The sequence below is a fragment of the Zingiber officinale genome, chromosome 8B (genome assembly GCF_018446385.1).
Source record: "Zingiber officinale cultivar Zhangliang chromosome 8B, Zo_v1.1, whole genome shotgun sequence".
Lineage (NCBI taxonomy): Eukaryota > Viridiplantae > Streptophyta > Magnoliopsida > Zingiberales > Zingiberaceae > Zingiber > Zingiber officinale.
The window spans coordinates 1,198,393-1,269,882 of record NC_056001.1 but is presented as its reverse complement, the minus strand read 5'-3'; the positions used below and the strand labels follow the sequence as shown (position 1 = coordinate 1,269,882).

Below are 71,490 nucleotides of genomic sequence, written 5' to 3'. Positions count from 1 at the left end.
TGTCTTGAAGTTCACTTCCCTCGGCTCCACTCCATTTCTCCTCGTCCTGCGGTCTCTCGAATGTCTTCCACACCACCCTTCACCGACTCAACGATCCAAGCTCTTGGATGAGCTTCCCACACTTGGCTGCACCAAGTTCCACATGTATTTCTCCAAGTCCTACAAGACTCAAACACATATCAAATACATATGAAAGCTTAACTTAAACTCTTTGACACACACATCAAAACCTAGGTCGATTACACCAACAATCTCTCCCTTTTTGATGTGTGACAATATGTTTAACTCAGGCATAAATAACAACTTTGAAAATTTGAAGCAATATGTAAACATGAAGCATAAAACCCAAGCTCCCCCTTAACACATGCTCTCAACCTTAATTTTCAAAGATTTGCACACAAGTAAACCAAGTAGGTTACTAACTTAACCTTTCCTTTTCTCCCCCTTTGAAATCATCAAAAATATTGTACCAGACACGTACACATACTATGGTATCAATTCCAACCAATTTTGGACAAAAAACTTGATTTCAGAAACCCTCAGAGTGCTGGAAGGCTGGTACCAGTCGACTGGTACCTGATCCGGTAATAAGGAGGGGGGACCCTCTTTAAGCAGAGTCAATGCCACGTGGAGGTCGAAAGGTAAAAGTTCAACCAGGGGTTTGTCCGAGCGGACAAAGATTGGGGCGACCGGCCGAAAGTTCCCGGTCTGGAGTCGGGGTTCCGACGCTCATGTTGAACAGGGTTGTATGGCCGAGCGGGTAACCCGCTTGGCCGAAGGCTTAAAGTAGTAATACTGTAAATAATCTCCACAGAGCACACAACCGGGAACTCCCGAGCGGACTAGCACATACGACCGGCCGGACGTGAGAGGACTGCCAACCGGTCGGACGCTCGGGATGGGGTAAGAAGAGACAAAATGACAAGGGAACATCCTCTGACAGCGGGTATGTTCAACGACCAGGCCATATGCAGGATCTTACGACAGAGGGTTCCGTTGTCCCATCAGAAATGTGCTCAGACTGTAGCAGTATGGTGTCAGGTAAGCTCTTCTGACAAGCCCATACTGCGGTATGGTTATGTTAGGACCGAAAAGTAGCTAGAGGGGGGGTGAATAGCTTCGCGTGTGCTCGTCGTGCTTCGTTGCTTGTTTCTTCAAAGTGATGCGCAGCGGAATACAAAGAAACAAACTACAACAATGCTAATAATAGGATTTTACTTGGTATCCACCTCATAAGAGGTGACTAGTCCAAGGATCCACGCACACACACACACCTCCACTAATAAACACTCCTTTTCGGTAACTACCGAAGGCGGAGAAGCCCTATAAGACTCTCAATACAAGTAGAAGAAAGGGTAGTAAAGAATAAGCAAAAGCTTACAAGAGATGCAGTAAAAACCCTAGCTTCTTCTTCTTCTCGTTGCAACTCGCCTCTTGACTTGGATGAACCTCCACGAACCTTCAAGAACTGGCGGTGAGGAGCTTAGAGAGTGCTGGGGAGGAGCTGTGATGAATCTGGAATGAATCGATGAAGTTCTGCTGAAGGAAATGAGCGCCTGCGGCTTAAATCGACGCTAACGGTCAAATCCCGATCGATTGGAATGCTCCCAATCGATCGGGGAGGCTTTGGATCGATCCACGGATCGATCCAGAGCGCCTCTGTGCTCTGGAAAAACTTCTGGATCGATCCACGGATCGATCCAGCGCTTATCGCACGAAGCAGCAGCGTCCCAATCGATCCACTGATCGATTGGGACCTCTGGATCGATCCACCGATCGATCCAGAGGGGTTCTGTTCGCGGGGACTCACCGGATCGATCGGTGGATCGATCCAAATCTTCTGGATCGATCCACTGATCGATCCAGATCTGCTGGATCGATCCACGGATCAATCCAAACCTGCTGGATCAATCCACGGATCAATCCAAACCTGCTGGATCAATCCACGGATCAATCCAAACCTGCTGGATCAATCCACGGATCAATCCAAACCTGGTTTTTGCCCAAAACCACGCCCAAAGCCCCTAAACCAACATCTAGTCAACCATGACTTGTTGGTACATAAGACCTAGCATCCGGTCACCCTTGACCAGCTAGGACTCTCTCACCAAGTGTCTGGTCAATCCCTTTGACCCACTTGGACTTTTCTCTTCTTGCCAAGTATCCGGTCACTCCCTAAGACCTACTTGGACTTTTCTTCCTCGTGCCAAGTATCCGGTCAATCCCTTTGACCTACTTGGACTCTCACCAGATGTCTGGTCAACCTTGACCCATCTGGATTTCTCTTGCCTGGCTTCACTCACCAGGACTTTCCCAATTGCCTAGCTTCACTCACTAGGTCTTTCACCTGGCTTCACTCACCAGGATTTTTCTCCTGCCTAGCTTCACTCACTAGGACTTCCCAATTGCCTAGCTTCACTCACTAGGTCTTTCACCTGGCTTCACTCACCAGGATTTTCCTCCTGCCTAGCTTCACTCACTAGGACTTCCCAATTGCCTAGCTTCACTCCCTAGGCCTTTCACCTGGCTTCACTCACCAGGATTTTCCTCCTGTCAAACATCCAAACTAAGACTCAAGCTTGGTCAACCAGGTCAACCTTGACCTGAGGAATGTTGCACCAACAATCTCCCCCTTTTTGATGTTTGACAATACCAACACTATCACTTACAATACCACATGTAAGTTAGGCTAATCCCATAGCCTAAACCTTCTTCATGCCACTAGGTAATGAATACATAAGTTAAGCCCTTCATTCTCCCCCTAAGAGGGCAAACTCCCTCTAGGTGATAAAAGCCTAACTTACTTCCTTTCATTCTCCCCCTATTGGCACACATCAAACCATGCCCCATTTTTGGGCACTATCCACTTGAAACCACTTGAACAATGAGGATATTCACTCCCCATTAAAGTTCAAACGCTCAACCTTGAGCATGTTCTTAACGGAAGGTTAACCACCTTCCAAGGTTCATGAAAAATAATTTTCATATCTTTAAAGAGTCCCTCCCCCTAAAGACATGGTGGTAACTTCTGTCATTGCACCAACAATGACTTGGAATCCCCAAAACTTTAGGAAACCCAATTTTAAAAGTTTTGAGGTTCACATATTCAAAATTTGAAACAAACCTCAACCTAAACTTCAACTTAGCCTTCCTTAACCATTCCATCATTGTTTTCCACACGAAACACCCTTTTTATGTATACAACTGTATTTTCAGGGGTTTGGAATGGTTTCCTAGACTAAAATAGGTTCAAAATGCTGAAAATAAGCTTTCCCAGCCAAAATCAGCATCTTCAATCAATTGGAGTTGGGTTCCAATCGATTGAACCCTGCTGAATCGATCCACTGATCGATTCAGTCTTCTTGGATCGATCGGCTGATCGATCCAGCGAGCTTCTGCTCGCGAGAAATGCCTTCTCAATCGATCGGCTGATCGATTGAGGCACTCCAATCGATCCACTGATCGATTGGGGGCCTGAAATTGCTGAAATTCAATTTCAGCCAATTTCAGAAACCCCTAGAAAATTCTACAAAATTCCAAAAATCGTAAAAATTTGTGTAGACATTATTTAGGGTATAATTTATCATGAAAAAATAGTTTTCTATGAAAATACATCATATTTTCAAAGATTGACACAAACTTGAGAACTTGCAAAAACTTTAGTGTTTTCTTCAAGTTTGTGTCTAACTATTCAATGGTGATTACTATCAAAAGATAGCCTTCACCAAGGTTTTCCAAAATCATTTTAAAAACATTTTCAAAACCAATATCCCACCATGTTCCTTGGGCTTAATGCACATGACTTGTACATTAGCTTTCCCAATGATGGGAAAACACATAACTATGTGTTTTGATGAACCTAAAAACTCAAAAGAATGCACTAAATCAACATCTTGAGCTTTGTTCATCATCCTAACATCTCACTTGTATCTAATGTGCACTAAAACACATACAAGTTACCTTATAGTCTTTGTGAGATGTAGATTTTGGTTTTGCCCTAATCTAGGGATCATGCATATCTATCTAGGCATTTTAGAGATATTAGACATCCACCTAGGATGTCACTTGTTAATCAGTGTTGTTAAATGTCATTTGTCCTTAATTACAAGGAATTAAACTAATGCATGATAATGTTATGGCATACATCAAAAAGAAATAATTTTCAGAGGAAAATTTCCTATAACTATATGATGTATGTATGTCATGACATGGTATTTTTGAGTTTTTCATAATAAGTCATGAATGCACAAATAAAACATGATGTCATGGCATATAATGGGCAACCAAACATGGCAAGATTTTGCATAATTAAAATATACCTAGATTATCTATCTAAGTATCCTTAACCCTTAGCTAATCCTAAAGCATAAACCCTAGATTGCCAAATTTCCTAAAGAAAATGCCAAAACCCAACTTGACATTTCTTTAATCTCTTGAATTAATTATGCCAATTAAAAATTTAAAACATTCCTCAAATATTGGCATATTTCATTTTCCCATAAGAGTAATCACTTTAAATTAAGGCTTAGATTTGCCTTAAATTCCTAAGACAATACCAAAGTCCCAATTTGGTATTTCTTAACACTTGATTTCTCGTGTCATTTAAAGTCATCTCAAATTTCTTCCTTTATAGCACATTTTACTCTTTCCAAGATTAACAATAAATCCATTTCATTTTCAAAGGTTAACAAAAACCTTGAAAATGCTCCTTGAGTGTCAATTTCTTCAAAGTTGGGTTAACTACCCTTCTTCTCAGAGTTGACACTCTCTAACCCATCTATGGGATAGAGAAAATACTCCTAGGAACCCAAAACCTATTGGTGCTCCTTGGATGCTCTAGGTATTCACTAGGGATAACTTCCCTAGATACCTTCCTAGTGACCTTGTTTGGTTTCTTAGAAGTCTTGGTCACTTTTTCTAAGTCAACTCTAGAGATTGCTTCCCTTGTAACATTCTTTGTGACTTTCTTAGACTTCTTAGAAGTCTTAGTCACATTTGTTGCAAAAATACTCTTAGGGATAACTTCCCTTGTATTTTTGGCTAGACCACTAGACCTAGGGTTGGTTCCATAACTATATGGAACCCTATGGTAAGAGATTACATCCTTCTTAGCCTTTGGTTTGTATCCCAAACCACTATGGCCATTTGATGACCTTTGTGCTCCTTGACCTAGGCTATGCTTATTTTGCCCTTTTAGGATATTTTCCATCATTTTTAGGGTCTTTTCCATTTTATCAAGTCTTGACCTCAAGACTTGATTTTCTATCACTAAGTCCTTAATTTTTGGTTTTCCATTAAATTTATGAGCATTTTTATTTCTAGGCTTGTAGCTAAGGTCCTTAGTGTGATTGCCTAGATTTTTATCTACCTTCCTAATCCTATGTGTGGTAGTTTTAGCATGGTAAGCTACGTTATTTTCCTTAATTTTACCATGCTCTCTATTCTTATGGTAAATAGCATTAAAATGATATAAGTTAGAACTAGCATGCTTTTTACCATAATGTAAAGGGATAGGCTCAATAAAAGTTACATTCCTTTTTACCTTAGAGGCTCCCCCTTGACTTGAGCTTCCTCCTTGAGCCTTGACCATCTTCTTCCCCTTAGAGCATTGACTCCGGTAATGCCCCTTTTGATTGCAAGAGAAGCACACAATGTGCTCCTTGCTCTTCTTTGTTCCGGGGATGGTCTCCTTTGGCTTCTCCTTGCCCTTAGGTGCCACTTTACCCTTCTTCTTGGCCAATTTAGGGCACTTGCTTTTGTAGTGCCCATGTTCCCTACATTCAAAACATATAATATGATTCTTATTATTAATTGAACTATTTATACCTTCTTGTGTAGGGGTGACACTTGCTCCTCCATTTGATATGAATGTAGAGGCTTCCTCTTGATCCGAAATCGATTTCCCTCCAATTGATTTATCTTGACTTGTGGAGGTGGAAGCTTCTTCATCCTCTTCTTCTCTTGACCCGGATGTGGAGGATTCTCCTTCTTCTTGATCCGGTGTCACCAAGAGTTGCTCCCCCTCAATCCTAGAGGTGGAGGCTTCACCTTCTTCTTCATCCTCTTGTACATGAAACAAGGAATATGCTCCTTCCTTGCTCTTTTGATTACACTCCATTGAGAATGAAGCTTCTTGGATTTCCTCTTCTTCGGAAGTTGAGCATCTCTCAACTTCGGAGTCCTCCTCTTGATCTTGCTCCAATGAGTCACCCTCTTTGGATTCTTCTTGGTTAGGTACAGTGGAGGGGATCTCATGAGCCTTTTCCAATTTGCTCCATAGCTCTTTGGCATCTTCAACTTCTCCAATTTTCTCCAAGATGTTGCTCGGCAATAGATTGACCAAAAGCTTGGTCACTTTGTCATTGGCCTCACATCTTTGGATTTGTTCTTAGCTCCATTTGCTCCTTTTGAGAACTTTGCCCTTTGAATTCCTTGGAGCCTTAAAACCTTCCATTAGAGCAAACCATTGCTCTATCTCCATCATCAAGAAATTTTCAATTCTTGATCTCTAAGAATCGAAGCTTGTGGATGTGTATGGTGGAGCCACCCTTGTATCAAATCCAAGTCCATCTTGGAATTGCATCTTGAAGTTGAGCTTCTTGAATTCTTTGACTTTGATGAATTTGCTCCAACTTCTTCACCCTCTAGCTTTGCTTGTTATGTTTGCCCCTTCCGGCGGTGATTCCGGTGAAGAGCAACCTTGCTCTGATACCACTTGTTAGGACCAAAAGTATAGCTTCGCGTGTGCTCGTCGTGCTTCGTTGCTTGTTTCTTCAAAGTGATGCGCAACGGAATACAAAGAAACAAACTACAACAATGCTAACAATAGGATTTTACTTGGTATCCACCTCACAAGAGGTGACTAGTCCAAGGATCCACGCACACACACACCTCCACTAATAAACACTCCTTTTCGGTAACTACCGAAGGCGGAGAAGCCCTACAAGACTCTCAATACAAGTAGAAGAAAGGGTAGTAAAGAATAAGCAAAAGCTTACAAGAGATGCAGTAAAAACCCTAGCTTCTTCTTCTTCTCGTTGCAACTCGCCTCTTGACTTGGATGAACCTCCAAGAACCTTCAAGAACTGGCGGTGAGGAGCTTAGAGAGTGCTGGGGAGGAGCTGTGATGAATCTGGAATGAATCGGTGAAGTTCTGCTGAAGGAAATGAACGCCTGCGGCTTAAATCGACGCTAACGGTCGAATCCCGATCGATTGGAATGCTCCCAATCGATCGGGGAGGCTTTGGATCGATCCACGGATCGATCCAGAGCGCCTCTGTGCTCTGGAAAAACTTCTGGATCGATCCACGGATCGATCCAGCGCTTATCGCGCGGGGACCGTCCCAATCGATCCAGCGATCGATTGGGACCTCTGGATCGATCCACCGATCGATCCGAGTTCTGTTCGCGAGGACTCACCGGATCGATCGGTGGATCGATCCAATCTTCTGGATCGATCCACCGATCGATCCAGACTCGGATCGATCCACGGATCAATCCAAACCCGCTGGATCAATCCGGATCAATCCAGATCTTGGTTTTTGCCCAAAACCAAGCCCAAAGCCCCCTAAACCAACATCTAGTCAACCATGACTTGTTGGTACATAAGACCTAGCATCCGGTCACCCTTGACCAGCTAGGACTCTCTCACCAAGTGTCTGGTCAATCCCTTTGACCCACTTGGACTTTTCTCTTCTTGCCAAGTATCCAGTCACTCCCTAAGACCTACTTGGACTTTTCTTCCTCGTGCCAAGTATCCGGTCAATCCCTTTGACCTACTTGGACTCTCACCAGATGTCTGGTCAACCTTGACCCATCTGGATTTCTCTTGCCTGACTTCATTCACCAGGACTTTCCCAATTGCCTAGCTTCACTCATTAGGTCTTTCACCTGGCTTCACTCACCAGGATTTTTCTCCTGCCTAGCTTCACTCACTAGGACTTCCCAATTGCCTAGCTTCACTCACTAGGTCTTTCACCTGGCTTCACTCACCAGGATTTTCCTCCTGCCTAACATCCCAGTTAGGACTTCCCAGTCAAGTATCCGGTCATCCTTGACCTACTTGACTCTTCTTCAATCAACCTTGCATTGTCAAACATCGAAATCCAAACCAAGACTCAAGCTTGGTCAATCAGGTCAACCTTGACCTGAGGAATGTTGCACCAACAGGTTAGAGGACACGTATTCGCCTCGGTATATGCGTGTGAGCCTCTTCACAGCTCTATATAAGGAGCCTCACACTTCGCCGGAGGTACACAATCTTCGATCCTTGGAGCCACCTTCTTGTTTTCCCCTTACCTGACTTGAGCGTCGGAGGGTCGTGCCGGGAACCCCTTCCCGGCTCGACTTCTTTGCAGGTTCACCGGAGCTCCATACGGTCAGTCAGAGAGCCACGTCATCGGTTGGGAGAGCGCTACGTGCCCAGAGTCCATCGATTCAGCGTTCGGACAGGATCAATTTGGCGCCGTCTGTGGGAACGCTCCTGTATCCGATCGGAAGCAATGGACGAAGTTGGACGACCGCACTCGGTGATGCTCTCCACAGAGGAGCTCGACGCTCTGATCGAGACAAGAGCAGCTAAGCTTGTGGAACAAAAACAGAAGGCACAAGCCGAGCAGATGGAGCAACAAGCGACGTCCGCATCGGGAGGCCGAGCGGAAGCACCCGCTGCCACGGTTCCGTTTCATCGGGCCCTATTCCGCACGCCTCCTGAAGCCGCAGCAGTCAATCGTGATCGAGGATCTTCATCAGACGAAGTGCCGATACGAGACAACAGAAAAGGTAAGGCCCCCTGAGCGGACACCTCCCCCGAGCGGATCAACCGTCAATTCTCGGAGGCCATCTTGCGGGACCCTCTGCCAAAGCACTATGTGCCCCCGACGATCGGTGAATACAATGGAACCACCGACCCAGACGATCATCTGGGTAAGTTCGACAACACAGCTGTCCTTCATCAATACACAGATGGAGTAAAGTGCCGAGTGTTCCTTACCACCCTCTCGGGATCGGCGCAACGGTGGTTTCGAAGGCTGCCGGACGGATCCATCACAAGTTTAAGGACTTCCGCACGGCCTTCCTCCACCATTTTGCAAGCAGTCGGTGTTATCAGAAGACTAGCGTGAGCCTATTTGCCATCAAACAAGAGCCCAGAGAGCCGCTCAAAGCTTATATCCAACGGTTCAACCGGGTGGCCATGGATATTCCAACGACCACCTCAGAAACGATGATGAACGCGTTTACATAGGGCCTCGTGGACGGTGACTTCTTCCGTTCACTTATTCGAAAGCCGCCCCGAGACTACGATCATATGTTACACCGGGCTAATGAATATATCAATGTGGAGGAAGCCCAGGCGGCCCGAAGGAAGGAAGCTCCAACCGAGCGTCCACCCCCTGCCGAGCGAAAGACGCACACTGCTCATCAGCCGCCCAGAGGACCGCGAGCTGAAGTAGTCCGCCCCCAGCAACATGCAAGATCCCACGCCATTCAAGAAGTATCTGTCGAGCGGCCCAAACCTAAAAAGAAGGTATGGACCCTAATGTTTTGTTCATTCCATCGGACAGACACGCATAATACAAGAGATTGCCGGAGCCTTCCCCTGATCGCCCAGCCCGTGCCCCGGGGTGGCCACTGTCGATCACCATCATCCGATAGGAGACAATGACATCATGAGGCCGATCGGCGGATACCCGACAGGCGACAGCATCAGTCTTCCGAACGGCATTACCCTCAAAGGCACGAGGACAATCCCCGGGTGTCTAGGGAGTGGCCTAGGCCGTTCGCTCGGGAAGAAGAAAACATAAGTAACACTTCCCGAGGCGAAATCAACATCATTGCTGGCGGGCCGACCGGAGGCGACTCCAACAGAGCAAGGAAGGCGAGCGTCAGGCAGCTTCAGATCCATGCGGTCGGCTGCAGCCAAGAACGAGCGAGCGGTCCCGAAATCAGTTTCGAGCCCAGGGACTTGGAAAGAGTCGAAGTGCCATATGACAACGCTCTCCTCATCAAAGCGGTAATAGCTAACTATACTATTCACCGCGTTTTCATCGATACAGAAAGCTTGGTCAATATTATATTCAAAAAGGCCTTCGACCAACTGCAAATTGATCGAGCCGAGCTGCTACCCATGACAACCCCCCTCTATGGGTTTACGGGCAATGAAGTTCTGCTGATCGGACAGGTTCGACTGGTTATTTCGCTGGGAGAGGAGCCGCTCAGAAGGACGAGGACTGCCAACTTCGTCGTGGTCAACTCTCCTTCAGCATACAATGTCATCTTAGGGCGACCGGCACTCAGCGAGTTCCGAGCGGCCGTCTCCACCTTCCACCAGAAAATCAAGTTCCCGGTGGAGGATAAAGTAGGAGAAGTAAGAGGAGACCAGTTGACGGCTCGGCGATGCTACGTTGAGATGGTCCGAGCAGAAGCTAACTTCGCTCGGAAAACGCCACGGATTGAGGTGAACGCCATAACCGAAAAACCACCCTCTTTGGTTTATGAAGAAAAACAGGAAGTGCAGATTCACCCGACCCGACTGGAAGCAACCACCTTCATCGCGGCCGATATGGAGGCAAGCCAGAAAAAGGAAGTGATCAAATGTCTCCAGAAAAACTGCGATGTCTTCGTTTGGTCGACGCATGAGCTGCCCGGAATTTCGCCAAGTATAGCGCAGCACGTGTAAAATACCGAAAATAGGCGAATATTAATAAGGGAATTTTTCGGAATTTTTGGAAATTTTTCGGAAATTTTTCGGAGCTCGTACGGACGAGTTAACGGGGATAAAAACGGGGCCCGGAAAAAAAAAACCTGTTTAGGCTACCCCTTTAAGCGAGGAAAAGTTTATTTATTTTTATTCTTTTCCTTTTTCTTTTCTTTCTTCCCCAATCGCCGTTTTCACTCCCTCACCGCCGAACTCACGCGCCCGATGTCAAGCCTCTTTCTCCCGATCCCATGCCCTAACCGCAAAACTTCCCACGCGGTTCCTTCTTCCTCTTCCTCGCGTGCCTTAGCGACACCTTTCCCCTCTACGGCCGAGCCCTAGCTTGATGCATCGCGCGCGACTTTCCCTGCTTCTTCCCTATCTCGGCTGTTGAGATCACAGCGCCGCCGTCGCACGGGACAACGTCGCCGTCGCCCGGGACAGAGCCGCCACCGCATGGGACAATGTCGGCCTTCTCCACGTCGTGCCCTAGGATCTCCACAGCCGACCGATTCCTTTGTTTCTTCTTCCCGAGCAGTTCATAGAGCCATCAGTGGTTTCGATTTAAGGGGGTTGGGGATCTTTTGAGGTGAGTGATGATCTATGTGAATAGAGTTTTCTGGTGGAATACTTGGTTGAACTCGTGATCTCCACTTCTTGATCTCTTTTTGATCCGGACAGTGAATTGGAATCCAGTTGGTGGTTGTTTAGTGAATTCTCTTGGTTCCAGCATTCAACCGCGACCGATCAGTGAGGTAAGGTGTAACAATTTGTTCTTCGCTGTAGATTATGGATTGATTTGCATATTGTAGTAAATTGTTCTGGAAATTGGTTTTGTATTGTTGATGAATTAGGTATGTGGAATTGAAGATGATATGGATTACTAGATGGTTAGTATATCACTAGTTGATACATGCTTAGTGTGATTGAATAGTTAAATGTAGGTTTTGATCTTAGATGTAGATCATGGTTGGATTGATTATTGTGATGGATTATGCTTGTTGCAAGTTCTAATTCATATGGATTAGTTAAAGTCGATTGAGAAGTTTAAATGATCCAATTAGGGTTTATAATTGGATCTGGATTTATATTAGTTTTTCGAGGATTAGATTTAGCTAATTTATTTATATGTAATTAGCTAAATATGGATATCATATACTACAGGAGTTTGATACGATACGAGCATCTCGACGTCGGATTTGGACTGGATTGGACCTTCCTATTGGAGGCGGGTACCTCTTGACTTATCTTTTATGATATTGTCATTTGGATATGCATAGTACTTTATAGCTGCAAGCAATGAACATGTTTGTCTTTTGGTATGCCACTGTTTGATATCCATAGCATGCTAGGTTTGTCGTTTGTTATGTATCCGTGCTTATATCTCGTGATTTGTTACCATGAGTATCTTATTGCCATGAGTACTTTATTACCAGGAGTATCTTAGTTTCTAGAGTGACATACCATGTTTTACTGAGGTTAGGACTAGGTTCTGGACTTTTGGTTTTAGTCATATGTATCTAGATTATCTGATACTTAGGTTTTAGTGCTATATCAGATTTGTGTACCTCTATTTGTATATCATATATGATTCGGGTGTTTAGACCCTGATTCTTTGATCTGTGTATATTGTTGGTACATATGCTATGGAAGAGGGATATGATTTGGGTCTAGGTTGTTATACCTTAGAGGACTTGTATACCCTAGATCCGTGGATTTGACTTACTGATACTGTGGTACCCATATTATGTATATATGGATTTTTCTATGCTGATCAGGATATTCCATACTTATTATGTTCAGGACATAGGGTTTTTGATATTCTATCTGACCTGTGTACTCTAGATCTTGGTATGTGACCATCGCTTTTACAGTACTCATTTTGTATGTATGGATATGGTTATGTTGATCAGTTTTGCTATGCATAGTGTCATGCATCATGATTGCATGCTGCGCGATTGTCGGCTCCACTATGGTTGAGCACATCGCCAGTTACATGTACTGCACACACCACCACTCATGGATTAGTGGTATATCAGGCAGGTGTGTGGCGGTTCTGCTGTTTGGCTCCGTTAGTGGGATTCAGACAGGTGTGAGATAGTTCCGCTCTGTTTGGCTCGGCTGGTTTAGTGTAGGTAGTGGCCGGCAGACGGTGGACTCTGTTGGCTCCGTTGGTCGGGAGACTCGGCATAGTGGCCGCAGAGATATCCTCCCGTCATCGTGTCGGAGTTGAGAGCATTGAGCTCCCCATTTATGATTTGGGGTCACGGGACAGGAGTACGACAACATCCGTCCACTCGGTCACTCATCGGGAGTAGTGACGACAGAGCGGTTGTCACAGCCCTACCCACTCGGTCTCGCCATTTGTGTGTGAGATGACTGACTGGCGTCAGGGGTGACCAGGACGCATCATTAGCATCATATGCATTGATGCATTTATATTTTTATGATTGTGTTTGCTGCATTTGGTTGCTGCATTTTGGTTGGATACATACTTTTGACCTGCATACAGGATTATTGACACTTTCGGTTTGACGACCCCTTTTGTCTGGATAGGAGTTCCTGGTGAGTACAGCTTCCTCAGTTACCTTTCAGTTTTATATATTCCCTATATATGATTAGGAAGCTGTATTCCATGTTTGTTGCTGTTAGATATATCTTACTACTCATGTCCATTGGTATTCGCTGAGTTGTTGAACTCACCCCCGTTGACACTATCTTTTCAGGTACCAGGTTATTTATGGTGTCGCTTGGAGCATCCTGTCTGCTGGTCCCCACGTCACATCAGAAGCCATATCTCCGCATTTTTGGTTATTTGATCTTGGTATATGAGATGTATGTATTTGACTTTGTGTGTTTTGGTTTTGTGTTCGGAGTGTTGATGCTGTATGTGATGTTTTGTATTGGTTGTGTAAGCCTAGCCGGCTAGCAGTTTTGTGTTTTGGTTTTGGTACAGCCGAGTGGGCTGCTTTATTTTTAACTGCGTGGTTGTGTCAGCCAGAGGCTGAATTTGATATTAACTGCGTGGTGTTTGTTTTATTTTATTGTTATTATTCCAGCCGCATGTGGCTGAGGTATATAGTGCTTGTAGAAAAGTTTCAGATTGTCCGCCGTACAGGGGAGATGCTGCCGAAATTTCTTCGGACAGAGACTCCTCTGGGGCGTGACAGCACGAGCTCCACGTCCGACCAGACGCTCGGCCGGTGAAGCAAAGGAAGAGGGACTTCAGCGCTGAACAAAATGTCATCATCCGAGCGGAGGTTGAGAAGCTCCTGGAGGCCGGCCACATACGCGAGGTCCAGTTCCCGAGCTGGCTGGCGAACGTGGTGCTAGTCTCCAAGCCGGGCAACAAGTGGAGGGTTTGCATCGATTTCCGATATCTCAATAAAGCATGCCCAAAGGATTTTTATCCTCTACCCCGGATCGATCAACTGGTGGACTCCACAGCCGGCTGCGAGTTAATATGCATGCTCAACGCCTATCACGGCTACCATCAAGTGCCGCTCGCCCGAGAAGATCAAGAGAAGGTCAGCTTCGTTACAGCAGACGACACTTACTGCTACAATGTGATGCCGTTCGGACTGAAGAACGCTGGAGCAACTTACCAGCGCCTGATGAATAGAGTGTTCAAGGAGCAGATCGGACGAAATTTGGAAGTGTACGTGGATGATATTCTCATCAAATCCGTCCGAGCGGCCGACCTCTTTAAAGACATGGAGAAAACTTTCCGAACGCTGTGGAAGTATGGAGTTAAGCTGAACCCTCAGAAGTGTCTGTTCGGGGTAAAAGACGGGCGTTTCTTGGGCTATATACTGACCGAGCGGGGCATCGAGGCAAATCCCAACAAAGTGAAAGCATTACAAGACATGCCGCCCCCAAGAAATCTAAGGGAAGTACAGCGCTTGACCGGTCGGATAACAGCATTGTCCAGATTCATCTCAAAGACTGCCGACCGAAGCTTCCCTTTTTTCAAAATCCTGCGCAAAGCTACCAAGTTCCATTGGGACGAGGAATGCGATCGGGCGTTTGAAGAATTGAAGGCATATATGAACTCTTTGCCCGTGCTAGCCAAGCCAGCTATGGGTGAGCCGCTCTGTATCTATTTATCTTCAACCGAGAAGGCAGTAGGCTCGGCATTAGTGAGGGCAAGCGGAGAAGAACCGGTGTATTTCTTAAGCCATATTTTAAAAGACGCTGAATCTCGCTACACTGGGCTCGAGAAGCTGACTTTTGCTTTGGTCCTCGCCGCTCGGCGACTTCGTTCTTATTTCCTAGCACATACCATCATAGTCCGGACGAATAGCCCATTGGGAAGAGTGCTGCTGAACCCAGAAGCATTCGGACGGCTCATCAAGTGGACAACGGAGTTGAGTGAGTTTGATATCCAGTATCAACCCCGGTCGGCGATTAAGGCGCAGTCCTTGGCAGATTTTGTCACCGAAGTGCAAAAGCCAGAACCCGAAGTCATGTGGAAATTATTTGTGAACGGATCGTCCACTCGGATCGGTAGCGGGGTTGGAGTGCTATTACTCTCTCCCCAAGAAGAAAGGATGCACTTATCCGTTCGGCTGGACTACAGAGCCACAAATAACGAAGAGGAGTACGAAGCCCTCATAGCCGGCTTGCAGGCAGCTCGGCATGTAGGAGCCGGTCGGGTGATAATCCATTCAGACTCCTAGTTGGCCGCTCAGCAACTCTCGGGCACTTTTGAGATTAACAACGCTCGACTCAAGCTCTACGCTGAAGCCTTTGAAAAACTCAAGGCCAACTTCAGAGAGGTAATTATCCAGAAGATACCCCGAGCGGAGAACCAGGCTGCAGATGAGTTAGCCAAACTTGCAAGTTCAATATCACCAGTCGTCATACAACAGCCAATTGAACAAGTATCCCTGGTGGCGCATATCGATCGGATGGATGGCGTCGCATTTCCGAGCGATTGGAGGACAGCCATCATGGAGTTTCTACGCTCGGGTGCAACACCATCCGATCAGGAGGAAGCCTATCTATTGAGAAGGAGAGCCGGTCGGTTCATAGTCGTTGGCGACCAACTCTACAAGAAGACTTTCTCCTGCCCACTTTTGAAGTGCGTGAGCTCAGAGGACGCTGAATACATCCTCCAGGAAGTACACCAAGGATCGTGCGGAGGACATCCGGGCGGACGATCTCTGGCCAGGAAGATCCTGCTGGCCGGGTACTTCTGGCCAACGCTGCAAGCAGACGCCGCTCGACCCGTCGCGACGTGCCTCTCCTGCCAAAAGTACCACAACTTCTCCCACCGACCGGCAGAGGAGATGAAAGCATCTACCGTATCTTGTCCGTTCGACCAATGGGGAATGGATATTGTGGGACCGTTCCCTATGACAACCGGTCAGCGAAAGTTTCTACTTGTGGCGGTCGACTACTTTTCTAAATGGGTGGAGGCCGAGCCGCTGGCGAAGATCACCGAGCAAATGGTCAAAAAGTTTATCTGACAGCATATAATCTGTCGATTCGGCATTCCTCGTCGGCTCATATCTGATAACGGGCGGCAGTTCGCGGGAAAGTTGCTCGAAGAATGGTGCAAAAGCTACGGCATCGAGCAACACTTCACGTCCGTGGCGTATCCCCAAAGCAATGGTCAAGCCGAAATAGCCAACCGGGAAATTCTTCGCATTCTGCGCGCTCAGCTCGACCATTTGGGAGGAAGCTGGGCGGATGAAGTGTCGGGCGTCCTATGGGCCATTCGAACGACCCCGAAGGAGGGAACGGGCGTGACGCCATTCCACTTAGTGTATGGTGGTGAAGCAGTGATTCCAGTTGAAGTGGGCGTAGAGTCCGTCCGGGTCCAAAACTACGATGAAGACAACGCCGGGCGGAGGCAGCTGGAGTTAGACTTGGTCGACGAAGAATGGGCTAAGGCATCCGTCCGGCTGATGGCGTACCGGTAGAGGATGAAGCAGAACTACAACCGTCGCGTGATCCCTAGAGCCTTCCAAGTCGGCGACCTAGTCTGGAAGAAAGTAAAGTCGGTCGGCGACGTTGGCAAGCTAGAGGCTCCTTGGGCGGGTCCCTTCAAAGTTATCGAAAAGCTCCGCTCGGGTGCTTATTATTTAGAAGATGAAGATGGACGGCAACTGGACCGACCATGGAGCGCAAATCATCTCCAGCCGTACCGAGCTGGGTGAGAGGTGCGCTGATGTAATTCATTTGGTGTATCTCTTCGTTGCCTGTGTTCTTTTAATGCAAGAAGAAAAATGGTAAACGCATTTGGCAGTCTTCGCCGAACGACATTGTTGAAATTAGCCTTAAAGGCCATCGAGCTCCGACGTTAAAAATCGAGGGTCGAGCCGGCGACTATAAACCTTCCGAGCGAAAGGCCGTCGAGCTCCAACGTTAAAAATCGAGAGACGAACCGGCGACTATAAACCCTCCGAGCGGAAGACCGTCGAGCTCCGACATTAAAAATCGAGAGTCGAGCCGGCGACTATAAACCCTCCGAGCGGAAGACCGTCGAGCTCCGACATTAAAAATCGAGAGTCGAGCCGGCGACTATAAACCCTCCGAGCGGAAGACCGTCGAGCTCCGACGTTAAAAATCGAGAGTCGAGCCGGCGACTATAAACCCTCCGAGCGGAAGACCGTCGAGCTCCGACGTTAAAAATCGAGAGTCGAGCTGGCGACTATAAACCCTCCGAGCGGAAGACCGTCGAGCTCCGACGTTAAAAATCGAGAGTCAAGCTGGCGACTATAAACCCTCCGAGCAGAAGACCGTCGAGCTCCGACGTTAAAAATTGAGAGTCGAGCCGACGATTATAAACCCTCCGAGCGGAAGACCGTCAAGCTCCGACGTTAAAAATCGAGAGTCGAGCCGGCGACTATAAACCCTCCGAGCGGAAGGTCGTCGAGCTCCGACGTTAAAAATCGAGAGACGAACCGGCGTCTATAAACCCTCCGGCCGGAAGACCGTCGAGCTCCGACGTTAAAAATTGAGAGTCGAGCCGGCGACTATAAACCCTCCGAGCGGAAGGCCGTCGAGCTCCGACGTTAAAAATCGAGAGTCGAGCCAGCGACTATAAACCCTCCGAGCGGAAAACCGTCGAGCTCTGACGTTAAAAATCGAGAGTCGAGCCTGAGACTATAAACCCTCCGAGCGGAAGACCGTCGAGCTCCGACGTTAAAAATTGAGAGTCGAGCCGGCGACTATAAACCCTCCGAGCGGAACACCATCGAGATCTGACGTTAAAAATCGAGAGACGAACCGGCGTCTATAAACCCTCCGGCCGGAAGACCATCGAGCTCCGACGTTAAAAATCGAGAGACGAACCGGCGTCTATAAACCCTCCGGCCGGAAGACCGTCGAGCTCCGACGTTAAAAATCGATAGACGAACCGGCGTCTATAAACCTTCCGGACGGATAGCTTTTCGCATGGTACAACCCGGTTGTAAGCGCCGACCAGTAACAGGTCCTGCTATTAAGACGAGAATATCACGGCCGAGTTGCTCCCTTATAAAGAATACTTAGCGTGAAAAAATTCTGGCCGAAACAAAGGTTAAGGATGAATACTGGTCGAGCAATCAAATAACAAACAAAAAACAGAGTTCATTTACGCCGAACGGCGGACAGACAAAAGAAGTAACAGTAAGAGTATTTGCACCGAACGACGGGCATATAAAAAACGGTTCAAATACTCCTCACTCATCGAAATTAAAAAGGGTGTCGTGGATAGAGCCCATCATGACAGCCATATCTTCTGGGGGGATGGACAGCTCGGTGAGTAGATGGCCCTTAGTCTTCAAATAAGCAACCGCCACTTTGATAGCCTCTTCAAAAGTTAGAGACAGCTTGTCGCTGGACTTTTCACCGAACTCGTCCGAGCGGACGAAAGCTTTCCGCACTTCAGCCGACCGGTCAGGCTCCCCCGTCTTGATATTCTTTGAGCGTGGCTCGGGAAGCGTCAAGAGCAGCCTGGAGATCTTTCAAATCCCCTTCAAATTTAGCCTGATCGGCCGAGCGGCCTTCCCGTTCGGTGGACAAGAGGGTGCCCAACTCCTTGACACGCTGATCCAATCCCCGATTCTCCACTTTCATGATATCCAGGTCGGAGATGGCCTGAAGCTTCCGGTTGGTTGCAAGCTTTATATTGTGGTCGCGCTTCTTGACCACAGATTCGAGCCGAGTCACCTCCGCCGCCAGCTCGAAGGACTTTTGCCACTTGGATTCCAAAAGCTTTTTAGTCTTCTCCAGCTCGGCGGATGACTGCCCCTGACTTTCCCCCGAGAGTTTGAGCTTTTTTAGGTCATTTTCCAGCACGGCCAGGCGATTGCTAATGGCAATCTGTTCTACCCAGTTCTGCGCAGAGGAAGGGATGTCAAAAAAAAAAAAAAGGAAAGAAAGAACATACCCCGGTGGCCCGCTGTAGATTGCTGTCTCCCAATTGACTGGGAGTCATCAGCGCAACGCGAATCCGGGCGTTGTCCCAAACTTTGGCAAGAGGCCCAGTTAGGGTGATTTGCTGCTCAGGGCTCGCGGGGCGATCAGCAGCCAAAAGATATTCCTCTGAAGGAAAACGCAAAACAGTCTTGATCACCCGAGGGCCGCTCGGGTCATCCTCGGTCTCAGCTACCTGACCGGAAGGCTCCCCAATAGTAGAGAGGTCACCCAAGCGCCTAAGGCGACGACGGATGCGGGGGAGAGAACCAGTCGGTTCCACTTCAGGGAGCGCCGCGGGCAAGCCAAGCTGGGAGGATATTCGATCTGAAGAGATCGCTTCGACGGACGCCGACGCCCCTTCTTCCCGCTCGGGAGGGATACCCCCTCGCTCAGAAAGCTGTTCACCAGAAGTGATCGATGGTGGCGTTGGGTCCGTCCGGCGCCTCTTCCGGGTCTTTAGTGGAACATCATCAATAGGTGGAATCTCCACCCCGACCGGGGCAGATGAAGTAGAATCACCTGCATCTTCTGGTATAGGGGCTTGGGCGGCTGATACTTCAGGGGCGGACTGTGTCCCTTCAATCCCCGAGCTGGCTGGGACAAGCCCCCGCTCAGCGACCTCCTTTTCGGTAGCCGCCTCAATCTCAACGGCTCTCAACTTCAGGCGCTCGGTAGCTTTAGCGCGCCACATGATCTCGGCTACGGAAAACAAAAATAAATCAGTTAGAGCAAAGGAGAAAGGTAAAGAGAAACCCTTACCCATGTTGCAAGGAATGCCGGCCCGAACGGGAGATAAGCCGAACAAGTACATCACTCCCTTAAGTAGCAGCTTATCAATGTTGTATCGTTGGCCGACCAGGCGGTTAACTGCATGGAGGTAGGCCGGATCGCTCTTGTACTTGCCGAGCTCTGGTTGGGTCGGCACCGCGGTCTGCCACTTTGTTCGGAAAGTCGGCAGCTCGGGGAAGCCCACATAGAAAAAGTATTCCTTCCAGTGCTTGTTGGAGCTCGTCATATTGCTAAAAAGAACAAAACCAATCCTAGTTTGGAAAATGAAGGTGCCACACTCGAATTGTTTTGGATAGTAGAAGTAATGGAAGATTTTGGGGTCCAGAGGGATATCGTTCAACTTGAAAAGAATCACCACCCCGCACAGCAGCCTAATGGAGTTCGGAACGAGTTGGCCGAGTGGGATGCGAAAATAATTACATACTTGCAAACAGTGTCGGACGGCGGGACATGGGGCCGATCGGAAGGAGTGGCTAATATTATTTCAAGGTCAGTGGGGAGATCATAAGTACGCACAAGGCGTAGTGTGTCTTCTTCATCAAACCGGCTCTCCATGGTTGTATACCAAAGACCAGGAGAAAAGGCCGACGGTTGTGAAGTGCTCGACATGATCGGAAAAGTGAACGCGATAAAAGACGGAAAGAAGCGAGAAAACAGATGGCAGAAGGAGGAACAGCTAAAGAACGACGCGAAGGAATGACGGAATAACAGGAGAGCTGAGCTTACAAGGACGAAGACGATCGGAAAAAGGGGTTGCAAGGGCGCTGGAGATCGCCTGGAAGCAGAGAAACAAGGTCGCCGGAGGGAGAATTGTGGAACACTCGAGGGCAGGAACGCGGCGGAGGAGAAGGAGAAGATTTTATAGGGATTGGCCCGGACGGCCTCAACCGTTGGATGCAGGTCACGAGGATCAATGCCCACATCTAACCGTCCATTTCAAACAGCAGCAATCCCATCGGAGGTAACGCCGCCGCCGTATGCTGACGGCATCAGAGATGCCACGTGGCGCTACCGCATGAGGCGCATTTAATGAGCGCCATTACCGCGCGCTGCGCGCATGCTCGGCCTTAATGGGGCGGATTTGACACGCATTTTGAGGGGATCCCAAAGGCGCCAGTTTTGACCGCCCATCCGTTGACGGCGCCGAACGGGCGTGATGAAGAATGTAAGCCGAACGAATAAGCATTCCACGGACCGTCCGAGCGCCGTTACTCTGTCAGACCTGGGGTCCAGTCAGTCGGACTTAGCGCCTCCTTCGACTAGACTTGAAGGGGAGGCAAGTGATCCGGTAATAAGGAGGGGGGACCCCCTTTAAGCAGAGTCAACGCCATGTGGAGGTCGAAAGGTAAAAGTTCAACCAGGGGTTTGTCCGAGCGGACAAAGATTGGGGCGACCGACCGAAAGTTCCGGGTCGGGAGTCGGGGTTCCGACGCTCATGTTGAACAGGGTTGTATAGCCGAGAGGGTAACCCGCTCGGCCGAAGGCTTAAAGTAGTAATACTGCAAACCGTCTCCACAGAGCACACAACCGGGAACTCTCGAGCGGACTAGCACATACGACCGGCCGGACGTGAGGGGACTGCCAACCGGCCGGACGTGAGGGGACTGCCAACCGGCCGGACGCTCGGGATGGGGTAAGAAGAGACAAAAGGACAAGGGAACATCCTCTGACAGCGGGTATGTTCAACGACCAGGCCATACGCAGGATCTTACGACAGAGGGTTCCGCTGTCCCATCAGAAATGTGCTCAGACTGTAGCAGTATGGTGTCAGGTAAGCTCTTCTGACAAGCCCATACTGCGGTATGGTTAGAGGACACGTATTCGCCTCGGTATATGCGCGTGAGCCTCTTCACAGCTCTATATAAGGAGCCTCACACTTCGCCGGAGGTACACAATCTTCAATCCTTGGAGCCACCTTCTTGTTTTCCCCTTACCTGACTTGAGCGTCGGAGGGTCGTCGCCGGGAACCCCTTCCCGGCTCGACTTCTTTGCAGGTTCACCGGAGCTCCATACGGTCAGTCAGAGAGCCACGTCATCGGTTGGGAGAGCGCTACGTGCCCAGAGTCCATCGATTCAGCATTCGGACAGAATCAGTACCTGTCACAGTCGACTGGTACATGCTGAACTCAAATTACAAACTTCTGAGACCAACTTTAGAAATGCATAAAAAATTCTAGAAAATTCGAAAAATCATGAAAATTTGAACACATATTTCTTGAAATGTCCTTTAACTAGGAAAAATATGTTTTGATGAAAAGTCAACCTATTTTTGAAATTTTGACCAAGTCTCAAGAATTCCAAAAGCGTGTAAGTTTGTATCAATTTAAAACCTAGTTTTGCACTCATATGTTTCAATATAGCTATACCATAGTAAATAAAATATTTAGAATATCCAACTATGATCTATAAGCAAGATGTCCATTAATTAAATATTTACTTTCCCCATAGTTGGTCTATGATCACTAAAAATTGATACATCACATAACTCATCAAAATGTCATAAGCATATGTGAATTATTTGTATCATCCTAATATCTCACATTTATGGTTAGAAAAGAAGACAAGTCATTGTGAGATAAAGGTAACTTCTACTTAGCCCTTTTAATCATGAATTTCTAGCAATGCTAAGTGGTCTCCCTTGAGGTCTCAAGTCAACCATTTTTCAAGGATTTGAATTATGATTTTCATGGTTGACTTAATCAAAAATCCTCTAACTCTTGAGGATTGATTTTGGCACCCAATAGAAATTCTTTCTAATTGGGTTGACCAAGTACTCTTTCTGGATCCATTTCCTATCTATGGTCTTTGTCTTAGATTGCCCCCTAGCAAGTAGACAATTATAGGTCTTTTCATTGTTTGGTTCATTGTATCCTATCTCATTTTTCTTAAAACTTGCCCTTTGGCTCCCAATGATCATATTTAGGGTTTTAGAGCTAATTTCAAATTTCCTAAGGGCATTGGTAAGGTATTCTACCTTTTCCCTTAACTTCCTATTTTCCTCTTCTAAAGATAAATCATTTGAACTAGAAGAAGAGGAAGCATGCAAATCATTATCCTTAATAGACATGGATTCTAATTTTTCTTCAAGCATGCAAATATCATTTTTCAAGGATTTGTTCTTTCTTTTTGCCTTAAACAAATCATCATTTATGATTGAAATAATTTTAATTAAGACATGAAGAGGAAGATTATGTACCTCACTTACCGAGACGTCCGAATCCAAAGTTTGACCTCCCCCTTCACTTGAGCTCCCTTCTTCGTCTTCACTTGAGCTCCTTCCTTCTTGTTCGGATGAGGTGAAATCTACATCATCAATTCCCATTAGAGAAAAATTGACTACATGGTGCTCTTCTTCCTCCGATGATGATGATGGATCATCCCATGTTGCTTTTAGGTTGTGAATCTTCTTTCCCTTTTCTTTTGTATTTTTCTTCTCCTGCTTCTTCTTTCCTTCTTTCTTTTTCAAGAGAGGGCAATCATCCCTCATGTGTCCTTTTCCTTGGCAATTATAACAAATGACTCTTCTTGTCCTACTCTTGAACTCCTTCTAGCATGAGACTTGTTAGTAGAAAAGGTTTTAAATGGTTTTCTCATCTTCCTTACCATATATGCCTCTTGATCGCTATCTATTGAGGGACTTGAATCCTCGGAGTCGGAGGGTGATGGGGATGAAGTTTTCTTCTTCTTCTTTTCTACAACAAGAGCTATTCCCTTCTCTTTTGAAGGCTCATTAGCTTGTTCATGAAGTTCAAATTTAAAAAATAATTCATCAAGCTTAATCAAGGAAAGATCCCTAGATACCTTATACGCATCAACCATTGATGCGCATAAGGTGGTTTTAGGAAAAGATTGGAGCACATACCTTACTAGGTCACGATTGTCAATCTTCTCACCTATTACAAGAAGTTCATTTACTATCTTCTTCAATCTACCGTGCATTTGACAATGTTAGAGTGTATACTAAAAGCCTAGCTTTTGGTATAAATATTTATCTAGAAATAAGAATCACATTGGTCAAATGTTTACATTTATGATAAATGTAGTTGTTCAGTTAATTTATATTGTAGATAACATGGTGTGTGGTGTCACACACAGAGGATCATGTTATCAGTACCTTATAAATTATAAACAGTAGCTCACGACCATAATGGAAAAGAACAAACCATTGGAAGGTCGTAGTGTAATTAGGTATTAGTTTATCTTAACTAAATAATTACACTAGTACACTTAGAGTGTATTGAGTAGGACCATTAGAGGTCGTTTCTTTTATACTGACTTTATAAAGAAACAAAGACCTCAGTTATTATGGAAGTGTGTGCTCTTAATCCTAATATAATAACAAGCACATATATTTGATATTTATTTCTTTAATTTATCAATGGGTGAGATTTAGTTCGATGAATCAATAAGCCCGATAAGTTGGGAAATGATATCACTTATAGTGTGTGTTGTTGATTATAGAAGGAAACTGTGTCCTAGTGATCTAGGTTGAGAATGTCCCCAAGAGGAGCTCATAAGGATTGTCATGTTAAACCCTGCAGGTGGACTTAGTCCGACATGACGATGAAGTTGAGTGGTACTACTCTTGGAGCTAGATATTAATTAAGTGAGTTGTCAGTAACTTACTTAATTAGTGGGCATTTGTTATCTTAAACACAGGGAGACTAACACACTCATGATAAGAAGGAGCCCAAAATGTAATTTGGGATTGGTGCGGTAGTTCAATAATAGTTCTCTAGTGGAATGAATTATTATTGATAAAATTAAGTTGTGTGTTCGGGGCGAGCACGGGATGCTTAATTTTATCGGGAGACCAAAACCAATTCCTCCTCTTGGTCCCTATCGTAGCCTCTTAATTATAGAGTACTATACCCACCTTCTTACCCATCCTATAGGGGCCGGCCAAGCTAGCTTGGAGACCAAGCTAAGGCCGGCCATGGGTATGTTCATGGGTGAATTCATGTGGCTGTCCCTATTAAAATAAAAAGGAATTTAATTTTAAAATTTTTCTTATGTGGATAATATAATTTAAAAGAGAGTTTAAAAATTTAAATCCTTCCTTTTATAAGATTCTACAAAAGATTAAGAGAAGAGTTAAAATCTCTTTCCTTATTTGTTGATTAAAAGGTTGATTTTAATTTTGGTAAAAACTTTCCTTTTAATTATATTCATGATTTAAAAGAAAGTTTGAAAATTAAAAATTCTCTTTTATTAGTTTCTACAAAAGATTAAGAAAAGATTTAATATCTTTCCTTATTTGTAGATTGAAAGGAGATTTTAATTTTTAGAGATAACTTTCCTTTTTGGAAATTATCCACATGTTTAAAAGAAAGATTTTAATTTATAAAATTTCTTTTTATTAACCAATCATGAAGGGATTAAAATTATTGGAGAAATTTTTATAAATTTCTAGAAACAAATTAGGAAGTTTTAATTTTTGTTTTAATTAAAACTCTCCTTGTTTTGGGGAGAAGAGTGGCCGGCCATTAACAAATTGAAAAGAAAAATTGTTTTTAATTAAATAAATTTTCCTTTTCAATGGCAAAAGAATTAAGGGAGTTTTTATTAAATTTTCCTTATTTGCCAAGACCAAGGATTATAAAAGAGGAGGTAGAGGAGGCTTCAAGGCTAAGAACTCTATTCTATTTTTCTCCCTCTTTTCTTCCTTGGGTGTGGCCGGCCCTTTCTTTCCTCTCCTCTCCTTTGTGTGGCCGAAACCTTCTCATGGTGGAGATAGCTTTGGTGGCCGGATCTAAGAAGGAGAGAAAAGAAGCCTCTTTTCTAGCATCCCTTGGAGCATGGTGGTGGTGGCCGAACCTCTTCATCCTAGAAGAAGTTTTGATGGCCGAAATTTGCAAGGAAGAAGAAGGTGCTTGGTGGTTCTCATCTCGGAAGATCGTTGCCCACACAACGTCCGAGGTTAGAAGAGGAATACGGTAGAAGATCAAGAGGTTTTTCTAAAAGGTATAACTAGTAATTTTTCTTTCCGCATCATACTAGTTATTTTTGGAAATAATACTAAATACAAGAGGCATACGATTCTAGAGTTTCGAATTTGTTTTCGATATAGTGTTCTTTTGTTTTTCTTTTCCTTGTGATTTGATTGTTCTTTTCGGTTAACCTAAAGTTATTTTAGGAAATTAAATATTAGATATTAGATTTCTATAAAAGGTTTTGTCTAGTCGGTGGTAGTTGCTCCCATATCCAAGAAGGTCATGTGCCTCGCCACGTCAGTACTGGGAACCAATTATGGAAATTAATATTTAATGGAATTAATAACTTAAGGTGACTTGGGTCGAACGTGTTAAGTTCCGCAGGAGATCCAAGTCAAAACCTAAAAGAACAAATAGATTAAGTTTTGGATCAAACGTGTTAAGTTCCGCAGGCGATCCAAAATTTAATTTAAAAGAACACATGGTAGCTAGGAAAAGGTTCAGACCTTTGTACAAAATTTTTGTACAGTGGAACCTCTAGGTTTTCCGAGTAGCAACCAACAGACAAACGGTCTCATTGGTCTTCATGGCAAAGGTTTGAAGTTGCCCCAACAAAACATCTCTCTTGGGCCTCCTAGATTCACTTGATCTCTCATTTAATTCAATAAGTTTTTCTCAAAGCTCTTTAGTGGAGTTGAATGGTCCTACGTTGCTTAATTGCTCCTTGGAGAGTCCACATTGTAGAGTTGTTGTGGCTTTTGCATTTGCTTGAGCCTTCCTTGCCATCTCTTTTGTCCAATCCTTGGTTGGAAGAGGCACTCCCGACCCATCTTTTGGTTTCTCAAATCCATCTACAACACTAAACCAATTTTCAATATCATTCATTAAGTAATATTCCATCCTACCTTTCCAATATGCGAAGTCGTTGCCGTCAAAGAAAGGTGGTCGAGTGGTGCTATATCCCTCTTTAAGCGTGCGTCATCTTGATGCTTCGGTCGATGGTTAGTTCTTCCGATGCTAACCTTGCTCTGATACCACTTGTTGGAGGATCTGTGGCCGGCTTGAAGGGGGGTTGGATAGCTCGGTCACCCCCGAATCGATTTCTTCTCTACAAGAGGGTTAGCACACAGCGAAATATACTAAAACTAAAGCAATGGAAAACAAACAAGAATATAAACGCTAACAATCTCGATGTAACGTGGTTCGGAGATGATGCTCCTACTCCACGACGTGTCTTTGAGGTGGACGAGCCCTTGATCCTTCGGTGTATCAGTCCCCGGCAATCTCCAGCTAGAACTTCTCCTTCTTAGTGGAGCAAACCTCTCACAAAGTTCTCCTCCTATTTATAAGATGAAACTTAGGGTTGGAGAGAAAGAGAGTAGACTTGGAAGCTTTGGGCAAGACTAAGAAGGCTTACAATTAGCACCAGTAACCATCTTCAAGCCCTCAAAGCATCTCTTAAATAAGAGGAGAGAGTTGATCAATAATCAACTCAAACCCCGACACCAGTCGACTGGTCCAAGCACCAGTCGACTGGTGTGTCGTTGGACCCAGCCAACGACTCTATGCAGAAAGCCAAATTCTGCCAACAGCTATGTACCAGTCAACTGGTCTCAGGACCAGTCGATTGGTCCCCGTAGCCGACAAGCACAGAATGCTTCTGTGCATTATGTGAAGCTGGATCAGTCGACTGGTCCATGACCAGTCGACTGGTCCCAGTACATTCTCACACACTCATCCTTTTTGGAATCGCCTTTGAAGTCCTCTTCCTCGGCCTTCGTCCCTCAGATGCACCCGAGCCTGCGGCTCCTCTCCGTGCCATCCTTCACGTTGTCTTGAAGTCCACTTCCCTTGGCTCCACTCCATTGCTCCTCGTCCTGCGGTCCCTCGGATGTCTTCCACACCACCCTTCACCGACTCAACGATCCGAGCCCTTGGATGAGCTTCCCACACTTGGTCGAACCAAGTTCCACATGTATTTCTCCAAGTCCTGCAAGACTCAAACACATATCAAATACATATGAAAGCCTAACTTAAACTCTTTGACATACACATCAAAACCTAGGTCGATTGCACCAACAGAGTGTATATAGCCGAACGAACCACTTTTCCTAGGCATGACTCACAGTCTATAGCTAGTTGGTCCCTAAGTCATTCGGGCACCCGGGCTTAGCTTTCTTCTCACGTCCATGGCTCCTAGTTTACAGCCGATCGGTCTAGAGCCGGTTGGATATCCGGTGTCTAGTTCCCCACTTCTCATGGGCATGACTCTTAGTCTACAGTCGATCGGTTCCAGAGCTGGACAAACACCCGAGCTCAACTCCTCACTCCTCGTGGGCATCACTTCTAGTCTACAACCGGTCGAGCCTAAAGCCAATCAGATATTCGGGGCCTAATTCCATACTCCTCGTGAGCATGACTCCCAATTTACATCCAGTCTACCCCAGAGCCGGTCGAACACCTAGGCTCAGCTCTCTACTTCTCATGGCCATGACTCCCAGTCTATAACTGGTCGGCCCTAAAGCTGGTCAGATATCTGGGGCCTAGTTCCCCACTCCTCATGGGCATGTCTCTCAGTGTAAATTCGATCGGCCCCAGATTCAGTTAGACTCCTTTTAGGATACAATACTATTAGAAAAATTGCAATAACTTGTTAGAAAAGAATGACTACTCATCAGAGAATATTCCATTACTCAAACATATACATGCAATAAAACCTTCCTATGCCTAGAGGGAGGTTGTTGTACACCCTCTAACATTCTACATATTCTAACGTCCGACATTCTTTGACGCCTTATTATTGCGGAGTTATGAGAGGCAGTACAAAATGGGGGTTCTCTCTGTTGGCTAGGTATGTAGACGAATCTGCATACTCATGCACACACTCATACATATTACTATTATACTATTCATTTCGGGGTTGTCCTAACTTGAGTGTCGGAGTATCTGCATCAAGGACTCCCTCCCTGGCCCAGTGACTAACATTTTCTTCTCCCAATTCTCATTTTTTCTGTGCAGGTTCATCCGCGCCATCAAGGTCTTTGTCTTCTCGCGGTTAACATCGGAACCACCAAGCCAGCACATCATCTTCCTCGCTTTCAGAAAAGATCAATGACCAACATGATTTGTTCAAATCAATCGATGTGGGCATTAATAGAGGTGTTGCACTGATGTAGGAGTGAAGTTCATGAGAGCTTGGTTGGGGGAAGTATCGAAAGGGACCTATAATTATTTCCTCACCATAAAGTCATTGGTAGTGCCAGAAGGTGTCCTCAAGGTGATACAATTGATAGAAATATGAGTATGTCAAAGAAGGAAGCATATAGACAAGGCAAGTTAAGCAACGTTGAGCTTGGCAATGTAGTCAAGCGTGTTAGATATTTTACCGATTTAGTGTCAGATAATCTTTCTTTTAGTCTACCACCTGACACTATTATAAACGTAAGGATGAGTTCTTTTTAATCAGGGGTGACTGATGTTAGAGGGTCCAAATAGTTTTCATATTATTTTTAGTAATGTTTGAGTTCTTTGGTATTTAAGATATTTTTGATATTTAGGGTAATTTTATCTTTTGTATATTTTAGATTTTGAGTCCATTTAGAAATTTTATAATGGTAAGTCTATTAATAATTTTTACTTTCTTTTAGAATTTTTTCCTTTCTTTCCATCTTAGGAATTGCGGTCTATATGTTAAGATTTTTTTTATTTGTATCTTAGGGTTTGAAATCCATTTATTTAGTTGTTTGAGAGATTATCCTCGGTTATTAAATAATTTTTTTCATTTTCATAAATATTTGGAGGACAACGATTTCTCTTATTATTTTTTCCTTAAATCCCCTTCTCGCCAGTTGACAAGATAATCACCATCCTATCTAGTGTCACCTTGGTTATATGATTATCTGGTAATCACATAACTAAGGATTATGCATGATAACTTTAACCAAACATATTTTGGATTTAGAGTTTAGTATTTAGGTTAAAGGAAGTGAAAATAATAATAAAAAAAAATTAACACTAGTTTAGTTGGTCGTGGATGGGTGCAAAATTTTACTTCTATTAGCTTAAACATTAAATTCTAAATCCTAAAAAAATTAATTTTTTTTTTGAACACGGGATGCCCATGGGTCATCATGGGTGAGCAAAGTAATGCCTTTTTTTATTCACATCGAAAAGCATTCTAAGGTTTATTAATAATTTATAGATGCATCAATTAAAAATCTAGAGTTCAAGACTCAGCTGTAGTGTATTATTAAAAATTATTTTTATTAATCAATCAGAAATCTAAAATTCGAGACTCAGCTGCGGCGTATTATTGAAAATTTTTCTTATTAATCAATCAGGGATCTAGAGTTCGAGACTCAGCTGCGGTGTATTATTGAGATTTTTCTAATTAATCAATTAAGAATTTAGAGTATCTTTAGTCTCACATGCATCTTAAGATCGATAACACTGCGAGCAGAAAAGCTTCAATAAATATCTTGGTTCGACGATGTTAGAAAATATACTTTTCTTGACTTTTTGACTAAGATCAAGTATAATATATTAAATTAATTTTTTTATAAGAGTGAGTCTGTTACTCTTGCATTACACTATCTTGCATTGCACTACTGCATGCATAGCTCATCCTTATCCAATTTAGGTATATTCATGTATTATATTACACACGCAACGCATGTGCATGATCACTAATGTCACCCTTGCATTTCACTACATATATATATATATATATATATCTCTTGGGCGCGTCATACCTATGTAATAGTGAAATGCAAGGGCGACACTAGTGATCATGCATATGCGTTGCGTGTGTAATATAATACATGAATACACCTAAATTGGATAAGGATGACCCATGTAGTAGTGCAATGCAAGATAGTGCAATGCAAGAGTAAGATAATATATTATAAAAAGTCAAAAAAAAAAATAATTTAATATATTATACTTGATTTTAGTCAAAAAGTCAAGAAAAGTATATTTTCTAACATCGTCGAACCAAGATATTTATTGAAGTTTTTTTGCTCGCAGTGTTATCGATCTTAAGATGTGAGACTAAAGATACTCTAAATTCTTAATTGATTAATTAGAAAAATCTCAATAATACGTCGCAGCTGAGTCTCGAACTCTAGATCCTTGATTGATTAATAAGAAAAATTTTCAATAATACACCGCAGCTGAGTCTCGAATTCTAGATTTCTGATTGATTAATAAAAATAATTTTTAATAATACACCACAACTGAGTCTTGAACTCTAGATTTTTAATTGATGCGTCTATAAATTATTAATAAATCTTAGAATGATTTCCGATGTGAATAAAAAAAACATTAACATAATTTTATTTTAAGTACATCAAAATTAATTAATAAAGGATCCAGATTCTTAACCGCCTAAGCGTTGCACGTGGGTGCCCCTCACATGTTTGAAAAGTCTCAATCAATTTTTTATTTTATTTTTATTTATTTTTTTAAGTTATGGTTATGCCAATAAAATTTTATTTTTAAAATTTAAGGATTAATTATAATTTTAAATTTTAAAAAATAGATATACACATGATACAAAACTCTCTATGTATATATTTTGTTATATTAATTTTGTATTAGTTTTAATGAAATAATTTGATTTAAATTTTAATTTACGATCTAAAAATCAAAAGGTTTGAGCAGTGACACACTTAGGGGGTGTTTGGTTAAATGATGGGAATAACTATGAGTATAAGTTTGATAGTAGGGTGGAATAGGAATAGGAATGGAAATGAAACCCATCAAGTTATATGAGTTTGGTTGATTCCCATAAATCTGGTAATCATTCCCAAAATATGATTCTCAAACTCACAATCCAAACATTATCTTTTACTATCATTCAATTCCCTCATTTTCAAACTCATCAACTAAACACTCCCTTACTGATCACAAGATAGAAAACTTAGAATCTTTTTTATTGTAAAAAAATTATTTATAATTTCTATCATAAATTAACTAGTAGTGCACTTTTTATTAATAAACTGAAAATTAATTTATAATTTCAAAAGTAAAAATTTTCACTTCAAAGTATTCGCTATGAGTTAATTTATAAGATAATCATCGGATATATGTTTCAAACGAGATATTTGGGTTTTTTTTTCAGAAAATAATATCCAAATCATACTTTTTTTTTAAACACGTGCATGCTTTTTTATTAATAATAAGATCTCAAAAAAGTTTGAGATCTTATTATCATCCTTAATCAATGCAGATTTATAAAAAGTTTGACAAGTAAAACAAATTATTATCTTTAATGAATGCAGGTTTAGGGGCAGACACAAGGGACGACGGAGGCCACACCGCGATACTAAAACAGGAAGGAGCGCCGCTTTCCACCGCTCCCACATTTGAAGTTTCACAAGAAAATGAAATGAGACAGAGACAGGACGTCACATGGGAACATCATCGCTATACATCCAAGGGCTTACGCGCCTCCGCCTCTGAGAGGTGAAATCGTACGCCATCTCTCTTGCTGTGGGGATTCCCAAAGCATAACGGATTCCGGTGCCCAGTTTGATTTGCGGCGATGGCGATGACGATGGAGATGGAGACCAAAGAGGAGGCGCTGAAAAAGGGAATCGCCGAGTTCTACGATGCGTCTTCCGGGACGTGGGAGGACATCTGGGGAGACCATATGCACCATGGCTTCTACGACCCCGGAGCCACTGCGCCTATCCGCGACCACAGGGCCGCTCAGATCCGCATGATCGAGGAGGCTCTCCGATTCGCGGGCGTTTCAGGTGTATTCGCTTCTCTTTTCATCTAACTGCAAACTAGTTCATTCATGATAGTCTTTCTATTTAATTGTCCAAATATGTTGCATTTCAAGCGTGGTTTTCTGTTTGTCTACTGTTTCATTTATTCACTTTTCACCGATTTGGTTCTTTACCTTCCATAGATTCCCATTTCATTTTTCAATTTCAATTTATTCCGTACTAGTTTTTTCAATAGATTTTTATCTTTGTTTTAAAAAACGAGACGGGGAAAATTATATTCACCCAGTTGTAACAAATCAGATCTAGTGCACAAAGTGCCGAGAAAAGTACAGAACAAACATTTTGAAAGAAATCTGAACCCGCCAGGCCAATAAAGCACAACAAAACAATACTTTGCACAAATAAAATTAAGAGAGAGAGTGTTAGGCAGCAAGGCTCTCAGTCGGTGTGTGTGCTTTTGAAATCCTCTGAAATGCTTCGAGATGCATTGGCAGAGGGCATGTAGCATCCTGACTTGCTCTCCCCTGGAATTATCTCATTTGTAGTCTTAGAAATGGTGTAAAGTTAAGCTTGAACGCATATATCACACAAATTTAAAGTTTTGGGGCATGGGATCCATGGAAAGAGGTCAGGGAAAAGCATCCTTTCTAATTTCAACCAAAGCAGAAAAAAGAGAGAGAACGACCCCTGGTAAAGAATACAAAGAGGAATGCTTTTGCACCATCAGCCAAGTAAGATCCAGGCTTGAATAGAGCATAAGACAGCCAGACAATAATTTTCGTCTCGTTCATCTGTTTGATCTACCAACAATAAATATTCTGCCTCTCAGCAATTTGTAAGCATGGGCCTAAATGTGGCAAAAGATGGCGCGACCAATTTACACGACACACTTACCCACAATTTCACTAGTTAGGTTTTGAATTGAAAATCCTGGAGCAGGAAAAGGTTGATTTATGTATGACTTCCACATCAACGGGTTGAGTTTGGGTGTGGGTTTAATTGTGTTACACATATTTGACGTGTTTAAAGGCAACTTGTTTTGATTCATTCAAATATGATAAATGGCTTGTTTAAATGTTTATTCATTCCCCATCTTGGTGTTTTTTTTTTTAATTTTTTTTAGCCTCATAACAATTTCTCTTGAGAGCCACATACATGCCCTATCATGACTAGGTCCCACTACCAGCTAATTGATAAGAGTGTGACCCGATGGCCTAATGGGACCCACTTAATCAACAAGATGGCTAAAACCATGCATTTTTTTTGTTGTCATAGTTTTAACCCATTTATTAAATATGTGGTGTTCAGGTTTGAGTTGACCATTTCATGTGTCAAGGTAACATGACCGATTACACAACCTAGCTAGCCAGAATTGCCACCTCTACATGGCTCCATACTAGTTTATCAAGGTGGTATTTAGTCCTCTCTGGCGTTGATTGTTGATGTTAGTGCTACTGCTACCAAAACACAATCACTATGTAAACACACGCTGGCTTTCTTGTGGATCTGTCACTGTCGGATGCCAGGAATATTGTAAACGCATTCAGGGTGGATGATTAGATTGATGATTAATTAGATTCTATATATCTCATGATTAAATGAAGCGTATTCTTAGTCTAAATGATAATCTGCACGCCATGATTCGTGCTCCATGAAGCAACAACTTACTCATATATCAGACATTCCATTTGGACTTATGCAAAGGACCGTTGTACTAGGATGAATATGTTTCATAATTTATTTATTTTTCCTAGAGTGTGGGGTCACTTTGGAAGGACTATTAAGATAAGGACTTTATCTTTCTACTCTAAGACTTCCCTTTGGATGTCACAGCTACTCGGTAAGTATAGTTTAAACAATAATGGTGCGCGTGGGCATCTCTTTTGTAGGATCGTTGCATTGAAGGGGGGAGGGAGGGAGGGAGAGGAGTGTGAATAGTGCTCATGATTTTTCATGTTCGTTTAAAATTGAGAGTAAACCGCAACGGAAACAAAAAGTAAAACAAAACAAAATGCTAACACAACCAAGTTACACTTGGTTTGGAGTATGTGATGACTCCTAATCTAAGACACGCACTCATTGAGTGCTTTTGATGAGTAATCCGCTAATAGTTCGAAATAAAAATTACAAATTTAGTACAAGAACTTATAATAGATTACAAGAACGAAAATTAAAGTTACCGACGACTTTGAAATCGAAGATTTGTGCGTAGTCGTCATCGGGGCAGCGTTCAAGTGTCGTAAAGACCTTTTCAGAGTAGCGCATAGGAGCGGAAGTTGTTTGAATTAATGTAATATAATTGCTGGTCAAACCCTCTTTTTATAGTCCTATCCGGGTGCCTAGAGTGTGTTAACATAGCGAGCTCATGTCGAGACTTTATCCGAGAAGTTTATCCATGTTCGGACGCCCGGACCCCCTCCGGGTACTTGGACTGTTGATGTGGTCAGCCAGTAGTAACGTGCCACGGTGGTCAAAGATGAAATTTTGCTAGTTCGGACGCTTGGAGCAACTCCAGGCGCCCGGATCGTCCGAGTGCCTTGCCAGGCACCCACCAGGGGTGCTCCCTCGTCGCTGCTTACCCAGGAGCTTGGAGCAACTCCGGGCGCTCGGACAAGCTCCGGGCACCTGGAGCCCAATTTTCCAACCACAAACTTTCTGTATCACAAGGTTAGCATAAGCACAAATAATATGTAAAGTAATGTAATTTTTGACAGTGTTCGGACAGTCTAATCCTGACTTTGAGTTTCGCTAAAACTTTAGATCGGACTGACGTCTATTATTCCATCTACGGGGAGCGCGTCTTCACCTATTCATTTCAAGAGAGTTTACCGTTTGCCAAACTGGTCATCCAGACCGTTTGAAATTTTGCTCAGCATCCAAGACCTCAGGACTTTCCGCCGGACGTCCGAGCCCCGACCCATCCAGTCTTCCACCTAGTGTCCGCGACCCCCAGAACTTCCACCTAGTGTTCGCGACCCTAAGATTTCGTCTGACGTCCTCGACCTGCCAAGACTTCGCCCCAGTCTCCCAAATTAGGATTTCGTTATCTAGTCATAACTAAGACTTTTCACCTGCCTAGTGTCCACTAGGACTTCTTTTACCTAGCCTTAATTAGGACTTTCACCTTGCTTAAGATCACTTAGGACTTTTTTACACACTTAGTTAAACTCGTTAGATCACAATACAACTTAACTTTGTACCTTTACTAAATATCAAAATATAAGTTTGATTAGCTGATGCTGACAACACCAATATCTTTGTGCTAGCTATAAGCATTTAGGTCAGTCCCCATGGACGTAGCTGAATTGGTATCGGATGATAGCATTGTATCACAAAAGTAAAATTTGAATCCCCTTAGATTCATTCTCTTAAGGAATTAGTACCTCTGATATGGTTCAATATAGTGATTTATCTCCCTTTCATGGAAATTTAGGGTGGATAGTGGAGGGACATTTGAGTGAGCGGTCATAGTATAGTGATTTATCTCCCTTTCATGGGAATTTAGGGTGGATAGTGGAGGGGCATTTGAGTGAGCGGCTTAATGACTTGGTGAGTGAGCGGCGTAATGACTTGGTGAGCATAATGACTTGGTGAGTGTAATCAAGTCCTATCACATACCATAAACTCTCTCGTATTTTACCTTGCAACTAAGAGATGTTGGGTTTCTGAGCCGTCCACTGCTATTGCTTCTCGATTTATCTTAGTGGTCCGTGAAAATTTTTCATCGCTCGACGTTACCCAAATTAGCTAATCATTTCTCATATTTTACCTTGGCCTTGTCACATGCTTGGTGTTGTGTAGGTGTTTTCTTACTGGACAAAATAAATAAAATAAAAGAATCATTTCTTTTAGAGCTTCCACAATAAAAGAGGATATTTCTCTCAAATAATTATGATTTTTATTTCGAGGGCAGATCCTCTGGACCGCTTTTTGCGGTCCAAGGGATGATCCCTTGGCATGGATTGGTGAAATGAATAGTCCTCATTCATAAAATAAGTGAAGACCATTCATCCCCACCAATCCATATCAAGGGACCATCCCCTGGACCATAAAAAGCGGTCCAGAGGATCCAGACTGCTTTATTTCCACATCATCATTTAAATTTCCCACTATATAAATATCTAAATATGATAATTAAATATTTCACCAACTAAATATTTATGGTCCCATCAATATATTTTACTCTTAACTATTCACAATTCTACAAATATCACACACACCAAATATTAAATATTTTTTATTTAATATTTATCTATATATTTTAATAATTAATTAATATAAAAAAATAACATTGATCGAATATTTTTACTATAATTATTTTTTAAAACATTGATTGAATTTTAAAAAATAAAAATTGGCAACGTTTATTTTTTATTTTCCAAGACAATGGAATTTAAAAGAAAACAAAACAAAAAAATATAAAAAAAAAATTTAAATTTAACCGTTGCCAACCTTTTGGTGGGCCCGATTGTATATTTGTATGCCAGCAAAAAAAAAAGAAATTACAAACCCCGGATAATTTCTAACGTCTTTCAAATATCCTTTACAGAATTACAGTGGGGATATTTTAGATGCGGGGATATTTAAAGAAATAAATATCTCCCATTATCGATGTTCTGAAAGTTTCACGAAAGGGTGCATTTAATGGCGCCTTTTGATTTTTTATTCAGTTTTTGCCCTTATAAAGCACTCCGGCCTTAATCAATTCCTCATTCCGAGATGGATGCTGTGCTGCGGTCGAGCTACTCCCCATTCTCGACCTTCTACGATGCGCCATATCCGCTCACGGAGACGACAGCGTTCAATAAAGCACGCGGTGAGGAGCTGCCGCAGGGAGCAGCTCAGCTGAACGTTTGCGAGCCATCAGGTATATGGAATATGCTGTGGTCTTGGAAGGGCTACAAGCATCCTGGATTATACCATCCGGATAACTCCATCACCTTTGTTTGCCAAGCCCCGATGATTGAAGCGGCGCTCCGATTTTCTGGCATCACAGGTCCTTTTTCTCTGATTTAAACTGAGGTGTAAGGCCTAGTCTGTTTTCTACCTGAGATTTTAACGACTGGTCACTTGATCTGTGCTGTGGATATTTTACGACTGTATACATAAGCAATCCACATGTTGCTTACAGATACCTTCTATGTAACTCGTGTTTTTATGAACTGTTTATTATGTCTAATTTCAATTCAAATACTCTGACATTATGGTCCTCGTGATCCCCCGGTATGTCGGGTGATATAGTATCATGCATACCTATCAAAACATTACTTGATTAAATGCCATCGTATTTGGCATATATCATGATTTTATTAAAACAATGAGCTGAAATTTAGTTTCCTTTTGATTTTCCTTCACGCAGATAATCCTCTGAAAAAAACAAAAAAGGTTGTGGATGTGGGTTGTGGCATCGGAGGTAGCTCTAGATACATTGCAAAGAAGTATGGGTCTCATTGCCAGGGCATCACATTGAGCCCTATCCAAGTACAGAGAGCACAAGCTTTATCAGCTGATGAAGGACTAGAAGACAAGGTATGCAATATTGCCTTAACTTTCCCCCTGTTTACAGGGGGGGCGCATTGATTTACGTATTAAAGCTTTACTTATTTTCTCTAGCCTCAACGGGGGAAAATTTATTCTTGTTCAGCTATAAATGACCTTATGGACATGGACAGGTAAATTTTCAAGTCGCCGATGCTTTGAATCAACCTTTTCCTGATGGACAATTTGACTTGGTTTGGTCCATGGAAAGCGGAGAGCATATGCCAGATAAAGTGAAGGTAGCTGTTTTATACTACTTTAGAATATGTTCTCTAGCATTATTTTGCTATGCCCGCAGACTGTGATGCTGTTAAGTTTCTACTATTCCCCTGGAAGAAAAAAAAATTCGAGTGTTTAGAAGGCACTGTAGTTCAGTGCCCCAGATCTTTCCATTTGGACATTGTTCCATATCTCTTGTAGATAAGAACATGAGGAATTTTTTTCTTGACTGTTTGCTTAATTTCCAAGTTGGAGGTTAGTCAGGGGCATAAGAAAGTGGACATTGTTCCCTAGCACTCCTGGATTTTTTTTTCCTTTTGCTGTTTGATATTTAGTCTAACATAGTTTTCTTATGAATCAGTTTGTGAGCGAACTGGCACGTGTTGCTGCACCTGGAGCGACAATCGTTATCGTAACATGGTGCCACAGAGATCTCTTGCCATCCGAGGCGAATCTGACTCCTGATGAAACAAGTCTCTTGAACAAGATATGCAATGCGTATTACTTGCCGTCCTGGTGTTCAGCTGCAGACTACGTTAAAATAGCTAATTCTTTATCACTCGAGGTAGGAAGCTTCTCAAACATATTAATCGAATGTATTTGACAAATATACAAGTCTTGTGACGTTCACCTGTACCGGAAATAACGCATAATGTTTCAGGACATTAAGACGGCTGACTGGTCTGATTATGTAGCTCCATTTTGGCCTGCTGTCATCCGATCAGCCTTTACATGGAAGGGTTTTACGTCTTTATTGCGAACTGGTATAATCTCCTTTACCCACGAATTGTTATTGTAGCGGTAATTTTTTTGTTTCCTCCCTCAAATTACTTGTAGTGTACATGCCAATGTTGAACTTCTAAGCTTTTATAGGATGGAAGACTATTAAAGGTGCATTGGTGATGCCTCTGATGATCCACGGTTACAACAAGAAACTGATCAAGTTTACCATCATCACATGTCGTAAACCAGCATAATCGTTGCTGTATCATCCAAATATCCTTATATAATAAGGACCTTATTAGGGTTAATTATGTGCAGTGTACCTTTTTCAGATGCAGAGGTATTTTATGTACTTCTATTTAGCTGCTTTGTTTGTTTGTTTGATTTTTTTTTTAAATGAGTGTTTGCGTTTGCCTGGAACTTGTATAAATTGGCAGGAAAACTGATATTATTAATAATAATTTAATACAATTAGAAATGTTGATTATTCTTAATGGCTTTGCCGACCCTGAAGTGGGATGACGTCACTCATACAATACTGAATCATGGAGTCAAGCAGCAATGAGCTGTAGTCCACTCTGTCAGCTTAACTCATGCAGTAACGGATATAGTTCGGTCTTTGTATAATGTTGTGATATGCCCAAAAGAAGTGTTAATCTCAAGTTCCTCTATTGGTGAGAGGGCAGTTCGTGGGTTATGATACCGTGATAGAATATTTAGGTATGATTCAAATATTTATGATTCGAATCTTAATTATGATATATTTATAAGAATTTTTTTTTAAATGAAATGACGTAATCAAAACATGTTAGACTTCAAAATTGATCATGACGTACATTTCTCGATTTACTTTGATGATCGATAAAATGTTTTCATAAAATCGGAAATAATCAATGTGACTAATTGAAATTATTAAATTTTTTTTCTCTTAAAAAAATAAAAAAATAAAATAATAATAATAATAATTTTTTTTTTTTCAAATATATTATTCCTTATTTGGGATTATACCCAGTAACCCAACCACTCCCTCCGCTCCACTCACCCCACTAAAAATATCCAGCACTTTGCAACGGGCCACCGGCCATGGCGTTGAAACAACGCACTTGTGTCCGTTCCGTTCCGTCGCTGATGCAGACGGGTTCATCGATTCGGCGTGCGCTCAGACAGCCATCCCCGGAGCAGATGACGTGGCAGCCGGCCATAGAACCGTAGGGGTGGGCCCCGCCTTTCGTGCTGTATCGCCGCTATTGCGTCCGTTACCTTTCGCTAATGACATTTTAACTCCTCTTTCTCATCCTCTGTCTCTTTCTCTCTCTGTCTCTCTCTTTTCCGACTGGGATTTGAGTTCTTGATCACTGTTTTCTTCGCCGCCGGACTCTCGGAACCATGGAAGCCATCCGTAAGCAGGCCAGTAAGCTGAGAGAGCAGGTGGCCAAGCAACAACAGGTGCGTGCCTCGGCCCTAACTTCTTCCCCCTTTTATTTCCGCAGATAACTTATTAATTGAAACAGATAACTCTTTCCTGCATTCCGAAAACCAGAGAGGCGTTGTTTTTCTCTTTATTTTAAATTGGACATGAGATAGGTCTTGCGACGTCGCACCTTTTCCGAGATTATATCTTTCACCATCTAAGATCGAGAATGGTGTCTTCCGCAAATTTGTGCATATCAGTGAGTTGGATGTGAATCAGATATGAGTGTGCTCGTTCATACTTTGTTTTAGTGGTTATAGTTGCTTTGATGAAATTGGACAGTCGTAGATGGATAAAGATAACATCTTTTGTATTTGAAAAGATGATTGGAGAAATTCTCGATTGTATTTCTCTTAGCATAAAGCATATAAATACAGGCTATCATACAGAATTTATGGAAATATCTTGGTGTGTATAGCAATATGAAAAATATAGATATATTTTTCATCTACTTGAAAGCAAGGAAGTCCAAATGGAAGGAAGGGAAGAGGGAAAGCAATCATCTCCCTTGTCTACTTCAATGTAAGAATAAAAAGTTAGGGAAGAGAAAAGGAGAATTTGGATATCTTTTCTACACTTTTACTTCTAAAAATGAGCTCAAAAGTCTAGAAAGTATTGTAAGACCAATCTATCCTTGAATTTTTGGCAATGGTAAAATCAAAAGGATGAAATTGTCATTTTCTTTATTTCTGCTTCATTTCAAAGGACTCTTTGTTCCTCTGAATAGGCAAAATAAATGATCATTGAGTGGAAAATGACTGCAAAAGTTTTGTTGAAAAATCACCTTGATAATCTTTTTTAACCCGTTTTGACTTGAAAATACTTTGTTTTGTAGATCTTGTTCTCATGAATTAAACAATATATTTATTTATGCAAACTGATTAGCTTTTGGTCTTACAAAAAAAAATAGAAAGGATGATGTTTTAATTCTATACACTTAAGGATATTTTGGGCATGTGGAAAAGGTAGGCATGTGATCCAGTGAAAAACAAAATGTGGTGGGTCCTTTGAGAAAATCTATGTATGTCATTTCAGAAATATAGTTATAAATACAAACACAAAACATAAACATCGTAGTCATGCAATGCTTAAATTAGTAAAACTGTGCAATTCACATGTCAGTCTGTCCAAACTCAGCAAGTTCATATCATTACTGTTTAATAATTATAGAACTGTGATATTGAGTGGTCTATTTAGATTTCATATAGAAGTGAATATACATGCCACATGAGGTGGTCAAAGTAATCTCTCATCCAGGTCGGTTGACCCAATATCTTCCCAGCTTAATTGACTGCTGCATTGCTATATATGATATCTTCCCATCTGAATTGACACAACCTAACAAATACTGATTTCTTCGTCATTTTTTCAATGCATTGTTGTCTGCATATTCTGTCAATAAGAAGAAAAAAAACTTGCTCCAAGAGCTTCTTAAAATAGTAAAATATTTGTTTAATTTGCTTTGTGAACATGAATTTCTAGTCACTAAAAGAAGTTCCATTCAATTGTACAGGCCGTCTTTAAGCAAATTACTGGACGTTTTGGTCATGATTTTTCTCTTGTTGATGAATCTGAACTTCAATGTCACCAAAAACTTCAGACACTAAACGCTTCTACAAAAGCAGCAAAGGTAAAGAGAAGTTGAATAAGAACTTACCTAAACATTTTCTTTTTATTTTAAATTAGCTGTTTATATAGCGCCTTCAACGGGATATAGTGCGTGGTGTAGAGGCATATATTGCTATAAGTTCTAAGCAGGTGGAAATAGGTAATATATAAATTCTTACTCCTCTTAAGTCCTTAATGATTATCATTCTTTCATCTTAACACTATAATTTCTTTCCAGTAAAAAAGCTAGCTGAAGATTGTTGCAAATATGGAACTGAGTATCAAGATTTTGGTTATCCTCTTGCCAATGCTACTCTAGACTTTGGCACTTCTCACATTCTAATGGAGAAAGAGAGGAATAATCTTCTTAGAATGCTAGGAGATCAGGTTATTTCATGTGATTGAATAATGTTTTAAATTATTAGCTGAACTGAAAACTTGGTTTTTCTTTTTTCTGCTACTTGCAGAAGATCAACATCATCTGACACAGTTTTTATATAATTGAAATTCGTTAGAATTTCTACAAAACCAATGATAATTATTTAATAACATATACTTGCAAGTCAGTTGGTGCAACTTTGTGCATTTTATTATGAACTTGATTGTTTTGAATGCAGGTTTATGAGCCAATTCGAACAATGATAATGGGTGCTCCTCTGGAGGATGCTCGCTTTTTAACTTATCGATATGAACGTATTAGACAAGATGCAGAAGCACAGGTAATCTTGTCTTTGCATGTATATTGTATTGGAGTAAAGAACATATGTTTAATGGGTTAGTGAGTACATTCATGCCAATTAGACAGCTGAAGTTGTTAGACGTCAGTTGAAGTTCAAGGAAGTTGGTGCAACAGCAGATGTTTCTGCCAAACTACAAAATGCAGAATCAAAGTTATCAGAACTCAAGACTACTCTGTCAGCATTAGGCAGAGAAGCAACTGCAGCTATGATGGCTGTGGAGTCTGAACAACAACAGATTACTTTTAAGGGACTTCTCACAATGGTACTACCTATTTTAGTCAAACACCTATATTGGTGTCGTATTACTTTTTCCTTATTCTTAGGGATTTAGTGCTTATTTTGTATAAGTTTTCTTGCTAAGGTAATGTGTTTATTTAAAGTAAAAAAAAAATTATTTAACCATATTGAAAAGATTGGACTAGATCATTCAAAATCAAAACTGGCTATTTGTTTCTGTTTGCTGGAGTACTCCTTTGGTCCTTCCAACTTGCCAGATTTGACTAATTTTGGTTGAATTATGGTGGTTCAAATGTAATCAATATTAGTTAAGTTTGCCAAGCTCTTTAGGTATGCTGTTCTAAGAAGGATTTAGGACACACAGTGCCTTTATCTACAATGTCAATACTCAACGTGAAGGACATCAACTAATTTGAGCTTAGGAAACCATGTTCATGGCTATAAAGGCTTATTAATTTGCAACATTCAATGCAAAAGTGATTGTGCATCATGATGTATATATGAAGAACAAGTGCTAAAATTCTTTCATGATAACCAGTAATTAGATTCTTTTGGCTTCTCCTAGCAGAAATTTTTAGGTCCTGTCAAAGCCTATTTAAATTAAACAATGGTTACTAGAATCTCCTATAGACAGGTCTGTGTAACTGAATCATGATATACCTGCTTGAGCTTGAGAATGCTGTTTGTAGGGTGATGTGGCAGACAAGAGATCTCAAAAGTCATAGTATTGACATAACACCACGTAATTGTTCGGTTCCAATGCGAAAGTTAAACAAGAAAATGCAGCGGAAATAGAAAAAGAACCACCAAATATCCATGTGAGTTCTTTGATTTTTGTAAAGATGCCACCTCTTGATGCGTAAAACCCTTTTGCGTATCTAGAGAGTTTGGTCGATCTCAGATCAGTACGTTACCGCCGCCCGTCTCACGAGCACAATTAGTCTCTCGATATTGTGCACGTAGTGTTAGCTACCATGCATATATATAAGTTTAGATCAAATCCTAACCGTTAAGGTTATCTTATTTTATCTGTGGCCAAGTCTTATCTAATAATGTGGCCAAGTCTTATCTACTAAGAAATTATCTAATAACGTGGGCTTCATTTGATTTGGACTTATTTGAAAAACCCAAACAAATACTAGATTAATCATTAATCCAATAAGTTTATGATCCAATTAGATTAATCCAGTAATCCAATTAGATTAACCCATGATATTTTCCAATGTGAGACTTTGATTGTATTTCCAACCGTAACTTTAATTTTTGTATTTTTATTTGTATGTAGATTGCATTCCTGAAAATATTCTGTTCAAAATGATTTCATTCACCCAAGGAAGCTGAATTTGCCCACACTATCTAGTCTTGAGTGTCTGTGTTGATTTGGTTTAACCAAGATTTGGTTTAAGAAAAGGTTTTAAAAAATAATAAGCCGGTTAGCTTTTTGTTTGTGTAAACATGCACGAACAGCGAGCCTTAACTCTTTCATCCTTGTGTGTCGGTTTGGTCCAAAACTCACTGCAACGGGCAAACAACTAATATCCATGACCCATACTTCATGTTGATTACAAAATTATGAAATTTCAAGAAATAAAATGAAATACAAAATTACAAATTTGAGAGCAATTGAATCAGATAAATATGATGTGTTTCAATTTAATGCTTCCAGGCCTTGATCTCCAACAAAATTACATTGCTTTCTTCCCTGCCTAAATGCTTTGAGGTTTAGACTTCAGATGTTTGTGTTTGAGATTTTGGCCTGGAAATTTGCAGCCTTCATGCACCGGCAAACAACTAATATCCATGGCCCATACTACATGTTGACTACAAAATTATGAAATTTTAAGAAATAAAATAAAATACAAGATTACAAATTCGAGAGCAATCAAATCAGATAAATATGATGTGTTTCAATTTAATGCTTCCAGAACTTGATCTCCAACAACTACATTGTTTTCTTCCCTGCCTAAATGCTTTGAGTTTAGCTTTAGATGTTTGTGTTTGAGATTTTGACATGGAACATTTACCGTCTTTGTGTTATTAATTTTCAGGTTGAAGCTGAGAGAACGTACCATCACAATGTTGCTGATATTCTTGATAAGCTCCACGATGAGGTATTTGATTTGATCATTAAATAACTTCGACAAAGCATCTAAATGGAATCTATCAATCTACATTCTTGACTCTTGATAGGTAGTAATAGGTAGTTCTATATGTCATAGTTCACATGCCTTTTTATATAATGTGCATTTATAAATGTGTTCATCCTGTCATAGATGGTTCAAACCAAGGAAAATAATGAGTTACTGAGGCATACAGCAACAAGTGAACCAGTGCAATCTCAAAGTGGAAAGGAAGATTTCAAGACAAGTTGGTCTCATAGCGACCCAGAGACCCAGACTGCAACAACTGATTCTCAAACAGCGATGGAAGATTTCAACACAAGACATTATCCTGATGAGGTAAAGAAAGAAGCTGCAAAAACTGAGGTGGTAGAATCTCGAGCAGGAACGGAAGATTTCAAGACCAGCCAGCCTCATCACGAGTCTTTAACACACACAACAATAACTAAGACAGTGCAATCTCAAACAGGAAAGGAAAATTGCAATACAAGTCGATCTGAGGGCGAGTCTGTAACACAGACTCTTCCCTCAAACATTGATTCTCAAAATGAGGCTATGACACAGGATACAATAACTGAGACCATGCAAACACAAACCAAAGACAGAGATCCAAAAAAAATAAAACCTGGTGATCCTGCTGTGAATGGTCAGCATCCAATGTATTTTGTTGCACAAGTAAGAATTACACTTTAGATGATTGTCTTAATTTTGATGGATGTTTGGTTTGCAAGGCCTTGCACATCTAATTGATCCATGCAAAAAATTTCCTTCACATTCAAAATTTTCTTGGAAGTTTTTATATATAACTTTTATTTTCCATGAACATTTTATGTTATGCAACTTTTCCCAGAATTACTATTGAGAATTGCTGCTGCAATGCACTCTGTAACTTCTAGACCTATTTTCTGTAAGAATGTAACTTCTAGAATTTAGTCAAACTTTCCAAAGAGGCTCCTAACTCAGTATTGAATGATGCTCTTGTGATAGTTGGGTTTGTGTGTCTTATCACAAGAGTTTCTGTGTATTGTCAAACTTAATAGTGAGATGACTAGTGGATACTAAATAATTAATGATAAATTTTGTGAAACAAGGGATTAGTCAGGGCTATTTACAAGAATTGGTGGTACTGCTAATTTACTTGCACGCCATTTATCATTCCTGAATAAAAAAGGAGATGAAACTACTTGTTACTATGACCTTGCAGCAACCAAAGTACAAAACTGATAGAGAAAATTTGTGGTTTTGTAGCCATAATGACTTTGTTGCTTATTACGGGCTTTAGCCTAAGCATCTTGAGTCACATTCCCATTGCACTCATTAAAAGAAATTGTTTGCCAACAGGTTAGTTAAATGTAACAAACACCAAATACACAATATTTAGAATATGTATAATTTAAAAAAAAATTGTTTTATGGATTGACACCGAGTAGCGTCTCACAAGTTTTCTTGTATCATTTTCTTATTTTTATACAAATAGCAAATATTTGCTTTATTCCCTGTTTGCAGATTTGTGTCATGAAATAATTCTATGGGCGAATGTGTTTCTCACTTTCAAAGGCAACTTTTGCGTGAAATTAGTTTAGTAGATAAATTTCATGAATTTGGTACTTATCTTTTTTTTTCTACTTATATGAAGGTTATTCACCCATTTGATGCACAAACTGATGGAGAGCTAAATTTATCTGTGGATGACTATGTTGTAGTGCGCCAGGTACATCGTCACCAAGAGACAGGCTAAGTCATCTATGCCATGCATTTCCATTTGGATTTTCTGTTTGTGTAAGTGATGCACCATATTAGGTTGTGAAATAAATGATTTGAACAAACAAATTAATTTATTTGGGTGCTGGATAAGTTAGAGAAGAGAGAACAAAGAGGAATCAGAGGATAATCTTGTCATGCTAAATTTTACGACCAATTGACTCCAACCATTGTGAATATAAATTTTTTTAGTCATGTAGCAGAAGTCTAGTGAATCCCAGATAAAGCTGAGAATCGTTTCACTAATGTTAACCTACACTAAATGATATTCTAAATTGCGACTACATAAGCCCACTCTGTTGGAATCTATATGCCACTAGGTTTGTACTTATTATCTTTGAATTATACCGACCTCCAACTCTTCTTCACAATCAGTGCCTTCAAGGCTCCAACTATACTTTTAAATCCAACCAATTAAAACTGTCATTCTTGTCCCTTACTCTTCCTCACTCTGTGTATAATCAAAGAGACTTTAGCAGTTGGAATGCGATTAAGCATTATTCTTAGAAAGGGGGAAGCAAGACAGCTGCAATGTTGGTAAAGTTTCTATTTCCAGAGCAGTGGGTTGATGTGACTCATGTTGAGTTGTTTTGTTTTTGGAAAATAATCAATACTAAAAAAAATTAGTAATGATCAAGTAATCATCAGAGGACTTTGAGCTTGTTATGATATTTTCTTAGAATTGCATCACTACTCTACCTTTCAGATCCCTCTGGGAATTTTCTCACACGCATCCACAAAGGTTGCAAAAATGCCTTGATAATAAACACAGAAGAACTAGCAGTAAAAAAAGTGATGGATTTTGATAAATTCTGACAACTTGTATGGTTGTTTATACAATCGAGTGCTGTCGCAGTGTTTCCATTTAGCCTTTTAGTGTGACTGTTTAGGTGAGAAAGGTACCTTGCAAACGTACTACTAAAAGTTTTATAATTTATGTTAGCTTTTGTTCTCTACTCCTACGTAGCTTCTGCTCATCTTTGTTAATGGTTGCAACAAAAAATGTGATAAGCAGCTTTGAAGTTTTTTACGTAGGCAATTCCATCGTTTCTTTTGACTTCAACAAGACTCCACAGGTAGCACCTAACGGGTGGTCCGAAGGTGAATGCAAAGGAAAAGCTGGGTGGTTTCCATCTGCTTATGTGGAGCGCCGAGACAAAGCACCGGCAAGCAAGGTGATGGATACTCACTTGCTTACTTGACTTTTCTATGCACGTTAGAATTGTTGTACAGATGCATGTGTGAGTTTCCCCTGCACACTGGTTGCTTGATGATTTTCCTGTTCCACAATCAACTTGTTCATTGAGCGTACCATTGCTTTCTCAAGAAGGCGACACTAGAAATTATTGTAGAGGGCCATACTATTTCATTTAGTTGGCAATAATCTCTCGTCATGTCTTCTGAATCTGTATTCTCAGTCATATATGTACTCCACGTGCTGTATAAAAAGGAAGAATTTTGCTTTACGGTTCAAGATGTGTAAATATTGAACAGAAATAATAAGTGCTGCATATGACAATTGCTGTTCTCGGCTCCAAGTCTGAACTCTCCTCTTTATTATTTGTAGGGCGGTAAATAAATCGGGCCGAATCGAATTTTGGAGTGTTTAAGTTTTTTGATAAGATAGCCAAGTCGAGTTTGAAATGAACTAAATTTTTAAAATGAGTGTTCAAACTTGACTTGGTTTATTTTTTATGAGCTTGAGTTTATTTAAACTTGACGAGTTTGGTTTATTTAGATGTTATCAAGTTCTCAATTCAAGTTTGGTTTCAGCTTGGTTCGAGCTTGGTTTGAGTTTGCTTCGTTTACCAAGTCGAATACTAAATTTATTCACAAACATTTGATTCATTTACAACCCTAATTATCTACATCTGTGACATCTAGCTCCTCACTCCATGAGTCTTTCAGCCCGGTTAGACTTGTCTTCCTCGACTAATGATGAAAAAATTAATATTTTTTATTGGTTTGGTTTATTGTATTTTTATAGAAAAATTAGAGCCGTTAGATAAAGAAATTAATTTATTCGATTCAATTTAAGTAATAGATAAAATTAAATCTATTTTACTAAAATTACCATATTGATTTTAACCTAAATAATAATGATGATATAAAAGGAAGTATTATTTTAGGACAAATCCAACTATTGAGCATGATTTTTTATTTTAAAACGGTGGAAAGAATATTTTTTTAAAATAGTGAATGGATGAAAATTTTCAATTAAATTAAATTTCTTATAATTTCCAAGTCATATTTAGTTTTCTCTGTATTATTAATTCTTCTATATTTATGCTCTTCGCGCATGAATAGTTTGATCATTATTTCTAATATTATTATTTATAATTTTTTTAATTATTATATTTAATAACACTTTCATGCTTGTTTGGAGGTTTTAAATTAGAGAGAAAGGAAAAGATTTGGATGGAAAGGGAAGGGAAAGTTTTCCTTTCATAATTAAAAGATTTTCCATCCAAAAATGGGAGGAAAGGGTGGGAAATTTTTATTGGAATGAAAATTATTAATTTTTATTCCAAATATATCTTTCAAAAGTTAATACAAAATATTGATAAAGTTGTTTTCTCTTTCAAAGACTTCCAAAAAGCATGAAAATTTCACTAGTTGAGTAATATTGAAAAACGCACATCTTCTATCATATCAATTAACAGGTAATATTTTTCTTTACTTTTCATTTTGTTGATATCATTTTGTTGATATCATTTACCTCTTTCTCACTTGTTCATAGTTATTTGTTGATTTATTTAATTATTTTATGTTTATTTTTGTTGATGGACTTTATTTTTTTAAAATATTTTTCTTTATTATTCATATTGTTGATATACTTTTGCTCTTTCTCATAATTATTTATTAATTTATTTAAATATTTTATACTTATTTTGTGTTTATACTACTTTGATGGAATATAATAATCATAAATTATTGAAGGTATTCAAGTAATTGGAATATTAATGATTGTATTTTAGATGTATATGTAGTAAACCGAAGTTCTAAGAGAGTATGATTTTCGTGAGAGAAATCGACAATTAATTACTGTTGAAGTTATTTGTCGTGTTATATAACAGCGAATAATAGTAAAATATATTTATGCATATATTTGTAACAATATTTACATTGTCCATGTTGTATACCATATCAAACATACAATTAGAGCTATAAAAAATTAAAGATTATAAAAGACAAATAAATATATTATTAATTATTTTCCTTTTACTTCCTTAGAACTTCCAAACAAAAAAAATAATTTCTTTTCTTTTCTTTCCTCCGCTCCCAAATAAAACAACAAATCATTTCTCTTCCTTTCTTTTCTTTTCCCTTCCAACTTCCAAACTAAGCATAAAATTTTTAATGATCAATTAGTTACGGCATGTAAAGAATTAAGTTATTTTATTTTTATAAATGTAAATAAATATCGATATTTAAAAGATTTTAAATCAAATTTAAATTTTAGAATGTAATATCAATTGATTCGGCCTTGTATCGCTCCCTCTATATAAATGGTACGTGTTGCTGTGATTTCTTCTTCATCTACGGTTCCTCCTCGCTTGCTTTTCTATCAGAGGTTCCGATTGATCGTTGTATTGCATAGCACCAATGCGGTTCGCAGCTGCCTTCGAAGCGGCGTCACAAGCGATTCGACGCCGCCCTAAGTTCTCCCGACTCCTCGTCATATGTGCTATCGGGTTCGTTTCTTTCGATTACCATGTATCTTCTTAATTCGTTTATTGTCCGAGATCAATATGTGTGGATGATTTAGTTTATGCCTGATTTTTTAGTTTTTCTTTTGGTACAAAATACTGGTTTTTGGATGTTGGAAGGCCACTTCATAAAGGCGTTGCAGTAATGCCAATACTGTGGCTTTGAGTTATGGTAGGGAAGGCTAATGTTTGGTTCTCACTCTGTTCATAGAGGCTAATCTTATTTATCTAAATCATATACGAACTATTCTCTTGTATAAATTTGATACATAAATTTGTTTTTTTTTTAACATTACACACTGGCTTGTAAAATTTGGATAGATTAAAAGAAAGTGGATGAAAAGTTAGATTAAGACAAGAAAGTCGATGATAAAATGAAATCTTTTATACATCCTCATCCCTTTTTTTTGTCCTTTTGAAAGACAAATTATATATCTTATTCCACACTATTCTCATTCTTTTGATCAGTAAAGACGGAATTCAACTTGTTTTTTTTTTTTCCTTTTTTTCTTACAGTGCTGGTGGAATATTAGCATATGCTGATGCAAAGTCGGATCATAGTTTTGATACACCCGGAACAACAAACAAAAAAAAGTTGGTTGTCCTTGGAACTGGTTGGGCTGGCACTAGCTTCTTGAGAAATTTAGATACCTCTCAATATGATGTCCAAGTGGTATCACCTCGTAACTACTTTCTATTCACTCCTCTATTACCAAGTGTCACTTGTGGGACTATTGAACCACGCAGTATTGCAGAGCCTATTCGCAATATCATGCAAAAGGTACTAATGCAATAACATTAATTCATTTTTAAGATGTGTTAAAACAAAGTGATTTTCCTTATTTATGAAACTGTAAAAATTTGAGTCGCTATTACTTTTGTAACTATTGGAAGTTCTTTCTGTCTGATCTGACTGTCATATTTAACAGAAAGGTGAAAAAATTCAATTTTGGGAAGCTGAGTGTGATAAGATTGATCCAATGAACAAGAAAGTTCTCTGCCGATCCAATGTTTGCACAAACTCAGATGGGAAAGGGGAATTTGCTCTAGATTATGATTACTTGGTTCTTGCACTAGGAGCAAAGCCGAATACCTTCAACACTCCTGGTGTGGTGGAGAACTGTCATTTCCTTAAGGTATATTTAAGCCTGCGGTACAGAACTACATAAATTTAAGTCTAGTGTTCCATTTTTTTTTTTAAACTTTCTGAATATAGCTCTGTGAAGTAAAGCTCCCAAACAAAATATAAAAAACATACATTCGGTGTTGGTAAAAGTAATGGAAGTATGACATACTTGATGAACATAGAAGACTGAGTTAGCTATTCTATTTTGATATACACAGGTTGGAACTATCCTAATCCTTTGTCAGTTCTACTGTAGAAGTTCCTCTTACTTGATATTTCTAAATTTTTTATGCTAATAAAAATGCTTTATGGAAAAAAGTTCATTTTCTTTATTTGCTTGTTTATGTTCAAAGAGGAGTTACATATCTCTTGCAATTGGGAAATCTTTTCTCTAGGAAATAGAGGATACACAGAGAATCAGGAGGAGCGTGATGAATTGCTTTGAGAGAGCATGCCTTCCAGGCCTCAGTGATGAAGAGAAAAGAAATAACCTCCATTTTGTCATTGTTGGTGGGGGTCCCACTGGCGTAGAATTTGCAGCAGAATTGCATGACTTTGTGACTGAAGATTTGGCCAAGTTGTATCCCACTGTTAAAGATTTGGTGAAAATTTCAGTAATTGAGGCCGGGGAGCATATTTTGACAATGTGAGGAACAATTCTCTCTACATTTTTTTTATTGGCATTTGCTTTTTGATCAATATTTAATTTTGCTAATCACAATATCGGCTACTTGGCTTTCACTTGTTTCCAATCTCAATCTACAATGATGTTGATGTGATTTTGTATCACTCATCCTTGAAAGATGTTAGCCTTTGATATTTTTCTGTATTTTCAAATCTCTGCTGATCTACAGTCTTGAATCCTTGATTCTTACTAATTTCCAATATCAAAGTGTAATGATATGGACTTTGAACAGTTGCTCATGATATTATAACCTAGCTAGCTAGCAAACACCTTAGGTGCAGTTATATACAAGCTTTGAGGGTGTAGCGTAGGGCAGACGGTGGGCGTATGATATCTTTGACATAATAATTAAGATTCGATTAATAGGAACTGATGATTTAAGATTTATTCCATCATGTTATATACAATAGAGGACCGTTAAGATAGTAAATCTACTATTGTTTCAGCAACTAGACAAATTATTAATTTGATAGAGGTTTCCAAAAGCTTTTACACATTCAATAGTTGGCAAGTTTGTTGACACGTTACACTGTACAATTATAAATATACAATTTGTCTGTATTTGAGATGCCCTGTATAATACTCCACAAATATTCTTTTTTCAAAAAACCATCGTTTCATTGAGTTTTGATACGTAGGTTCGACAAAAGGATAACTGAATTTGCCGAAGAGAAGTTCCAAAGGGATGGTATTGATTTGAAAACCAATTTCAAGGTTGTCAAGGTAACGGATAAGGACATCACTATGACTAATGGATCGACCGGAGAGGTTTCAGTTCCCTATGGAATGGTTGTTTGGTCTACTGGTATTGGAACTCGTCCAGTGATACTGGATTTTATGAAACAAGTTCAGCAGGTAAGCTTATAAATTATATATATATATATAAAATATTTGATGACTATCTCATTGATTGTTCCTTTTATAAAGGCTGATAGACGAGTATTAGCAACTGATGAATGGTTGAGAGTCCCAAATTGTGATGGTGTCTATGCTCTTGGGGACTGTGCAACAATAAGTCAGAGAAAAGTCATGGTACGTATACTAATTTTCCAACATGTTCTGCTAAATATTGTTCAGAAACCATCCTAGCACTTTAGTAGATTTTTCAATCATAAGTCTATTGATCTCGAAATACTATTCAGGAAGACATCGCAGCAATTTTTAGAGTTGCAGACAAGGATTATTCTGGTACTTTAACCGTTAAAGCTATCAAAGACGTACTGAAGGATATCTGTGAGAGGTACCCTCAAGTGGAGCTTTACCTGAAGAGCCAGCATATGAAGGATTTTGTTGATCTATTTACGGATGAAAATGGCAATGCTCTCAAACAATCCAAAGAATTGGATATAGAAGTGTTCAAGAAAGCTGTTGCCCGTGTGGATTCACAGGTTAAGATGCTACCTGCTACAGCTCAGGTATATTGTGGTTCTTTGCATCTTTATTTGTAGGAAGATTATCTCAGGCAAGGAAAATCCTTTTTATCTTCTTCTATTTTGTATAATGTTTCAGGTGGCTGCACAGCAAGGCGACTATCTTGCTAAGTGTTTTAACAAGATGAAAATCTGCGAGGAGCAACCTGAAGGTCCTCTTCGTATAAGGGGGTCAGGTCGTCATAGATTCCATCCGTTTAGGTCTGTATTTCATCTTCTTATCTATTTTGAGTCATACCAACGTGGTTGCACGGTACGTTACTGTAATTCCTTTCTTTGAGTTAGATATCGGCATTTGGGGCAATTTGCTCCTTTGGGTGGAGAGCAAACGGCTGCACAGCTGCCTGGAGACTGGGTTTCTATTGGCCACAGCACACAGTGGCTTTGGTACTCTGTGTATGCAAGGTAGTACGAGTAGAAGATGAATTATGCATGCAATTTAAGTCTTTAGTTTTAATCTTATTTTATTGATTTTTTTTTTCATGGTAAAATTCAGTAAGCAAGTGACTTGGCGCACGAGGTTTCTTGTGATATCTGATTGGACGAGGAAGTTTATATATGGAAGAGACTCCAGCTGTATGTAAGTCGTCATACAGTTGTTTAGAGAAAGTGCCAGACTCAACTGGATTCCTGCTGCTGCTGCTTGTCAATTATACTCTGTTTTCCTTTATATTTTTCTCACTTCAATTGAGTTATAAATGACAATTTTATTTATTCTCTAAGATGTTTAATTGATGTATAATTGCTGAGGATTTTTTACCCGCCAAGAACCGGATTATGTATGAATATCTTAAATGTATGACCTTAAATTTAATATAAAAAATGTGAAACCATCATATCAACAGCCCCTTATAACCTTAAATCTAATACAAGTAATCATGATATATATATTGTTTACAAATAACATTATTTTAGTAAGACAAGTGAATGAGTAAATATTAAATTTAAATTTGGATAGAAATTGTTAGAAAATATATATATATATATAAAAGAGAAGTGACTATTAAGAAAAATCTTTTAGAGAAACTTTTAAAATAATATGTATATAAAATTTTGATATTTTGAGTAAATATTAAATTCAAATTTTGATATTATTATTTTTTAACTAATTAAATCAATCAAATTTTTTAATAAAAATGAAATAAATTAGATAATAAAATATTAATTAATTAGATTTTTTATCTGAATTAATTAAAATTTTTAATAATTATATATTTTTATCCGAGATTAATTTTTTTATTTGGTGAATTCAGAATTAAATATTTAAGATTTTCTGATTTAAAGATTTAAGATTTTTCAGCTTAATCGAATCAGAAGTTTTCATTAAATTGTTTCCACTTAGTCCATATTTTTCTAGTTTTTTTTTCTCGGTTTGACCCCTCGGTTTAAGTTTTTTATGGAATTCTTGAAACCAAAGCATGTGTTTCATTAGTGAAGTTTAGACATTTCTAGCCATTACTTTTGTCAATCAATCTCTTTGGCTATGAGACACTGCATGTTTTTCATTGAGTAGTGCTATTAAGTGGGCCAATTTATAGTGAGGAGGGCCAACTCGTCCAAAACACATAGGCGGAACGGGTCAGTGGATCAATGGATCGGTGGGTCAATAGGTCGGCGTAATTCGGTGGGTCGACAAATTGGAAAATCTCCAACCTAATATGGATCAACCCACAAATCCGTCAAAAGTAATAAAAATATGAAAAAAGTTTAAATTTTTAAATTTAGATTATGAATTAGGCAAACCAAACCCACGAACACATTAAATTTTTTTTTTTACTTTAGTTTAAATTTTAAAAGAATTTTTTTCCTCAACTTGTAGGTATGATTGTAAATGAACTGAGCCAAGTCGAGTTTTGGGATGTTCAAACTTATTTAATAAGGTAACTGAGTCGAGTCATGTCACGCCCTAGAGCAGTCCCTATCGATAAAATTTCGGCAGCATCTCCCCTGTACCGGTGATAATATGAAGCAATATACATACACAAAACAACATATAACATATTCGTCAGCCCACACGGTTGGAACATACATAACCACGTAGTTTATATAACACAGCTTACCTGGCTGGACATAAGTAAATAAAATAAACACGCAATTAATATTCAGCCCACACGGCTGTATTAAAAGCACAGCGAAAAAATGAAGAGAAAATCCAAAATCCACAACTAAAGTTTACTAGCCAATTAGGCTTACACAACCACAAGATCACAAAAACAAAACGCCACGAATCAAACTCCAAACATAGACCAATATACTAAAAGTACAAGTAAAGCGGAAATAAAACCGATATAACGCAGGACTCAGGACTGGCAGTCGACATCTCTCCAAGCATCCATGAATCATCTACCTGTTACTTGGCGAAAGAAAAATCAGTTTGTGGGGTGGTGAGTATTGAAACTCAGCGGGTAAGGAAAGATAGTGCATGAACATAATATACAAACAGAAAGTGAACCAAGAGTATACAGTCTCATAAGAAAAAGATAGCAGATACTAAAATAAAATCACAATAAATGTTCGTACCTGTAATCATATCCTAGACTAGTAAAATCAAGAGTAGAACAACTCTGCTACAGAGTTACTCATAACTACAAGGGTAACATGTGAGGTATGTACATATTACCAATAGGTAAGTCAGTCTAAACACACACAACAGATATATATCTCAACATATATAAGCATATCAGCATAAGTAAGCAACTGTAGCATAAGCTAGTAACAACAACATAAGTAAGCAACAACAACATGTGCAAACAACAGCAGCCAAAGCAAGTATAATAACAACGCATGCACGAATGGTCACCCCGCCCACCTCAGTGCATCACGACTCCTGTATAGTCAAAAGGCCGGATCGATGACAACTGTACCACTCAAAGGTCACCACTCCTCTCAAGTGACCGAGTGGACAGGTGCTAAGTAGCTAACTAGTTATACTCCCTGCTGCTCGCAACTCCAGCTACCACTACCCACAAGTGGTCGAGTGCGGCACGACAGGACAAGCGACATCAACTCCAGCTACCACTCTATCGAGTGACCGAGGATGCGGCCTTGGTCAACGACTCTCTCGATCGCAAGGGAGAATTTGTCGTTGACATGTATGCAATGATATGATGCGCACAATACAACAGTCATTACACACACACACACACACACACACACACACACACACACACACACACACACACACACACATATATATATATATATATAAACAAGAATCATGTATGCTACATGAAGTCAGCATGCTCAATACAGAACATAACTAAACAACAATCAAAACATGCAAATATGGTATCTAATATTTGCTAAATATCATAAATGACAACAAGAGACTGTATAGATATGGAAACGAATATCTCAAAGACCGAGTGGAAGTATCAAGCGCAGAAAAAATAAGAGTGGAGTCAAGGTAAAACAATCTTTATCTAAAAATAGCTCATGCACAAAATTCAAAGAACTAAAGAGACAAAGTAAGAAGTACCCGCCTTTATGGTGAAGATCGTGCTAAACAATCCCCCGCGTCGAAGTGCTCGTCTCGAAACAATGTCCTGCAAATCATATACTGTACAATTTAACTAATTTCATAATCAACAACTAGCTAAAATCCAAACCCAATTTAATTAGGAAAAAACCCTAATCCAACTATGAATGTTGATTCACCCAAATCCATTGGTTAACTTAGATTTAACCCAACCTTATCACTCTTTAATTGATTCATATAGAAATCCATTTACTAAGTCAAATCAACTCAAATCCAACATACTCAATTCATCCAATTGATTAATTTAAGTTTAATCATATCATCCAACAAAATCCAACAATCCTTAATCACTCGATTATTTCATCTTCCAATTCACATTCATATTAAGTAACCTATATATAACCAAACCTAATATCATAGTCAAATAACAAATCATTTAATCCAAGAAGACAACCTACTTCATAATCATCATCAATCACTTAATTCATTACCAATTTATCGACGCATCCATAAACAATCACATCTCCATCAGATTTGAAATCCCTAAACATTCCATATTCAAATTGGACTACATTAAGCAAGAACAAACTCCAAAGACTCACCCGAATTTGATGCCCTAGCCGATGGGGAAAATCGTTGTCAGAATTAATGGCCGGAGTAAGGTAGAATTGCTGATCTACAACACCAATACCCTAGAATGCAAAAACACATTAACCTCTTGGCATAAAACCCAAATTCCAATTCATCCCTTCATTACCTTACTGTTTGTTCCTGCTAGAGGCTCGCTGCTTCTCCCTTGTCTCTTTCGGAGGAGAAACTGTAAGGGATCGGTGGCTGGCTTGAAGGGGGGTTGGATAGACGACACCCCCAAATCGATTACTTTTCTACAAGGTTAGTTTACGCAAGCGGAAATACAAAAACTAAAGCAATAAAGATAAGCAAGAATATAAATGCTAACACAATTCCTTTACGTGGTTCGGAGATTGCTTGCTCCTACTCCACGGCGTATCCTTGAGGTGGACGAACCCTTGATCATTCGGTGGATCAATCCCTGACAATCTCCGACTAGAGCTTACTCCATCTCGGTAGAGTACAACCTCTCACAAAGCTCTCTTCCTCTTACAAGATGAAGACTTAGATTAGGAGGAAGAGAATGACTTGGAAGCTTTGGACAATTGCTAAGGCACCAGTGGACTAGAAAAACTATCAGTCGACTAGCATGAGTAACCTCCTTCAAGCCCCAAAGCTTCCTATAAATAAGAGGAGAGTTGATCATCATATCAACTCATCTGAGCACCAGTCGACTAGCAAAACCATCAGTCGACTGGTGTTACCGTTGGAGGTAGCCAACGGCTATTTCGTAGCACCAACGGTTGGCCAACGATCATTTACCAGTCGACTGCTAGTTTTAGCAGTCGATTGGTCGCTGTCGACTGAGCGAACATAATGCTTCTGTTCGCTGCCAGTCGACTGCTAAAACATGCAGTCGACTGGTGCAGCCGACTACTAAAATATGCAGTCGACTAATTTAGTTGACTGCTAAAAGTTGCAACCGACTGGACTGCACCTTGTTACACACTCACACTCATCCTCTCCGCAGTCGCCCTTAAAGTCCTCTTCCTCGGCCTTCGTCCCTCAGATGCACCCGAGCCCGCGGCTCCTCTCCGTGCCATCCTTCACGTTGCCTTGAAGTCCGCTTCCCTCGGCTCCACTCCGTTGCTCCTCGTCCGTCGGCCCCTGGGATGTCTTCCACACCATCCTTCACCGACTCAAGGATCCGAGCCCTAGGATGAGCTTCCCAAGCTTAGCTGCACCAAGTTCCTCATGTGTGTTTCACCAAGTCCTGCAAGACTCAAACACACATATCAAACACATATGAAAGCCTAACTTAAACTCTTTGACACACACATCAAAACCATGATCGTACCGATCAAAACATAGGTCGATTGCACCAACAAAAACTAGTTGCTCACTAGAATAGATGGCAGCAATGGTGGCAACGATCAACCATGAAGAAGACGTACCAACGGTGGCGACCTCACTGTGGCATCAACATCTCCAACCATATCTCAAGGTCCAAAATCCGACATCGAACCCTTAAAGCTACAGCTAGGATTGAGTGATTACCTTAGATATAACAATAACCTAGTGATCAGCGAAGAAGGTTCTGTGGGAAGGCTTGGTGTTAGATTCGGCTTGGCTGTCAACATCGAGGAGCAGGAGAAACGACGACTGGAGCTTTGTCGTAGGCGACAACGGCGTTGCCCAAAACTGGGGCATGACCAAAGGCAGAGGAGGGATGGCGACAGGGATCGAAACTAGGGTTCGAGCTTCCCCTTCTTGGCCGAAGGTCAGCCCGCGATTGGAGGCGACGAGGTTGGATGTGTGTGGCGGCTGTGGTGCTCGTGCGATGAGGAGAAGGAAGAACAAGAGCTCGGCGGTGTGCGTTGCGTGGGAGGAGATGGTGCTACAACTTCGAGGTCGCGAGAACATTGCCGACTGAGGACTTCACCAACGACGATCAGGTGGGGAGAGGGAGGTCGGCAGCCACGCGAAGAGGAGAGGGGAGGAGGAGATCGGGAATCGGGTGATTAGAAGAGGAGAAACTTAGGTTTTAATTCTTATACCTAGGTTTATATATATTAGACTTAGGTTAATTTATTACAACTTAGGTTAATTGAAATCAATCAACTCCCACTTAAAATGAGTATTCTAAACAGGTCTTCCCCTATCCAACCGATTCATCCCCTTAAACCATGTCATCCGGACTCCGTTTAATTCTCGAAAAATTTCTAAAAATTCCTAAAAAATCCAATAAGATTATTTGTCGAATAACCTTATTATTTAATTATTATTTGGGTACCGTATTTTACATAAAATGAACTAAATTTTTGAAATGATTATTCAAGCTTGGCTTGGTTGATTTTTTATGAACTTGAGCTTGTTTAAAGGTTGGCTTGAGCTTGGTTCGTTTAGATGTTATCGAGCTCTCAATTCAAGTTTAGCTTGAGCATGGTTCGAGCTTGACTTGAGCTTAGTTCGTTTAGATATTATCGGGCTCTCAATTCAAACTTATTTGATTGTTTGAAACTTTTAATTATTTGATTAGATACTGAGCTTGATAATTCAAATTTATTTATTTATTTTATTATTTATTTAGCATATTGAAAAGAGTTTTATTAATAAATATTGTTCACAAACGTCGTTCACAAATATTGTTTACGAACATTAACGAACTGAACACATATATGTTCAAGCTTGTTTATTTAGTTTAGTTTTTACCAAGTTGAACACCAAATTTATTCACGAACACTTAATTCATTTACAACACTACTTGTAGGCCAATCTGAGCTCACTAGGAATCGAATCGTGTAGGTCGCGGACCTAGGCAGGTTGGCCTATCGGATTTCACCTTAAAATGAGATGCTAAAATCTCAATCTAATATATTTTAAATTATTTGATGGGGCGGATTAATTTGACTGACTAAATTTAAATTGATAATTCTATGAATAAATATAATAAATTTTTAAAGAAGCTAAATATCATTAAATATATATTTATGCTAAATAGGGTAAAAAAAAAGTTAATATACCCACACGTTTGGAGGAAATGGGCTACCTAAAGGTTAAGGGGCAAATGAAGAAAGATAAAAATGTATGAGAAATTATGAAACTTAATGTTGCAAATTAAAGTTTATAAAACAAAAAAAATCAAATGTAAAGAAAGATGAGTTAAAATTATTTTTGATACTTAAGTGCATATATATTGGACTAATGAAATGCATAATGGATATTGTCTAATTTGGAACTAAATTCTTATGAATTTATTTTTAAGTCCCACTATATTTTTCATTTATAATCTTAAGATATTTTCTTATGGCTTTGATATGTGGAACTGATATATTTATATATCTTCACATAAATAGAGATATTTTTCATCTTATAATTTCATTATTTTTTCTATATATTTTTAATATGAAATTTTATGATAATCCCAACCGTACACAATACTTTATATGAAACAAAACTTTTATATGAAACAAAACTTTTACATAGTGTACATATTAACTCTTATCGTTATTTATTACGAAGTGAAAATGAAAATTAATATATAGTTTTTAAAACAAAATATGAAAACCCCATTAATAAAACTGATAGGATTAAGACCATATGCAACATTAGTGCAGTAAATAAGAGAAATTGTCTTAATAGTTATCAATTAAAAGATAAAATAAAACCTTCTTAGCAAAGTTTTTATTAAAATAATAATAATAATTTCTTTAAATGTGGCGCATAACTAAAGAATACTGAGCTTCCTGATCACCCGCTACAAGTCCTTTTCGATTTACTTTGATGACCGATAAAATAATTCTATAGACCGGATTGATTATCTCAACTAATCATAAGACTAATTGAATTTATCATTTTTTTCTTGAAATCATAATAAAATTATTACAACTTAAAGCCTATGTTTTTGCAATAAACACAAAAAGATAATAAGACTAAAATACATAAAATCGGTTCACTCACTTTTAATGGTTTCTTACTTTCTCTCTAATACAAGATGAGAAAAAATATAAAAAAATTGATACACTATATATATATTGTTCTAAATTATATCAATATTTTGATATACAGAAAATTTGGTATAATATTATATCATACTAAATTTTTTGATATCAGTATAAGATTTAGTATCGATGTCATATATACCATATCAATACCGACATTTTAATATAAACGATATGAATTTATACTATACTGAAAATTCATTATACAAAAAATTTAGTGTATCAAAAATTAATGATACCAAAATTTTAGTATGACATTGATATAAATTTTTTATACAGAACTTTTTGGAATGATGTACGATATATGAGTGTAGGGTTTGATATACCATAACGAACCATCCTTATTGGTTAATGCTTCAGTTATTCCTCCCTTTCATTTTAGAAATGCTATCCAATGAGAATACTCCTGCTTATCCATATTAGATGTCACGTAGTAAGATTTATTACTAGACGCCCAAACCTATTGGGCTACTAGCTCTTCTTCTTAAGTTCACTTGGCTAAAACATCATTTTCCAGACTGCTTGTTTCTATATACAATTCGACTATTGATTCGGTGCAATTATATTTAACAACATCTAGTAAAGGTGGGTTGAATATCTTCACTGGTGTTTGTATAGCGAGTGCAACATTTGGTGCCACCGAATGTTGACGGCTACACTTAAGGAGGAATGGTCGATGATTTATCTTTGATGTGAACATAGTGTATTCAAGTGAGCATATTTGCTCATCTGATTTCTTAGTTCACTGATAGTGTATAAGATTAGTTAATAATACAAACTTTTCTTCTAAAAAGAACTACTGTAGTTTTTCAGGGCCGGGTTCACAACTTCTGGGACTTAGACTTTTGCTTTGAGAATAATAACGAAAGCAACATTGGAGAGTTCACATGACATTATTATTGTTGGAATACAAACAATATGTCGTCGGAGATTTTTAGGAGACTTAGTTGAATTTAAAAATTATACAGAATTTAAATTCAACTTACAATTGATCTGATCTGAGTAGATGATCTCAAGCTATCGGCCTGATTTTTATCCAAGTGTCAACCTCAGAGTGACCTCAGAGTGACTGAGTGAGCAGAGCGTCCGAGTAAACAGACCAGTCGGATGAGACAGACAGGCCGAACATGAGAGGTCGGTCGGATCGAGCAGACAGACCGGACGGCAGACAGGTCAAGTTGTCAGAGAGGTCGACCGTGTCGAGCAGATAGACTGGTCAAAGCAGACAAGTTGGGCTGTCAGAGAGGTCGGGCGGGTTGAGCACACAGGCCGAGCGAAGCAGACAGGTCGGGCTCTTAGAGAGATCGGTCGGATCGAGCAGACAGGCCGAGTGAAGCAGATAGGTCGGGATGTCAAAGAGACTGGCCGACCGGGCAAGCTGACAGGCCGGGCGAAGATCCCGAGCGAGCAGAGAAGTCTATTGGTTTGACAAAGAGACCGACCGGGCGAGCTGACTGAGACCTGCGAGTTGCAATTTACTTGAAACAGATTCGCCCAGCTCCGGCTGTGCTTCGAGGCTTACAAGGGTTGTCTGTTTCCCAGGATACAACGGTCGACCGTGAATCCGAGGAAGAAAAATGGAGAGTCTTTGCTTGCTATGTGTTCTTTGCCTATGATCGGAGCCTGAGCCTCCTTTTTTATTCTGCATTAATATCGAATTTAGGTTGCGTTTGGTAGCCTGTAATCTACCTTGTAATGTAATCCAGATTACATTACAAAGTCGATTATTTTGTTTGATTTGATTTAAAACTTGTAATGTAATGTAATCTGGATTACAAAAGATAGTGAAGATTTGTAATCTGGATTACAAAGCAAATGCTATGTAATCCGATTACATTACAAGGTCATTGTTTCACCAAAGTTTAAATGCCGAATATACCCCTAGTCTGTTGTCGACCGTCACCTGCCACCGGTCACCAACCTTCGTCGTCGGCCGTCGCCGCCGGTCGCCGGCCTGCCGCCGCCGGTCGCCGCCGCCGCCAACCGCCGGTCGTCGCCGGTCGTCGGCGGCTGCCGGTCGTCGCCGGCTGCTGCTGGCCGCCGCCAGTCGCCGTCGGTCGCCGGCCGCCACCGCCGCTGCCAATTGCCTGCCGCCGATCGCCGGCCGCCTCCGCCACCGTTGCCCGCTGGTCGTCGCCCGCCTGCCGTCGCCCATCGCCGCCGATTGGCGAAGACGGTGGCCTGCTGCGGCGATCGACGGTGGCGGCGGTAGCTGGTTGCCGATGGCTGCCGCAAACTCCGGCAGAGGTGTGGCGACCGCCGATAGATGTTATAGGATATTTTTGTCATTTTATAATAATATGAATTGCATTCCTTATAAAAAATAATGGACACCAAACAAAAGAATGTAATTACATTACACCCAACCAAACGTAGCCTTAATGCATAATGTTAGTTGTTCCACTTGGGTAAATTTTTCCCCGATCGATCCAACATTCATGTGCGTAGGTCACGCTCAAGTCAACTTGGTTTAATGCAATCCAAACCCTAAATTTGCACCCTCATGCATGAAAGAGAACCTCTCCTCATACATTTGTTTATATCCTTAATGTATGTGAATCAATATAAACCAACAAAACCTTGAAACTTCCAATGTGGAACTAAAGTCCCATTCACAATGAAACCTCTTTCCTCTTCCATTTCTTCTTCATTCACTTATTCAACAATTATACATTTAGAGCTACCTTATCCTTATGTGAAACAGAGCTCTAAATTCTCCTTTTCAGTATTGTTTCTTTAGATCTCAATATTCTTTGAGCTGCTTTGGTCTTTCTTTATACATGTATGTATCCTAATTACCAATTTTCAAATACTACTAAGCAAAAGTTGCTTCTGAAGGATCTATGATAATTACTATTGTCCTTGTTATGGCTCACATTGGGAAATTTGTCGTTTGTTTTTTTATTACAGGTAAGACTAAGCAATCAGAATAAAATTAAACTGACCAAACCTATTTAATTGAAATTGAACAAATTAAATTTTTTCCGAAATAACTGAACCTACCAAATAATTTAATAAAAATCAAATAAACTAAATTAATAAAATATTAATTAATTTAATTTTCGACCCTAATTTTTCAACAATATAACTATGATCGAATCAACACAGTTATGAATTCGGTGAAAACTTTATTTATAAGGAAAACCTTCGTTTTGTCGAGTTCCCAGTTTTTTTTTTTGATGTGCTTAGTTACTCATGGCAGCTCCGCAACTCATGCGCATAGTATTTTAAGCAAGACCCGTTTAGAATTCAGAATTTCAAGGAAAGCGTGAAACATAGAAAAGTAACTTCCACTTTATTGATTGGAAGATAACGACCCTTAAATTTTATGCCCTTTTACCTTCTTTAAATAGTAAAGGCCTCTAGAAAATTTAATATACATCTAAAAATTTTATTTGGGGCTAATATTTTATCATTTTAAATAAATATGAATATTATTGAATTTGTAAAAGCATATAATATTCGAAAATAATTAAAATAGAATGAATTGTTTTAAATCATTAAAATTGTTATTATAACTAGGAATATATTACAATTAATATAAATACAATTTAATCTAAATATAATTAATTTTTCATGATTTAAGTTTATATTTTTTTATCTTACTATTTTATTAAAAATCTCTCCCCTTTACTAACTAACTTTGGTGAAGCCTAAAATGTATTTACGTTATTGTCCTTTTTTCTATTCGTACTAAAAATAATTCCAATGTTTATTAGTAATCCCACAAGCGAAACAATCAGTGATTTAGAGTTCGAGACTCAGCTACAGCGTATTATTATGAATTTTTCTCATCATTAATTTTCTCTGGTTGTTTTATATAAAAATATATAGTTCTCTTTAGTCCCATATCTTAGAATTGACAACACTATGATCAAAGAAGCTTCTATAAATATTTTAGGCCGACGATGTTAAAAAAAATATACTTTTCTTAGTTTTTTTTACTAAGACAATTATAATATTAAATTAAAATAATTTTTTTCATAAGGAAACCCCTTACAGTTGTTTGGGACGCACTATCACACTAGTATTAATTATGGATAAACAAGATCCATCCAGATATGTGAATAAAAAGTAAATGTTAAAGTGGAATCGTTAAATGTTAAAAGTTAAAGATTTTAGACTTAATAAATTAAAAATTAAATATATAAAATTTAAGTTTAATATTAGTAAGCATAATAAGAAATTATTAAAATAAGAGAAATTGGTGGGGATGGTCCCTAGACATGTATTGGTGGGGATGAATAGCCCCATCTATTTTATAAATGGGGGTCATGTATTCCATCAATGGATGCTTAAGGATCATACCCTGGATCGTAAAAAGCGGTCTAGAGGATCTGTCCTCAGAATTATTTTCATAAAGGATGGAGGACTGAGCTCGAAATGGCATGAGAAGCATATGACCAAGACTCAAGTTATAGAAATTCAAATGTTTAAACATCCACATGCTATCTATGACACACAATGTCGAAAGTAACACATGAACTAGTAATTTTCTTTTATTTCTGCTTCTATCCTCTGTCTAGGATAATGTTGTTACTCTACTACAGATTATTTATTACCAACCTTTACCAATTAGCCACAACCAGTCGAGTACGACGCCTGAGAAAAGACCTGCAATAAGAAAAACTACCAACAAATTTCCCAATGCATTTTGTTCCGGACCCTGCATTATAAATATAACAAATAAGAATTCATGAACAGAATGTATATGTATAATGGTTTTTGATTGATTAATTACCTTGTATCCTTTTGGTGCTTCTGTAAGAACGCAAACAGTGAGATAGCCATTGCTCAGTCCTAAGACGGACGTCAACATTATCATCCACCCTTGATCTCCGTGTTTGGCTGTGAAATAGAATGCTGGGATGAATAGGAAGCGTGAGAGACTGGCAAATATGAGACCTTTCCTTGATACCAACTTGATGGACTTCATAAGAGGTACATATCTACCCACAAGGTCCCAGACATTATACATAGCAATCAAAACAAGTGTATACCTGCATATGGAATTACATTTATCGTTTTCCTTTTAGGATAAATTCCTCTCTGAATAGATCATGTTTGAGCACTTACCATGAACCCAAGCTATGAGAACCAGTATCTTCTGCTAAGAAACCAGGGAAGATTGACAGTGTCAAGACATATATCAAGAAGAGGTCAAGCGCATAATCGATATTTTGAACTAGCAGTTCTTTGTTACTTAAGCGCTCGAACTGCTTCGGATCCTCCATTGCCTGCAACTCAACTGCAAGGATTAATTCACATCCGAGACAAACTGAACTGCTCACTGAATTTAAGCAATAGCATAATGTTATTTATGAATCTTACAGCTGCATTGTTTACTGATGATTGAATGCCAGCAGCAGCAAGGTCAGCAGTGACTGTCATGGATCCTTCAGAAGCAGCTTTTGATCGGTAGTATTTGACTATTGGTAATTTAGGAAACATAAATGCATAGAGAAAGACGCAAAGCAGCTCAAAAAAAGTTGAGATCGCAAGAAACAACACTGAAAAAGGAAAATTTAGAGCTCTATTTAAGATAAGGTAGATCTCAATGTATAATCTATGTAAATTGTAAATATCATATATACTTGCTCCCTTGCGAAGGCCATCATCTGAACTCTCAAATGCTGCTTTCGTTGTTAATCTCAAAGCAGAAGTCAGAGTCCCAGAAGCTGCGAGCCCAGCCATGAAAGACTGCAGTAGTTGTTTTAAGAAGAAAAGTTTGTATTGCCAACTAATCCTACGCGCTGTCAGTGAATTAAGAAATCAAATGGGGCAAAGATGCTCACTTGAATAAATTCTGGACACATCAAAGATAAATCACCAACCATCCCTCCTTGAGCAAAACCGTCTGCGACACCAAATGCTGCACTCGCTATACAAACACCAATGAAGATGCCCAACCCACCTTTACCTGATGTTGCTAAATCTAACTGCGACGAATCAATGGTGTAATTGAATATATAGACAAGTAGTTTGGAAAATGATGCTTTAGAAAATGTTGATTCTTGATACTAACCACAAGAAGACCAAGTGAACTTAAGAAGAAGAGCGAGTAACCCGCTAGATTTCGACGTCTAGTATTAAGTCTTGCTTCGTGATACGCTAATATGGTTGTTGTTCCCAGAGCAAAAGGTTGGTAGACAAGTGTGAGTATTCTCGTTGGATGATATCTCTGAAATAAAATGAAGAAGAAATAGTTGCAGCACATATCAAAAGATAACAAGTCATTGTTGATGAGAAAGTGATTTCTTACCGGAAAGAGAAAAGCGTAGTAATCCCCAATGGTCAACATGCTGTTCCACGCGAAAAGAGATCCATTCCCAAGTAGCCAGGTTATAAACAACGCAGTAAATCTTCCCTGTTTAAAATAAGAGCTTGGTAAATTGATCGAATGAATACAGTTATGGACTCGGTGTAAACTGTATTTATAAGGAAGAACCTTTGTTTTGTCTAGTTCCCAGCTTTGCATGTGGGTACTCATGGCAGCTCCCGTTCAGCCGCTCCTGTAAATCTCGTTTTAAGCAAGCCCCGTTTAGAACTGAGAATCCTAGGAAAGCATAAAACAGAGAAAAGTAATCTCAACTTTATGGATTTGAAGATCAAATATTTAGAGGGGTTTATGCCTCCTTTTAATTAAAGGTCTGTACAAGAATTAATCAATCTTCAAATTACTTGGTAAACAAATAACTAACCAATAAAAGAATTTGTATATAAAATTTACTACTTTGTATTAACTAATTATAAAATAAAAGTTCTAACTTAAATTATATATATATATTAAAAAAGATAACATAATATCCTAGGAGATTAAAATTTTTTAATCTAAACTACTATAATTGACGAGGGAAGTTTGAATTTTAAAATTTAAAAAAAAATCTTATCAATTTAAATTTACTATAACCTAATACCTAAATTTTAAAATTTTAAATACTAAATATATATAATATATTCATGAGCATCTAAAATTTTTTATGTTAAACCCCATAATTTAATAGAAAAGCTTGAATTCTAGAGGGAAAATTTTATTGGTTTAAATCCATTATAACTCAATAGAAAAATTTAAATCATAGAAGGAAAATCTTATTGGTTTAAATCTATTATAATCCAATAGAAAAACTTGAGTCATAAAGGAAAAATCTTATTGGCTTAAATCTACTATAATCTAACCCCTAAATTCTAAAGCCTTAAATCCTAAATATATATAATATATAAAAAAATAAAAAATTTTAAAAGACCTTCTAATTGAATCCCGGCGTCTTTTATTGAATTCAGCCCTGGAATATTATAATCCAATAGAAAAATTTCTTGAGGAAAAATTTTATTGACTTAAACCCACTATAATCCAATAGGGAAGTTTGAACCATAAAAAAAAATTTATTGGCTTAAACCCAATATAATTCAACCTCTGAATTCTAAAATCTTAAAACCTAAATACATATAATATATCAACAAAAATTAATAAAAAATAAAAAAAAACCTTTTGATTGAATCCACTAACAAAAAATACAAAAAATCCCTTTGATTGAATCTAGACGTGTTGATTCAATCCAGATGCCCTGAATCTGTGTAGTCACACAACAATAAGTCCGAAGCATAGTAATTTTATGTAAATATATACACACACGAAATAATTTAGTTAATCGGTCCAGAATAAAAGGAAACGAATTTAGAAGGAATAAATAAGCGCACAAACAATATAATTATTGTTATCATCATCCTTACAGCTTCCTTTCTTGGATGATTATAAACAATTGATCGTGTAACAGAGCTGACCAGGAGCAAGATTGATCAATATAAACTGAAATAAACTAAAGCCATACGAAAACAAATGAAATGGAGAGAGAGAGAAGAACAGTAAGGCAAAATTGAAGTGCAAAGGAAACAAAGAACGCCACAATTTATAAGAGAAACTACGAAAACAAAATGACCAAAAGGAAATAACTTGTGGATTTGAAAGAGAAAAAGATGAAAGCAGTAAAAGCCATACCTTTAAAGCGTGTGGAGGAGGACGAAAGATTCTTCCAGAAATTTAAACTGAACATCTTACGCTGGGAGGCCCAAAGTACGCCTAAAAAGGATGTAAAGAAGAGAAAGGTTGAGTGAGAAGATGAAGATGGGTTGATGGTCCCTCCGTAATAATCACGGCAAAGCAATAAAAAAACTTTGTTCAAAACATAAAGGGACATTATTATCATAGAGAGGTTCTCCGTGTGTTGATTCCGAAAGAATGGATTCCATTTTAAAATTGTAATAAATTATTTTATGGAAAAAGGTTCTCGAAGAGAGACAACGAAGGGGGCAATTTCATCCAACCAAAGAAAAGAGAGATAATAATAGACGCATTACCATGTGGATGCGGTGTATAGAGTTGACCGCCAGCCAAAGAGGCTTTTAGATAAATGTAGTTGATAGAGTCAGAGAGAAAGAATATAATATTTTTTAATTCCTGCAAATTTAAATTTGATAAGTTATAATTGGCCAAAAAAAAGTATCCGTTGCGGAACAAAACTTGTGAACGGTCCTCGTTGTAAGTGTGTGTCACACTTTTTTATTTTCCTTAAATCAAAATCTTTTTATTATGAAACATCTAATCATTCCTCCCTCTTCGTCGAATCCCTAGCTCATAATTAAAGGTATAAATGAACCAAGTCGCTCGTGAGCTATTCGAAATTCGATTCGATAAAAGCTCGTTTGAGTTCGTTTAATGAGACTCGTTAAAATAAACAGATCAAACTCAAGTTTCACAATGTTTAGTTTGTTAGTTCGTGAACATGTTCGTTAAGTTTATGAATCAACTTTTAAATAAAAAAAATAATAGTTTTGATATTGAATTTATAGATTTTACACTCTACTTATGAATTATATTGACAAATATATTAAATTTATTTATTAGAATAAAATTATAAATTTTAATAAGAATATAATAATTTTCTTTTAATATATAATTTAGTTTTTAATAAATATTTAAATTTATAATTTATATTTATTAAGCTCGTTTAGACTCGATAAAAGCTTGAATAAGCTCGTGAATCATGAATATATTCATTAAATAAAGCTCAAGCTTGACTCGATTATAAACGAGTCAAACTCAAACATTTAAAAGTTCGGCTCAGTTCAGTTCGATTACTCCCTTACTCGCGATTCTCCCCGGCGTGCCCTCTCTTGTCACGACAGGCTCTCACAAGCGTCGTCGAAGATAGTGTTCGCAGTGATCCGCAGAATCGTCTCGCCCTCTCTTGCCGCAGAATCTTGCAGTCGTCCTCGTTGCAAGCCCTCCCTTGTCGCACCTCCCTCGCCGTGACAAACTCTCACAGGCGCTGTCGAAGCTAGGGTTCGTAGTGGTCCGCAGTGATCTACAGAATCTCCTCACCCTCTCTTGCTATATAATCTCGTAGTCATCCTCGGCAAGCCCTCCCTCGCTCCTCCCTTACACATCTTGCCGAATCGAGGGTTTCCCGTGCCTCCCTCACTCGTCGCGACGAAGCTAACTTGACCCTCGCCAA

The 71,490-nt window shown here is 39.6% G+C and overlaps 4 protein-coding genes across 7 annotated transcripts; 3 read left to right on the top strand and 1 right to left on the bottom strand.

Annotated features, from left to right (window-relative positions):
* Positions 1–32,241: 32,241 nt before the first annotated feature.
* On the top strand, positions 32,242–39,528 carry LOC122017426 (probable tocopherol O-methyltransferase, chloroplastic). Of its 2 annotated transcripts, none has more exons than XM_042575042.1 (6): positions 32,242–32,585; positions 37,921–38,090; positions 38,234–38,338; positions 38,680–38,883; positions 38,980–39,082; positions 39,192–39,528. In XM_042575042.1, exons 1-6 carry the CDS (start codon positions 32,372–32,374, stop codon positions 39,293–39,295), a joined length of 900 nt encoding a protein of 299 aa, XP_042430976.1. In that variant the 5' UTR covers positions 32,242–32,371; the 3' UTR covers positions 39,296–39,528. The 2 variants fall into 2 exon arrangements, with proteins under 2 accessions (XP_042430976.1, XP_042430974.1); XM_042575040.1 differs by lacking the exon at positions 32,242–32,585 and adding an exon at positions 36,913–37,557.
* A 699-nt stretch (positions 39,529–40,227) lies between these two features.
* Positions 40,228–48,516, top strand: LOC122014965 (SH3 domain-containing protein 2-like). Of its 2 annotated transcripts, none has more exons than XM_042571536.1 (10): positions 40,228–40,487; positions 42,026–42,142; positions 42,211–42,280; positions 42,359–42,507; positions 42,738–42,839; positions 42,922–43,122; positions 45,146–45,208; positions 45,371–45,892; positions 46,854–46,996; positions 48,055–48,191. In XM_042571536.1, exons 1-9 carry the CDS (start codon positions 40,428–40,430, stop codon positions 46,953–46,955), a joined length of 1,386 nt encoding a protein of 461 aa, XP_042427470.1. In that variant the 5' UTR covers positions 40,228–40,427; the 3' UTR covers positions 46,956–46,996; positions 48,055–48,191. The 2 variants fall into 2 exon arrangements, with proteins under 2 accessions (XP_042427470.1, XP_042427469.1); XM_042571535.1 differs by having other exon boundaries at positions 40,230–40,487; positions 46,854–46,928; positions 48,055–48,516.
* A 2,068-nt stretch (positions 48,517–50,584) lies between these two features.
* Positions 50,585–54,513, top strand: LOC122017222 (external alternative NAD(P)H-ubiquinone oxidoreductase B3, mitochondrial-like). Its single transcript, XM_042574779.1, has 10 exons — positions 50,585–50,673; positions 51,205–51,469; positions 51,618–51,824; positions 52,210–52,460; positions 53,138–53,354; positions 53,427–53,531; positions 53,642–53,914; positions 54,009–54,130; positions 54,215–54,334; positions 54,426–54,513. Exons 1-10 carry the CDS (start codon positions 50,585–50,587, stop codon positions 54,511–54,513), a joined length of 1,737 nt encoding a protein of 578 aa, XP_042430713.1.
* An 11,849-nt stretch (positions 54,514–66,362) lies between these two features.
* On the bottom strand, positions 66,363–70,155 carry LOC122016658 (equilibrative nucleotide transporter 3-like). Of its 2 annotated transcripts, none has more exons than XM_042574033.1 (10): positions 69,975–70,155; positions 68,427–68,534; positions 68,241–68,345; positions 68,004–68,159; positions 67,774–67,917; positions 67,573–67,678; positions 67,310–67,488; positions 67,055–67,215; positions 66,720–66,978; positions 66,363–66,644 (listed from the first exon to the last, which is right to left on the bottom strand). In XM_042574033.1, the coding sequence occupies exons 2-10, from the start codon at positions 68,466–68,468 to the stop codon at positions 66,537–66,539; spliced, it is 1,260 nt and encodes a 419-aa protein (XP_042429967.1). In that variant the 5' UTR covers positions 68,469–68,534; positions 69,975–70,155; the 3' UTR covers positions 66,363–66,536. The 2 variants fall into 2 exon arrangements, with proteins under 2 accessions (XP_042429967.1, XP_042429966.1); XM_042574032.1 differs by lacking the exon at positions 69,975–70,155 and adding an exon at positions 69,710–69,936.
* Between the last annotated feature and the right edge of the window lie 1,335 nt (positions 70,156–71,490).

Excerpts from the sequence above, each read along its gene's own strand:
- LOC122017426 (XM_042575040.1), top strand. The coding sequence starts at position 37,281 with ATGGATGCTGTGCTGCGGTCGAGCTACTCCCCATTCTCGACCTTCTAC. Across the intron at positions 38,091-38,233 it reads ATGAAGGACTAGAAGACAAG|GTAAATTTTCAAGTCGCCGA; the intron begins GTATGCAATATT and ends GGACATGGACAG. Across the intron at positions 38,339-38,679 it reads ATATGCCAGATAAAGTGAAG|TTTGTGAGCGAACTGGCACG; the intron begins GTAGCTGTTTTA and ends CTTATGAATCAG.
- LOC122016658 (XM_042574033.1), bottom strand. The coding sequence starts at position 68,468 with ATGAGTACCCACATGCAAAGCTGGGAACTAGACAAAACAAAG. Across the intron at positions 67,489-67,572 it reads TGGCCTTCGCAAGGGAGCAA|TGTTGTTTCTTGCGATCTCA; the intron begins GTATATATGATA and ends TTCCTTTTTCAG. Across the intron at positions 66,979-67,054 it reads TCTCATAGCTTGGGTTCATG|GTATACACTTGTTTTGATTG; the intron begins GTAAGTGCTCAA and ends TTCCATATGCAG.
- LOC122017222 (XM_042574779.1), top strand. The coding sequence starts at position 50,585 with ATGCGGTTCGCAGCTGCCTTCGAAGCGGCGTCACAAGCGATTCGACGC. Across the intron at positions 50,674-51,204 it reads CTCGTCATATGTGCTATCGG|TGCTGGTGGAATATTAGCAT; the intron begins GTTCGTTTCTTT and ends TTTTTCTTACAG. Across the intron at positions 51,825-52,209 it reads AGAACTGTCATTTCCTTAAG|GAAATAGAGGATACACAGAG; the intron begins GTATATTTAAGC and ends TCTTTTCTCTAG.
- LOC122014965 (XM_042571535.1), top strand. The coding sequence starts at position 40,428 with ATGGAAGCCATCCGTAAGCAGGCCAGTAAGCTGAGAGAGCAGGTGGCC. Across the intron at positions 40,488-42,025 it reads AGGTGGCCAAGCAACAACAG|GCCGTCTTTAAGCAAATTAC; the intron begins GTGCGTGCCTCG and ends TCAATTGTACAG. Across the intron at positions 42,508-42,737 it reads TTAGAATGCTAGGAGATCAG|GTTTATGAGCCAATTCGAAC; the intron begins GTTATTTCATGT and ends TTTTGAATGCAG.